At 34.4% G+C, this 60,948-nt stretch overlaps 4 protein-coding genes across 13 annotated transcripts; 3 read left to right on the top strand and 1 right to left on the bottom strand.

Annotated features, from left to right (window-relative positions):
• Nucleotides 1-8,319: 8,319 nt before the first annotated feature.
• Nucleotides 8,320-12,255, bottom strand: LOC133872967 (monodehydroascorbate reductase, seedling isozyme). The gene is made up of 10 exons (XM_062310665.1): nucleotides 12,095-12,255; nucleotides 11,522-11,593; nucleotides 10,864-10,915; nucleotides 10,658-10,738; nucleotides 10,335-10,453; nucleotides 10,026-10,245; nucleotides 9,772-9,890; nucleotides 9,558-9,683; nucleotides 9,287-9,427; nucleotides 8,320-8,810 (listed from the first exon to the last, which is right to left on the bottom strand). Exons 1-10 carry the CDS (start codon nucleotides 12,143-12,145, stop codon nucleotides 8,487-8,489), a joined length of 1,305 nt encoding a protein of 434 aa, XP_062166649.1. The 5' UTR covers nucleotides 12,146-12,255; the 3' UTR covers nucleotides 8,320-8,486.
• Nucleotides 12,256-24,899: 12,644 nt separating this feature from the next.
• On the top strand, nucleotides 24,900-30,836 carry LOC133872815 (serine/threonine-protein kinase D6PKL1-like). 2 transcript variants are annotated; one of them, XM_062310429.1, is made up of 4 exons: nucleotides 24,900-25,106; nucleotides 26,104-26,262; nucleotides 26,353-28,330; nucleotides 29,666-30,836. In XM_062310429.1, the coding sequence occupies exons 3-4, from the start codon at nucleotides 26,565-26,567 to the stop codon at nucleotides 30,510-30,512; spliced, it is 2,613 nt and encodes an 870-aa protein (XP_062166413.1). In that variant the 5' UTR covers nucleotides 24,900-25,106; nucleotides 26,104-26,262; nucleotides 26,353-26,564; the 3' UTR covers nucleotides 30,513-30,836. The 2 variants fall into 2 exon arrangements, with proteins under 2 accessions (XP_062166413.1, XP_062166412.1); XM_062310428.1 differs by lacking the exon at nucleotides 26,104-26,262.
• A 691-nt stretch (nucleotides 30,837-31,527) lies between these two features.
• Nucleotides 31,528-45,478, top strand: LOC133872920 (BTB/POZ domain-containing protein FBL11). Of its 7 annotated transcripts, XM_062310576.1 has the most exons (20): nucleotides 31,528-31,810; nucleotides 31,908-31,958; nucleotides 32,314-32,434; nucleotides 33,971-34,112; nucleotides 34,243-34,292; nucleotides 35,535-35,623; nucleotides 35,707-35,812; nucleotides 36,190-36,226; nucleotides 36,335-36,486; nucleotides 37,846-38,410; nucleotides 39,049-39,327; nucleotides 40,867-41,012; nucleotides 41,685-42,032; nucleotides 42,135-42,230; nucleotides 42,535-42,778; nucleotides 43,081-43,136; nucleotides 43,711-43,791; nucleotides 44,395-44,439; nucleotides 44,545-44,613; nucleotides 45,080-45,478. In XM_062310576.1, exons 1-20 carry the CDS (start codon nucleotides 31,635-31,637, stop codon nucleotides 45,242-45,244), a joined length of 3,018 nt encoding a protein of 1,005 aa, XP_062166560.1. In that variant the 5' UTR covers nucleotides 31,528-31,634; the 3' UTR covers nucleotides 45,245-45,478. The 7 variants fall into 7 exon arrangements, with proteins under 7 accessions (XP_062166560.1, XP_062166562.1, XP_062166559.1 ...); XM_062310578.1 differs by lacking the exon at nucleotides 42,135-42,230; XM_062310575.1 differs by lacking the exon at nucleotides 34,243-34,292 and having other exon boundaries at nucleotides 33,971-34,204.
• A 1,240-nt stretch (nucleotides 45,479-46,718) lies between these two features.
• Nucleotides 46,719-51,003, top strand: LOC133873567 (protein BUD31 homolog 2). 3 transcript variants are annotated; one of them, XM_062311290.1, is made up of 5 exons: nucleotides 46,778-46,874; nucleotides 49,161-49,213; nucleotides 49,674-49,775; nucleotides 49,886-50,073; nucleotides 50,644-51,003. In XM_062311290.1, the coding sequence occupies exons 3-5, from the start codon at nucleotides 49,682-49,684 to the stop codon at nucleotides 50,797-50,799; spliced, it is 438 nt and encodes a 145-aa protein (XP_062167274.1). In that variant the 5' UTR covers nucleotides 46,778-46,874; nucleotides 49,161-49,213; nucleotides 49,674-49,681; the 3' UTR covers nucleotides 50,800-51,003. The 3 variants fall into 3 exon arrangements, with proteins under 3 accessions (XP_062167273.1, XP_062167275.1, XP_062167274.1); XM_062311289.1 differs by lacking the exon at nucleotides 49,161-49,213 and having other exon boundaries at nucleotides 46,719-46,874; XM_062311291.1 differs by lacking the exon at nucleotides 49,161-49,213 and having other exon boundaries at nucleotides 46,744-46,797.
• Nucleotides 51,004-60,948: the final 9,945 nt, after the last annotated feature.

Below are 60,948 nucleotides of genomic sequence, written 5' to 3'. Positions count from 1 at the left end.
AAATAAGCCAAAAATATAAACTCAATAATATTGGCCAGCATAGAACGTAAGGAATCGCCGGTAAATTCGTATAAGACTTCTTCTAAATGAAAAAAACTTGCTCTGAAATAAACTTATTTGCATACTGGAATGAAACCCCACCAAAACCTGCTCAAGAATAAGCATATTCCCGTGTTGGAACAGAAGTAACCCAATTGTGTACCCAAACATTAGTCTTATTCTTCATCAAAACGCTGTCAATGCCCTGGAAAAGAAATACTCCAGATTGTGCAACCCATCATCAATCCTTCTTCCTTAAGCATTGCTAACGACCTCTGAAACAGCACAGAAAGTGCAGATCCGAAAGAGAAAACCCCTTTAAATCCCCCACGCTCCCTACACCAGTCCGTACCTCGCCAGAAACAGAAAATCGATCTTTGTTCATAACTTTGAACATCCCAACCATAGAACGAAACCTACCAACTCCAAATCCTCAAAAGGATTAGAGGAAAACACATTCACCTCTTGGGTTTGCAGAAAGCCACCTAGAGGGAAGAAATCCAACAGCTCACAGCTCAGTACCGGGCTGAAAACCAAACCATAAACAGAAAGTAAGTAAACAATACGAAAAAAAGCAAAGAATAGGGATTCGGGGGAAAAGCCCCCTCCCCCTTCAACCAAGATCAGAAGAGAAACTCGACAGTTAGGGTTTTTTTGGTTGCATTAATTTGAAATAAATTTTTGAGCTTAAAAAATAACTTAAAACTCAAACAAGCTAAATATATATATGACAAATATCTCTTCATTTTTAACTTTTATTTGAAATTTTGGCTGAAATTATCATGGATCAGCTACCTCCTCTAGCCAATTTAGAGTGGTCCAACTACCTACTATAATTTCTTTTTATATTTATGATTTTTTTTCTCTTCCTTTTCATATTGTTTTAGTATAAAGAACACATGTTGTATTATTATTGTTACTGATGTAACATTCTAATTGTTTTTCAATCAAATTTTTAAATGGAAGTTTGGCTATAAGAGGTATTTTTCGTTTATGCTTACCACAGAAAATTTTAAGTTACTTTTATCTGAATCGTAAAATAAATTTTCACTTGAAATGAAAAAAAGTCATATTATAATTAAAATTTTATTTTATCATTTATAACCATATACATGGTATCATGTAATGAATGTCTAGTCACATGTCACGGCCACATTCTTGAGGTTACGTTTGCCGCTCAAAGTTGAAACATGCCAACTCATCAACGCAACGTGGCTGGCTCAATCCATCCAAGAACACAACCGGCAACCCGCAAGCCATTCCATGTTCATCTACACCGTATGCCTCTTAAGGCACGCCTAATAGTCAAAGTCAAACCTTCTTTACCTGATATTCTTTGTTAAATTATCGTTTTGACCACATGGTTTATTTTCAATGGTCAACAATTTCTTTCAAGGAGGTATAAAAATTATACTTTTATCTTATTATTATTTTAGTATGTTGACGACTGAAGTGATAATGTTAAATAAATTTTGAATTAATTATTATTAAAAAAAATTATTTAATACTAATGCATCAAAATAAAATAATTAAATTACTCTATTAATTTTCCCCTCTTTTGATTTTTCATATCCTTTGCCTCATTTTCTCTTGACACGAGGCATTTAAATTCACATATGTATTTATTGTACATGATTTATTACATATAGTTTTAAAAATGCATCTGAAAATCATATTAAAACTACATTTGATAATCACATGATTTAAGGACAAATATTTTACTAAACTAAGTAAAAAGAATTTTCTCCAATCTTTTTTTTTTTTTTAATTATCCTTTTTCTAATTATGTCTCTTTATAGATTTGTTTTAAGCATAGTAGAATACGTAAGTTCCGATGTCAAAATACAAACTGCACTCGCAGATTCTTGTCGTGAAATTGAAACCTTCCGGCATTATTTTTGTGAAGTCTCTTTTTTGCTAATTATGTAATTATGATTAAAATGTCAAAAAAAATATCAATAATTAAATTAGAAAAAATATTATTTTAGAATTTTTATTTAAGAAGTGTCTATCTCAAGATTGGCCCCTGCTGTCGCAAGACCTAATATATTGTATTAAATTTTGCAACACCAAATATTTTATTTGATGTTAAAATCCAATATTCCAAAAGAACGTCCCAGAAAAAAGACAAAGAAAATGATCTAAACTAATGGAATCTAACCAGTACGGACATTAATTAGTTTCTCGTGGCATTGACCAATATTTATGGGACTGTAAAGGTCAATATTAGGTGCTATAAGTTTGTCTCTTATTGACGAAGTTGAATTGTTAAAGGCCCATGCAATTTCCACGAAGCAATATTTTAATAAGGGATTCATAAAAACACAAAATAATAATAATAATAATATTATGAGATAAATAAAACCAATTTCTGTGATTGTCCATAATTATAATTGGTTGCTTGTGATATAAAAATTGGTTGAGAGCTCCATGTGGTAAGTAAAAGGAAAAAGTCCCTAATCTTAATTTCTGTTCATTTTTTTGTTTCTTTGCATTAAACGTCAAATGTCATGTTAATTAGTACCAATTATATTGTGACACATGTCGCATACAATGAGCTGGCCTCACATCCATATTTTTTTTCGGCTCACATCCATCTTGCTTATAAGAGATTGCGTTCAAAACAATTAGATTCAAAATTATGATTTTGCATAATCTGGTGTCAGTTAATGAACTAAATTGAAAAAAGGTTTTTATATATTCATAGCACTTATTATTATGGTACAGATATTGAAATATCATACAGGCATACACACACAAACCCACTCAGTCAGCCAAGATTAAGAATACAAGCTCAAGGGCTCCTGATTTGAGTCGGGTTTATTGAGCCCAAATCACAGGTCTCGGCCAAATCATGAAAGGTACCATGCTAGCGCAATAGTTGCTTAAAGAATGTGAAAAGTGCGGTGCAAAGAATAACCACCCCTAATTTCATCCTAATTTATAAAGAGCATGAAATCGGGCACAATAGCATGTTGTAAAATTATAATTCACCGCCATGATTGGCCATGGCTATAATTTGGCGTTACAATTGGACAAGGTCGTACCTCACTAGCAAGCAATACCTAGCAAAGTCTTTGCTCCATCATTGACGCCCACGCCCCGAATAAAGAGAGGACATTGCGACCATCTCATGTATCATCACATAATTAAATTAAAAAAATACTCTAATTATCTCTCATCAACAGAGTAATTTTCACCAATTACTTTTGTTAACTTTCAGCATTAGAGACTTCTCCAACCGACAAGTCTTTGACTGTTTTACTCGTCCTCGCATGCGTCTGTCGGTGGAATTGGACGGTATGATTTGAATCAAGATAACATATCTAACACCAACCCACCAACATTCCATAAAAAAAAACTCCACAATTAATGTATGCAACAAAAAACTGTCCTAAGAGATAACTCATCATAGAATATTACTATTGCCCATATATATGATATATGCATGCTGTTTTACACTTTCTTCGATTGCATGGGCCTTGTCCTCGCCTCTACTTTAGAGGAGGACCATAACTTTACAAAGAAGAAGATTTTTTATTATTATTATTTTTTTTGCCCGAAAGAAATTGGAAATTCCAGGCCCATGTTCTCTTTTAGGTTCAAAAGTCGATTCAGAAATCGGAACCATTCATGAATGATGGCATAATTTATTAGGCATTGATGGACCAACACCATCTGCCTCCTAATATTTATTGTTTACGTCCTTTTTCCCCCCGTTATATTATTGAAAATTTTTCCACCTACTTATCTTCCTCTTTGTGCACCGTACATGTAAGAAATATACAAAAAAAAAAAAAAAAAATAATTAATTTTTTTTTTTTTTTTTTTTTTTTTAATTTTTTACCCCTAGCAAGACGCATATTTCTTCGCACTTTTCATTTTTATTTTTTTTTTGGCTAAGAGTAAAATAAGAAGGTGAAAAATTCTTTGTCAAGAATGTGCGTATACATGATGTGCCTCGAAATAAACTTTTGTTTTTCTTTCCATCTTTTACCATTGTCAAGATGCGTATTTCTTCACTTTAACGTTTTTCTTTTTTTTATTGTCAGGGGTAAAATGGGAAAGTAAAAAATCTATTTTTTGTGAGAATTGTACTATTTTTTTTTCTTCAATTTCTTACCCCAGAAAAGACACATATTTTCTCACTGCAACGCTTTTAATTTCTTTCTTGCCAGGGATAAAACGGGAAAGTAAAAAGTTCATTGTAAAAAATGTGCGTATACACGACGTGTTCCAGAATGAATTATTTTTTTTATTTTTATTTTTTCAATTTTTATCCCTGTCAAGATGCGTATTTCTTCCCTTCATAACTTTTCATTTTTTCTTATTATAGGTAAAATGAAAAAGTGATTTTTTTTTTTTTTTAAAGCTTTATTTTTCTGACCTCGGCACTATACACAAGGACAATACACAATAAGCAGAGAGGAGGAAAAGTGGGTGGATAAAACAGGGCCAATCTGCTTACCCAAAAAAACAACCCTTTACTGACAGTAACTATTGAGTATTGGCGCATAAATGTCGTGACAGTTGCACCTGTATGGAAATTAATTCAGCTTAGCTGTCCAGGAGAGAGAAAGTTAAAGCGGAATCGTACTACTCCTCACACGTCACTCTTCGCACCCTTATCCTACAAGCTGATACGTCATGTTTTAAATCTTTTCCATGTCAGTTATTTAAAAAACAAGTTACTTTTAAATCTTGATAAGTCGATGTGCCAATGTAACATAAGTGATATAAGGGTGAAAATAAGGATGTAAATGTTGTTATTAATAATATTTGTATTCACATTTATATAATGGAGTTATTATTTTTAGGTATTTGTATTTGTATTTGTTCGGTTATTATTTATTATTCGCATACGAGGTAATAAGCGTTTTGAATTACTATTTAAATTTATATGCAAGATTAAATAATGCGGTTATTACTATATGTAATTTTAAATAAATTAAGATTTTACGTATTACATGATTCATGATTATCAGCCATAGAGTATTATTGTGTCAAAGTAATTAAGATTTAGATTACCCAAGGAAAATAAAAAAATGGTAGTAAAAAAAAAAAAAAAAACTTAACATAACCTAAACGTCATAAACTTACTAAATTTAAAACAACGTCATTTTAGTAGATTTAATTAAATATAAAAATAATACGAATGCAGTTATTAAGGCTATAACCCATTACCCCTAGTTCCTTACTTGGCCGTTAATTATAGCATAGATACGAGGCATTTTTTAGTTAATATAAACATAATATCTGAAAAGATTTTTAAACAAGAAGTTGATAAAATATATTAAAACTTCATCTTATTTTATTTATTTTTGAATGATCTTAACTCAAACTTTTGTGCTTATTAGCATTAGGGTCAATAATATTACACCAACTACTCATTATTCTTTGATCTTAGCTCTAAGACAGGACAAGGAACAACAGATAAAAATACAAGAGAAAGTGGCCCAAAACCATAGCCCAAAGCTGATTGTACAGACTGTTTTTGTTTCCATCTTCTGGGGTTTACTTTTTCCAAATCCTGTCAGACAAAGATGCCTTGAAGCCTGAAGGCCCTACCCATCAAGGCATCAGCCATCAATCAAACGCCTAAACACCTCAAAGTGGCATACATCACATCATTACCCCAATATACACAAAAAAAATGATTGATTGAAAAAATGTCCCCAAAACCCAACAAATCCATGATAAAAGAGGGTTGAAAAGATTCATAACTTAGGATTCGGTTATCTAAGCGTTCAAAAGATTCATAACTTCATAATTTTTAAAATTTAGAATCCAAATCTAAGTTGAGTCCACTTCCAAACAAAAGCCCTTAATTTATAGAACCACATGGTACATCAGAAAACCATATTGGGCTTGTTGGACTCTATCTAGCATTCGTGCCTTTTCTTATCTAGGGTTCCCATCATATTAATTAGTAAGGTCCGAATAACCTTTACAACAACATTGCATCAAGCGAAAAGAAACATTAACCTAAAATAAGTTTAGAGCTTATCTCTCTTGTTTTTAAGAGAGAGAAGCAGTTTCCAAGTGTTTAAAATTGAGGTACTTTGAGTGTTTATGCAATATATGTATCTAGATTGAATTTTTAATATTAACAATTAGCATTAAACAACGAAAAAAGACTTCAAAAATTTATATCACATTAAAACCTTTTTCAAATCAAAACACGGAAAATAATTTTCAAAACCTTGTCTTTTAAGCTAAAAGCTTTACTTTAATTTCCAATTTAATTTAGAGAACCAAAATGATGTAATAGAAATCAGGTATATTTGGCCACAGGGAAGGAGAGCGCGAAACTTTACATGAGGCCGCTTTGATGAATAGCCAAGGTCTTCTGAGTACCTTTTTTTTCTTTTTTCTTTTTTTATAAGTAGGTCTTCTGAGTTCTGACTCCTTCATGAAGTCCCAACTTGCGATTAATTTGTAAATCCGAATTCCGACCCGACCTGAACACGTTGCTTGTTCTCCAAGTGACCAAATCCCAACTTGGAACCCTACACCAAACAATAAACCCACGTGAGTCACGTGATGACTATATATATATATATATATATATATATAAACCACAAACAAGACCCTTTCGTTTCACCAATCCTTGTCTCTAGTACTTTTATTCTTGCTTTCTCGTAGGGGTGGGCAAATTATCCGCCTACTGACCGCTTATCGAACTACCATTGATCGCCTACTAACTAATTTCAGTTTGGTAATCGGTATAAAATTTTGTTCCGAAAGACGGTTCGGAACTGAACCGAACCGAACTACCTTTTATTCCGACCGATTAACAGAATCAACATAAAACGAAATGACGTCGTTTTAGTAAGAACGAAACATTTTTTTCTTTTTCTTTTTCTTTAAAAAGATCAAAATGACGTCGTTTCATTACCAATGTTAACCGATTTAACAGACTTAACCGACCGCCTATTAACTGTTTTACCGACTTAACTGACCGCCTATTAACCGACGTAACCGAAATAAATTTACCCACTGCATTCCGACAAAAGTCGATTAACCAACCGACTTAACCGCCTATCGAACCGATGCCCACCCCTACTTTCTCGCTGTTTCTGGTTTTCCCAGTAGATAGATCAGATGAAGGTGATCGCTACGTATTTGCTGGCTGTTTTGGGAGGGAACACAAGCCCCTCCGCTGAAGACATCAAGAACATTCATGGCTCCGGTACTTTTTTGTCTTCTCTCTAGGCTTTCTTTCCTTGTTCTTGTTTATGCATGGTTGTATATATGCATATGTATGTTTATCTTTTTACGTAGATGCCTGAATAGTTTAATGTATCTATATGTTAGTTTAAATCTTGTTGTTTGACGGCTGGTCGATGTGATTAAGTTTATAACAATCTATTTGCTTATGTTGCTTGCGGTTAATTATGGCGATAAATTAGGATGAATTGTTTGAAAGGCATCGTTTGGTTTGTTTGGGAGAGAAACCAAACGCGTTGGGAGTCTTGAAATCATCCGTTGTTTTGAATTTAACTTTTGATTGTTTATTGGTTTACAGTTGGAGCTGATGATGATATGATTGAGCTTCGTAAAAAAAACTATAGTAGCACACCATCAACTTAGGTTAGACGGGTAATATTTTAACAAAAAGCTTCACATAAATTATGTACCGTTGGATATTCATCTGACTGCCTTTTCTTTTACTTTAACTAGTTGCAGGATATGTGCTTCAGTCTCTTTGATTAAGGGGTTGGTTCATGTGTCCCTCCGCATGAAGCCTTTTGTTTTCGATTTGGAGATTCAAATTGGATGTTGAAGTTTTGTCCCGCAGAGCGATGCAGTAGTTTCTAGGTTATACCGTTATATTAGATAGAAAAGTCGGTAGATAAGACTTTTATCTTATTTGAATTAGAATTTGGTTTATTATCTTATTCGAGTTCCCTCTTGGAGATTCATCTATTCTTCTGAATGCTATTTTGATGGGCTTTTCATCTAAAATCATAGATATCTTCATTTGGTGGAAGTTAATGCTTGCCGATTGAATTCTATTGAAATTGGTCATTTTGCAAGATATCTACATACTACTACTTATTTTCACACTAAAATATCTCTTTAGGTAAAAGCCATGTAGGCAAGCATTCATCCAAAAAAAAAAAAAACAGCTAGAATAACTAGTAGAATTTGGTTCGAAGGTGTCTGAATGTGATTAAAGCCACATCAGCCATTAAAAAAAATAAAAAAACTCAACACCCTCCAATCACATATTGACATGTGTTAACAAGTTGTAAAAGAGTTGAGAGCAAAAAAACGGAAGGAGTAACTGCAAGCCTTATTTCCATTATTTATGCAATCAAACCACAAAGTAAAAAAAAAAAAAAAAAAAAACCCAGTGAAAACCAAAGCCAACAGTTATATGTAAACTAGCTTAAGACCATAATAGCATCCAGTCCGTGTTTTTCCCCCTGCTAAGGAAGTAATTAAATCTTAGCTGCAAAGGAGAGGCCCTCTTTTGTGAGCAGATCAAGATTCTCAACAGGAGGTTGAACCCTTGCAACTTTGGCTATAGCCTTGTTTTCCTCAGGACTCCCACTCTCTAGGAAAGCTCCAACAACCTTCCCATCTTTGATCCAGTACGATCCAAACTTGGGATTTGGTGATTCTGGATTGTTGTCTCCAAATAGCACTGAGTCACCAACATTGTCGCCATAGAATTGCCAAGACAGATTAAATGAGCGTGAATAGAAGTATGGAAGGTAGTCATACTCCTCAATCGTCTTCCCCTCCTCACTTGCCTTAATGGCCTGCAAAAACAAGACAACATATAGTTATGAGATCCACCACAGGTTTTATATAACTATGTGCATTGCTATATACCAATGGATCTGAATTCCCAGCAATTTTGCTGCTCGGATTGCAAATTGCAGCAAATATGAGAAAATTCTTACGAAGCTCACCTACACCTACCAAGCAAATAGGCCTCATACTAGCTCTCTCACATTTGCTGCTCAAATTGCTAGCAATCCAAGCAGAAAAATTGTTGGAATCTCTATCCTTACAAATACAGTTTTTTCTCCAAGAGTGGAAGAGAGCAAGAAAATTTTGCACAAGGCACAAAAAACAAAGTTGGAAATTATACCCAATGGCTGGTTATTTTGATGAACTTAGTCGCATGCATTCTTTTCATGGAAAATATGGGTAAAGAACATGCAAATTTCATGATGCAGCATTTAAAAGGGCTCATAATTTGTGAAAACAACAGTATCGGGAAGATGCAAACCTTCACAGCCTGCTCAGCAGATTTGCGTGCATGGTCAACATGTTCAACTCTTCTCAATTCATTGTACAATTTCAAAGGGAAAGTAGCCACATCGCCTACAGCATATACGCCAGTAACACTTGTTTTAAAGAACGCATCAGTCTGCAATCAAACAAGTTGTGCATAAGTTAAAATTCAAAATTGCCATCTGCTCCAATTTTAATAACAATCGTTATGATAACACAGGAATTCCAGTCAAACAAAATCATAGGCTCTCAGAAGTCACCCTAACCTTAATGCCGCCTTTCTCCTCTTCAACCTGACCTTTGAATAATGTTGTAAGGGGTCTTCCCCCAACACCAACAACAACAATGTCAGCTTCTAGCACCCTGCCATCCTTAAGTTTCACTTCCTTTACCTGAATGATGAGCGAAAGATTGCCAGTAAAGCTTTCAGCTCATAGATCACACAATCAACATTTAAATACCAAATGATTGAATACTTACCTCTCCATTTGAATCAGAAGTAAATCCAACGGCAACTGTTCCCTTAATAATTTTGATTCCTTTATTTTTATAGTAACCCTCATAGAAAGCAGCTATACCAGAAGTGAAAAGCCGAGGCACTGCAAAAAACACGGCCTGAGTTAGAAAAGAAGGATCTACAACAGAAATCCAACAAAGAGTAGGTCATCTAATTTCAACAACAAAATATTTGAATCAATTATACAAAATTATGCCTAAAATGAGTCTCCACTTACTGCACCATGGCTCAGGGTAAACCATGCTGACATCAAAATTGTTCATTTCCAAAACTGCGCCAAGCTCAAGACCAATGTATCCTCCTCCAACAATCACAGCCTTCCCGTTCTTCTTTGCTTTGAAAGCTTCTATTAGCTTATCGGCATCATCAATTTCTCTCAAGTAGAAGATGTTTTTGGCATCAGCTCCTTGCACACCAAAATCTGTCAACCTGATAACCTGCGTAAAAGCAAAAAGCATTACACCGTGTAAACAAGGTAAGAGAAGGCAAGCCGAAGTCATTTTCTGGAAACCTTAGGTACACTTACACTTGAACCAGTTGCAATAACCAAAATCTGATACTTGAAAGTTTCTCCAGCAGCGCTTATCAGAATTTTGGCAGCGAGATCTGCTTTTACTATTTCTGTCTTTAGGATCAACTCTATTCCTGCAACCATCAGTTGAGTTTCCATGAGAAAATGATATCCAGGGCATTCTCCATTGGACATATACAAATTGGAAGCCACCAAAACACTGAATTCAGTAATGACCGCTTGCTCAATCTCATCACGTTATTGGCAGGCACTACAGTTTCAGGAAACCACTCATACAATACTAAATCAGTATTTGCATATAATGGGTGGGGCATAACCTTTTTCTTTGTACCACTCAGGAAGCAATCTCTCCCCTCCACTTCCGACACAGACATGGAACCCTGGGAGTCTAGCAGGAGCTGGAAAATACAACACGGAATGAAAGCAACTTGATTTTAAGTGCAAGTAAAAGGCCAGATGTGCAACACTATATCTTAGATTTAACTTAAGTTGAACAAGTTAAGTTATGAACAATGCTCCATACACTCGGGGAAAAGGTAAGCCTTGCTTAGTGCTGGGCGTTCATAAGGAGCCACCTGGAAGTATAAGAAAGAAGAAATTAGCAGAAGTCCATATAAGTTTACTCAAGAGGTAATAAAACCACACCAACTGCTGTAGTAGTAAAAACAGTTTCGAAAAATTAAGCAAGTAGCATAAAATTGAAGGTAGTTTTGCCAATACCTTCAAATTTCAAATATATTTAAGTGGTTAAAATTGAATTCATGTACTTAAATCTAATTGGGGTCGCGGGTGTATATCATCTTGAAGTTAATATTGATCACATTATTTCTATAATTTCAAATATGTTCAAACTATGAAATGACCTTCATTTTCCCTATCTATACAAATGTGCTAAACTTCAGTCAGAGTCTAATGTAGCTTTAAGATTTGAGCCTAGGCTCCAAGAAAATGCATTTTGAGCTCAAAATAACACGTGTTATTCCTAAATACACATCACATGAGCATTTATTGTATTATTTTTTCTGTTCTGCCCATGAATTGCACAAAATATACGCCACAATAACAACACTAACTACCTGAACTTTCTCAGTAGCATAACATTTCCACACAATCAAAGCGTTCGCAAACTGAATTTAACATTAACCAGATAATTGACTATACAAAGGTATAAGAAAGTATACCGCCTCCTTGGAAATGACCGCCAGCTCGCCTGGTTTAAGGCCCTGTTTGGCAAACTCCCTAGCTGCATATCCCTATTATGTCAACATGACTTAACAACGTCAAATTCAGCACGAAAATTATTACAGATAAACACATCTAATTTGAGTCTGATTTTTCACTTCTTCGATTACCAAAAGAGAATGGAGATCCAAGGTCTCATACTTCCTTCACTTCATTTAAATTTAATTAAATCCATCATTATAAGAAATATTTCTCTGCCAAAAACAACACATAAAGCATATAGTTGACTGAAAACGCTAAGAAAAATGAAATAAAATCGGAGAAAAAATGACATTTAGATCTGTGTGAAGTACAAACCAAGCGAGAACCAAATTACAGGGTTCAGATCGATTATTCAAAATCCGAAACCACAAGCTCAGGAACATAAACCAAAATATCACCAGCGGTCCAATATTCCAAGAAAACTTTGGAATTAGCACCGGAAAACGGATAAAACGACAAGAAAAACTATCTGATCGTGAAAATGAAATTGACGAAGGAAAAGTACGAGAGCCGATGATCGAGAAACTCACGGCTGAGACACCGCCACCGACGATCACGTACTTGAAGCTCTTCTCTGCCATTGATACTATGATTGGAAAGCTTTTGGCCTTCGCTGTGCGCTCTATGACTTTTTAAGTACTGTGTATTCGAGAGATAGAGAGGAGAGAGGGAATGTGATGAGGTGTGAGCCGTGTGCTTGTTCAGATATTAATGGGACGACTCGGCTTTCATTGGCTGGACGCTGCGTATAAACGGAATCTAGCCACGTGGCGATCCGTTGACCGTCGACCTTTGCTGACTTTGCATCTGCCACGATAGCCAAACTTGAAAAGCGTTTACCATGTTCTAGAACTGACCTACAATGGAGCTTAGAGAGATAAGGATTTTTTTAAATTATTTATTTAAATTTGAGAGAATTTGAATTGAAAATTATAAAATAACACTTATAGGATTTACTCGGATAAATAGTTAGACAACTCAATTTTTATTTGGTTAAGTAATTTTTATAAATGTTTTCCCATAATTTTTTGTCTAAATTCTCTTAAATTCGAACAAATAATTTAAAAAGATCCTGATTCAAACTTTCACACTATAGGACGGTTTATTGATTATCAATAGAATAATGTATAGTCATCTATTATTAATTTTGAAATATATATATAATCTTTGTGAAATTATTCTAATATAGTTTTTATTTAGTATTAATGATTTCAAAACGTAATTAAGCATTTGGTAAAATTTATGATTTGAAAAATGGTGTCTTAAATTATCTTTAAAATTAAAAATTATTATCAATTATCAAAACATTTTTATACTTATTTTTATAGTCAAGTCTCGTTTAATAGTATTTTCACATTTCAGTCGTTTATTATCGACAAAATCAGACAGATTGAACTGCAGGCACGCACTTGACTACAAAATGCTTTTAACAGCAAAATCTTGGGCAATAAGTTTTACCGAAATTAGTCTAATTATGATTTGAATATTTCTGGGCCACAAATCGTCCCCCAGGGCCGGCCGATGTCCCAACTATCAGTTATGGCATTGATGTACAATGCCCAAAAACAGTCTTCGTTCAGATTCTAAAATACCCCTTTTTTCAATTCTTCTACGTGATTCCTGAGAAGGAATTTCAACGGTGTAGATTGCTAAGGGCGTGGGTACACTACTCCCGGTCGCAGAAGAAAATCTTTCTTAAAGAAAACTCTGACGTCACTGGTGATGAAAGATTGAAAGGGTCATGACCACCAAGGTTGGTATTCCGCATAGAAGTTCTGATCCTCTGCAAACGATAACATAGTTTAGTAAGAAATAAAGCATTAAAATTAGTCCGGTGACCATGACTTGTTTTTATTCTTGGAGTCAAATTTATTAATAAATAACTTTAAAAAAAAAATTAAAATACTTTTTCAAACTAAAAACAAAAAACACTCTTCAAAACACATTAACAAATATATTCAAACACGTCACACCCGCGCTTTTGGCAAGACTTAGTGCATTTGAATCAACCTTAACAAAATTATTGGAGAGCAATGTCATGAAATAGATTGATAAAGGAAAATGATCGTCATATTGTAGCTTTTGTTATAATTCATGGGATAATTACACTATTGGTCTATGTGATATGCTATTATTATTTTTCACTCTCTATGATTTAAAAAGTGCATGGAAAATTCTTGTGGTATGTAATAATTACAAATCGATCTTTGACGTCAAATTCTGTTAAAATTTTTAACAGATTCCGTCAAATGCCACGTCAGCGCCACGTGTCGCCATCTTATTTGTGACATGTGGCGCTGACATGTCCAATCTTAATAAAATAATATAAATTTATTAAAAAAAATAATTATTTTTTTTAAAAAAAAAAATTAAAAAACAAAAAACAAAAAAGAAAAAGAAAAAGAAAAATGGGGGTAAGGGAGTGGCCCAGCCACCCCAAGCCTGCCCTTTTTTTTTTTTTTTTTTTTTTAAAAAAAGTTTATTTATTTATTTTTTAATAATTTTTATTATTATTATTAACATGGACACGTGTCGCCAATAAGATGGCGACACGTGTTGCTGACGTGTAAGACTAACAGATTCCGTCAAAATTGTGGATTGAAAATCGACCCGGAGAGTAAAACGTAATTATTGCATACCACAGGGACCTCTCATTAATTTTTTAAACTATAGGAAGTGAAAAATAATTATGGCATACCACATAGACCAACGGTGCAATTATCCCTAATTCATTTATAAACTACGAGTCATATTTCTTAGGTGAAAAAATTGAGCAACAAAATTTAATAAATTAATTTAAATGGATGGTGACTAATGTTTTGAACATCATGTGATTGTCATGTCAATTTGTTAAAAAAATTATAATAAAATCTATAATGCTACTAACAACACTCGGTTGATAAAAAGTTGTGAACTAATTCATATTATTATCATGAGAAAAAAAAAAAAAAGATTAAAAAAAATTGAAATTGATTTGAACCAATTTTTCGTAGTTGTTATATTGATATATGATTTTAAAAGACACATTAATTTTAAGAAAACACAAATAAATAAATGATTCTACATTTAAAATTACTTATAATTCATACTTTGATTAGAAATGGTGAAGTGGTTGATTATGGGCTAAGCAAACTTGGGCTAAGGAGTATTGTGTAGCCCAACCGCTACTAGGCCAGCACCACTATCACAAGTAGATACATTAGGGAAGGGGCCGAAGGGCCCATCTTTCGAATGTCAAATTACTAAAATTGACAAAAAAATTCATATGAGGCCCATTGGGGACATTCGATAAAATTAATACAGAGAAAACAATCATATGAACTTTTGATTAGAGAAGATTGTTTGATAAAACTTTTTATGGAGTATTTTCCTTCTTTTATTTTTTTTTGTTGAAAACATGTTTTAATGTGACCGACACAGAAGAACATAATTTTGAATGTTTTGTCTTTGAAATTATTTTTTAATGCTTTTGTTATTTTGGTAAAAAAACAAAAATATTCTCCCAAAAAGCATTGTGAAACAAGGCCATAATATTTTCGTACTAACAAGAGAACAAGAAATTCATCATCGAGACATGAAAATAATGATAGAAAATGTGAAATTATTTATTTATTCGTGTTATAATTGATGGTTTTTTGGCTGGATTGTAAACACTGCATATGGAGACCATACCATAACACATGAATAAATTAATAAAATGCTCACGACAACGAACGGTCTCTCCCTCAGTGGGGAGCTTCTTCTTTTTTTTCTTTTTCTTGGACAATGAGAATATATTTACTTACGATCCGTTTGAATTTGCAATTTCAAAAAGTGTGATTTAAAATTATGATTTTAAAATGTGCGATTTGAAAAAATTGATTTTTAAAAACGCAGTTAAGCGTTTTGCAAAATTGCAGTTTAGAGTTTAAAATCACAAATTAGCCTTTAAAATTTTGCGTTTTAAAAAAAAACATCATTTTACCTGCGATTTGAAAAAGTATATTTTTTGCGTTTTCAAATTGTAATTTTTAAAAATTTAATTCTCAAACGATTTATGTAGATCAAATTATATATATTTTTTACGAAATCGTAATCTTAAACGCACGCTTAAGACATATCTATTTGTTCACACATGCACCTTACATTATAGGACTTCACTACGAGCACCGAGTGCAAAATTTGGGACTGAGATGGTGTGCAATAATTATAATTTAGACCGTTCATTTTAAATAAAATGACATCGATCACTTCAAAACTTAAAAATTATTTCTTTCTAGAAGCAATCATTGCTCTCATCAGCCTCATCACCACCCTCACCGGTGCATCACCGGCACTAGTCTCTCACCATCACCATTGGGGTTTAGCCGAACCCCACCATTGTGATCACATGCAGGAAAGTGGTGGTCGATTACCTCCAAAAGTGAGAGATTGATAGTGACGGTGCAGGGTGAAGGTGACGGTGAGGGTGAAAAGGGTGAGGTGGCCGACTGTGTGAAGGAGAGAGTTTTAAATTTTTAAATCACAGGACAGAATCTTAAATAAACTACCCAAAATAAAGGGACCGGACACAATCTTTATTCACAAATTTTCAACAGGCAAAATATCTATGCTAGCTGATCCGACGCAGATATGAAAGGACGAGGGATATTTTGCGCATGAGAGAGACGAGAGAGTAAAAATGTGATCGAAAAGGGGAGCCCACGGCCCCGGCTCCCGCCGGTAATATTAATTCCAGGCCCTGCCAAAGAAAGGGGAGCAATTTGCTATACTGTTTGATGTTCCTAAAATTGTAGCCAGGCTTTGGGAGGGTAAAAACAAAAACCAACCATCTCTTTCAAAGGAAAGGTGGCCAGTGGCCAGGTGCTAGGTGGCCGGGCATTCCATGTGATTCATGAACGCGACGTTCCACTGTCTTCATCAGAATAATGTACAACGCCATTATGTCTTATCTTATACGTATAGTTTTGCTCCCAAGTTCCATGCCTTTTTTTTACTTTTTATTTAATGATGATGGAAATGAATAATATTATTATTTTCATACATGGCACAAATTATTTATTTCCATGTATCTAGTACAATGACCGCAAACCCAGCACCAATAAGTTCAAAGGAAAACAAACAATTATTTAGAGAGGTCTATTAATGGAGGTCTATTGGATGGGCTCTATTTACTTAGCGGAATTAGGTACACCAACAAGCATAGCTAGGGAGGGGAGAGAGGAGCAAGATCGAGCCCCCTGGCTGCACACCATTCTTGTTTATTTCCTGCAAAGTTAGTCTTGATTACCTTGTTGCCCACCGCCCACCCTAAAAAAAAAAAAGTGTTGTCCCTATGCATGACATAATGGAAGCAATAATGGCCCCCATTTTCATGTTCATCACATGAAAAGTTACCCTGGACCTCCAGCTTCAAGTGGTAAGCAAATTACTGATTCTTATTAAAAAGAAAAAAGAAAAATTAATTAGTTATTTAGTTAGTTTTTACTCTACAAATGTTAAACATCTGTTTGTCAAAAAAAAATATTTTCTGTTTTGAATTATTTGTTAATATATTCACTTTAAGTAAAAAAATTAAATTGAATACAGAATGTAATAATACATTTCATTTAATAGATAGCTGATATATTTTTTCCCCAAGGAGGTTAAAAAATGAACCCTGCAAAAAGATGGCATGTTAAACCATGATTGTTACTCATGTGAAACAATGGGGTCGATCGATGAAGGTTCAAAAGCCAACATGTGAGCCCATTCTTGGAATATTTTGTTCTTTCTTTTTTTCTTCTTCTTCTTCTTCATCATAATCAATCATGCCAGAAAGTTATATTCAATTGGATAATTATAGAATTTGGGATAGAATCTGAGTGTTAATACATGCTTGAGTGCCATCAATATTCCATCATTATCGTGTATATAAGATTATTATTTTCATTGATCAAATAACAATAGTGTGTTATATAGTAATATCTTCCCAAAACTAATTATCTCTATTAATGTTGAGAAACCAGTTGAGCATACACCAAAATCTCTATCAAGAGTATCTACAAAGATAAGAAATGTCAAGTTCAAAGTGTTTTGCTGAGGTCTAAAGGGGTTTACTCAAATGCTTAAATCATAATTTGCTTTAGAAAAAGAAAATAGCTCAAAGAAAGCAACAGAATGAGAGCGTTTGGCCAGAGAAAATAAACATACTTCTGAATGATCTAATTCTTTTTCAAATGGAGTGTTTTTCCCCGTGTTGTTGATTAGGAGAGAAGTTCATAGACTAACAGATTTAATTTTGTGGCACCCACTCCACTAAATACACACTATTGAACCTTTGAGAATAATGAGATATCAGTAATACAAGTTGCACTTGTCCTTCTCAATCAGGCTGGGTTCAGCCACCCTATAGACTTTATTAAGAATGAATCTGCCTAACCTGATTAACGAACTTAAAAGGCCAACTTTTTGGAGATTTATTGTGTGATAATCAACTGTTAATTCCAAAATCAAATATGATGCAATATGTAGTTATAATTTCTTTTTTCTTTTTTCTTTAAGTTAAATGATATTTTCTTCCCCGCAAGAAATAAGGATGAAGGGTAAATCATGGATTTAATCTCTATTGGCTCCTCTTTTTATACAGAGGTTATGAGATTTTATTATATTCAAAGTGAGAAGAAACATCATTGTCAAAAAACTGTTTGCTCACAGATAGAATGTGGATAATATAAAGGCCCGGTAAATGAAGTATGTTAAAGTTGTCGGCACCTCTTCACAAAAAATAAATAAATAAACAAATGTCGGTACCAGAGCAAAAACAATAAATAAAAAAATAATAATTAAAAAAAAAAACTTAGAATTTGGGGTGTTGTCCCTTACTCACTCTTGTCTTATATGTTTTTTTATTATTTTTTTAATCACTAGAATGCGGACATAATTTTGTAAAAATGACTGGTTTGTTAATGTTTTTTAAAAGATTATTTTTTTATTTGAAAAAAAATATTATGATGTGATATAAATATAAAAATAATTTTACATAATTTGTGAGCGTTTTACATTTTATATTTTTTATTAATATTTTGTTTTGAAAAAAAAAATATGAAAACGAGAAGACAAAAAAAATGATTGAACAATGCAATTCTCACATGCATCGGATCGCATGCTCTAAAAACAAGTGCTAGTTTATGTTAAAAATATATACAAGAATTATATACTTTAAAAATAAATATAAGTATATTAAATGAATTTTTTTAATTTAATTAAAAAAAACTTTATCCATTTTTTTTTTTAAAAAAAAGGACATCGAATAACTCCTTGTACTTTACCCGAATTTAGGGAAGTGATGTATGCACAATTATTTTACAACCAAAACACATTAGATGAGATCCACGTAGGTGGGATCGTAGTCCCACCTAATATGTCTTGGAGTTGTAAAATAATTGTACAAGAGTTGTAATTTTATTATTATTTTTAAATATATATATATATATATATCATTTATTTTGCAGTACATTAACTACGTGGTTGTCATGTTTATCCACATATCTGCATAATTATTTAGTTAATCCCAGAATCAGAAGAGATAATATAAAAAGTTAGTAGTAAAAGTCCATTGTTTGTCTTCTTCCATAGTTACGAATACCCATCCCAATGATCCCATTCCCCAACAAATTATTTTTTTTTTTTTTTTAAAAAAGTTTATTTGGATAAATCATAAATATAAACATTAACTCTGGGCCTTGAGGAAACAGGTAGCTGAATCAACATTATATATTTACTTAAAAAAAATAATAATTATATGGGCATCCGCATCGGATTCTGGACAATCAAGTCCCATCATCTTATTCTTAGTCCAGCTTTTCAAAAGTTTATTCCTACAGCATCTTGATTAGCGACTGCTTCAGCCTTAACACACACAAAAAAACTGTATAAGTAGATTCCGTTTGTTTAATATTTCTTGGAGGGTTTTTTTTCTTATTTGGTTTTTTTTAATATAATATAAAATTAAAAATAATTTTGAGTATTTTGTATTTTATTAATATTTTTATTTTGAAAAAAAAAAGAGATAATATTTTTTTAACAAATTATGCTAATTATTCATTTTGAAATATATATATATATATATATATATATATATATATATATATATATATATATATATATATATATATATATATATATATATTCTTATAAACTATTGTTTGGCAAGTGATCACATCCTCTTAGACACTCTTGATTTTCTTTTATCTTGTACATGCTTTATGTCACGGTATATTAAGTACTATTATAATTCAATTATATGTATTTTACAAATTAATGTGCAGCTGACGTGGTAATTACTACATAAACTATTGATTGACATGACACACCACAGTTTGTAATGAATTGTAGTAAAAGTTAAGACCCAATCTTATTTTATTTTAAACAAATATTTAGTGTACGATTTAATATTGATTTCCCATAATCCCATTGGCTTGAATCCGACCTTATTTATTTTTAAGCAAAGGAGATAACGTGGAGCAACCCTGTTTCACTATTAATAATTTGGTTGGTAGTGTTTTCAATTGTCTTTTTTTTTTTTTTTTTTTTGGGGTCTTCAAAGATGATTTTTGGAGCTGTGGCCAAATCGTTATTAATATTAAATTTTCTTTTTAGGTTTATATTTTATATTTTGTATTTTTTTTCCTGTTTTTATAATTGTGCTATTTGTTTATTCTAGTTCTTATCCCTTTTTAAAAAAAAAAAAAAAAAAAGAAAGAAAAAAGAAAGAAAGAAAAGAAGAGCAACCCTACTTAGATTTGAATTTGGAGATAAATTCTGTGAGATTCACTAGATACAACTCAGAAGAAAGGAGCCAAAATGGTCAGACAAAAAGAAGTCAGAAGCGGTCGGAAATTTGTGTTTCCCAAGCGATGCAGTACGCCTCAATATCTTTCCCCCACTCGCAAAGTCTGCAACAATTATTGAAGGTTAAATCTCGAAATATTGATTATTACTGATGTGGGATCCATTGAATGATAAACCTCAACCTCAATATATGCGTTATGGAAATTAGTTCACAACATTTTTATCTCATTTTGTTAATATTTTATTATCAATTAATTTTTTTTAATAAATATTGATTAATAATGTTATATACAAAATAAAATAAAATTGTAATGTATAACATTTTTCTATATATATAGATAAAATTAAAAAAAAAAAAAAAAGCTGTCACGATTCATGGTTCGTTGGTTGTTACTGTAATCATACTATATGCCAAATAATAACATGTTGGACCTCTTGGTGCATAATTGAAATTTTGTGGGTCACATCTAGGTTAATATCTATTGAGATCTCTTGCAATTATTTAGAATAAAATTAAGTAAAGTAAATAAAAGGGTAATCCAGCCACCATTTAAAATGGTTGGTCACAACTTTTTTAAAGAGGTGGTCGCCCACTTAAAAAAAATTTCGTTTAACTGATCCGACAACTTTAAAAAAAGTGGCTAACTAACTCTTCATCCTTTGAGAGCGGTCGAAACACTCTTCAAAGCAATTAAACACATCATTAGAGAATGGCCAAGCACCCTAAATGACTCAAGAAAAATCATGCGATTGCCTTGCGAGGGCTCGACCGCTCTGGAATAGTACTTATAAGGGAATTCATTCCTATATACAACGAAAGAGTTTGATGCACAACAGGTTGTGTATAACTTGTACACAATCACTCACATAAGTATGGGTGGATTCCACTCATGTGAGTGATTGTGTACAAGTTATGCACAACCTGTTGTGCAATGATCAAATCCATATGTACAAAGGGTTGCCCAAAAGTTAAGTGCATCATAAATTTTAAGTAAAGGTGTTAAAAGGAATGGATGTTAATTGGCCGCATCACTATTTACAAAATCTTTTTATCTTCAAAATTTACTGCAGTACCCTTTTTTTTTTTTTTTTCTTTTTTGTCTTTAACTGTAGTGTTTTTCTGAATTTGTTTGCTAGTTGCTTTAGAGACCAATTTGTCTTATAGCAAGAAGACAAAATTTGGGCTGGCTATGAGTTATGGTAACATGTCAATGATGGCAGCTGACTAAAAATGAATCATGCAGTTGGCATAATGTGGTGGTTTTTTTAAAAAATAAAATTATTATTATTATTATTTTTTTTTTAAAGTGCATAATGATGTTTGATGTGTAAGTTACGTTGTCAGGGATGATTATGGGTGTTGTTATTGATCATAATGAGAAGCCATTTAATGACAGTAAATAAGTTAGGCTATATCCTAATATTCTGTCATCTATTTTTTTTTAAAAAAAATATGTAATAAATGGTTGGAAAGAATATCATTACTTAGTATCAACAAGCTTTATATTAACATAAAAATGTGTTGTAATTCTTATTGATTTGGTTGCTAAAATTTTATTATTCTCTCTTTTATTTTTTGTTTTAAAAACAAAAATATTAACAAAAACTTTAAAGCACAAAATATTCAAATTTGTTTTCATCTATATGTTTACATCTGAATATTTTTGCAAACCAAAATTAAAAAACACTCCTAAAATACATTAAAAAAAAATTCCGTACAAACCAATCAAAAATTTCTGTAAAATAATTTGACTGCGCGCTAAAGGGTTTCTGTAAAATAATATTTTGTGTACTTTGGCAAAAGGGTTTCTATATAAAAAAATTCGGCAAAAATAATAAAGAAAAAACATCATTTTAAATTATATTGGTAAAAGAAGAAAAACTTGTTTTGAATCTAAACTTTCTTTTCGAGGATGGATCGTTTAATTTGACAAATAATAATTTCTAATGTTTCTAATTTATTGTTTTACATTACTATTGGGGAAATTACCATCCCCAAGGCTAAATGGGCTTAAACCCGAACCAAAGATTCAGTTGGTTCAACTAACCTGACTAGACCCGCTCAATCACTAAGATTTAACAGAATCCTATAACACATTAAGGGATATATCCGAAATGCATGAGATAAGATACATTATTCAAATACTATATGGAGAATAAGTGTCATACTCAAACTGAACTGCAAGAAGATCAGTCTCAATCCCACAATATGGGGAACAAACTCCTGATAGAAGTGCATCAGGGCATTCCAAGTAGTCTCAGAACTATATGCCTATAAATAGGCTGCTACCCCAAGTACAAATATATACTGAAATATATTCAAAATCCGACTCTCAATACTCTCCAAAAATTATCCACTGACTTAGCCATCAGATAGGGCATACATATTGTTTGTTATTCTTTGCAGATTATGAAGAACAATGGCTCATCGAAGATCCACACGTCACCAGACATAAATATGAAAATTTATATTTTTTCTAGATCATTTTTTATTTATTATTTATTTATAAATAATTCTTAAGCGTCCCACAAATATCCATCATTGTTTTCTAATTAAATGAGTAGAATTTTATTATATCAATATTTGTTATTTTTTCAAAATATTGATAAATATTAAATGGATAAATATAATAAAAATTAATATAATAAACTTTAAAGTTTAAACCATTTAATTTAAATTAAAGTAATGTATGAGCATTTTGAAAATTTACCTGCATAATATTATAACATACCGAGAGCATTCCCATCTGATTATCTATTTTCACTTTTAGGCTATAATAGATAAAAAAAAACTTAAAAAAAAATCCACTCCATTGGATTATCTAAACAAAAGGTAAAATAGATTTCTCATCCATTTGTAAATAGTACGACTCACATGTAGAATTGCACTATTCACATATCTAAAATTATTTTATTGTTTTTCTTCCACCTTTTGTTTTTATTTCAACTTTTGTCTTCTATTAAAATTAAAAGAATATTTAATTGTAAAAATGCTTATTTTAATAAAATATAAAAAAATTTAGATAATCGGATGGATTATGCCTTTTAAAACTCATTAGCTAAACTAGATAAAATGAATTTTAGTTAGCTATTTTAGAGCATTCCTAGAAGTATCATCAAAAATATTTTGGTGAGCCAATTTGATGAAAACGAGCATTCTTAGTAGTTTCATCAAATTTTACTCACCAAAGTAACTAAAAACCACTTTTCTCTATTCTGATTAGCCATTTTTTTAAAAATTATTTCAGTAGCCTCACAATTTTAACTATTTCACTATCACTATTCCATTTAAATAATATTTTTTCAGATTTCTTTATTCTTTATCTATTTAATATTTTTATACAACAAGTTATCATACACCTTCATCTCGAGATTAGATTATTGCTAAGAAATTTATAGAAGTTTTCATTTGTTTATTAACCAAATTCAAGAAAAAAAGAAAAAGAAAATAAATGAAAGAACCACAAAGTTTATGTTCGGGACAAATAAATCTTCATGTCCATGAAATAAGGATATTATCGTGTGAGATAAATGGGAGATAGGAGAAGAAAATAGGAGAAAAAAGGGAAGAAAAAAAAAAGTGCGATGATCATGTGAAAGAGAAATGAGAAACAAAATTGGTGAAAGAGTTGGTGAGTGAATATTACTCATCAAAATTAATGAGTATTTTCACTTACCAAAACTTTTTGGTTAAAGTGGTGAGGTTGCTGAGAGTAATTTTTTTAGTGTTTTCATCAAATAGGAATGCTCAAAAACTACTCACAACGGTGTCACCACTTTGACCAAATAGTTTTGGTGAGTGAAAATACTCACCAATTTTGATGAGTAGTATTCACTCATCAACTCTCTCACTAATTTTATTTCTTATTTTTCTGTCATATGATCACAACACTTTTTTTTTTGCCCTTTATTCTCCTAATTCCCACCTATCTCACACAATGATGTCCCTATTTCATGGACATGAAGGTTTATTTGTCTCTAACATAAACTTTGTGGTTCTTGCATTTATTTTTTATTTATTTCTTTATTGAATTTGGTTGAGAAGCAAATGAAAATTTATTGAATTTCTTAGCAATGGTATAATCTCAAAATGAATATGTATAGTAACTTTTTGTATAAAAAAATTAAATAGAGAAAGAATAAAGAAATTTTAAAAAATATTATTTAAATAAAATAATAATAGTGAATAGTTAAATTGGTGAGACTGCTAAGAATTTTAAAAAGTAATTTTTTAAATAATAATAATAAAAAAAGTAAATTTTAATTATTTTAGTGAATAAAATTTGATTAGATTTTTAAAAATGCTCTTAGATTGAAATATTCGTAGCCGAATGGGAATGCTCTAAAGATTCTAAACCGCGTAGGGCGTAGGGGATAAAAAGAAGTAAGATTCTAAAATTTTATAAATCTTTCTTATTTTTTTTTTTTTAAAAAAAAAAATTTCTTCCGTCTTCCTCGATACTCACCCAACAGCAGGTGGGACCCTGATCTTCAAAATAATCAGAGCCAGTATGGAAAGAAACAGCAACATTGTACTTGCCCTCTCTCCCTCTCTCTCTCTCTCTCTCTCTCTCTCTCTCTCATTTCGCCTACCGCTTCAACCCCACCCCATCTCCCACCACCACAACAACCTTAGGGTTTTCTAGTCCTAACTGGGATTCCTTCTTCATTCCTCAGATTTGATGACTAAAATTCTGCTTCAATGTGTAAACTCCTACCAGCTCGTTTCAGGTACTTTTCCTCTTTCTCGATCGCAACCTTCTTGGGTTGCTCACAATATACACATATACCACGCGTTTGTGTTTCTTTGGATTTTTTGGACGTTTCGTTGTTGAGGTTCTTTTTGGGTTTCATTTCTTCTTCTTTTTTTTGCTGTTTCTTTGTTTTGTTTTTGTTTTTTGCTATTTTGGGTGAAGTTAATAGTTATTAGTTTTTTTTCATCCAAAAAAAAAAAAAAAGTTATTAGTTTCTGGGTTCGTTTTGGTTCGTTAGTTTGGTGAATCTGGGGTGTGTTTCGTTTTGAATAAGTTTAACTGAAAAAAGTTGATTTTTTTACAACTGGGGTTTGCTTCACATTGTTTCTGATCCATTATTCGAGCAAATAAATCAGTATCTAAATGTATAAAAATGTGAAAGAGTTCTATCAAATGGGTCTGATTGCTTCTCCTTTTCTTTTTTTTTTTTTTTTTTTTTTTTTGTCCCTCTATAGTTATTTCTTCATATGTTGTTTGCATTTTGAATCTCGAATTTTTCACTGATGTTTTTAAAGCAAACTGCACCGCATATTGATTACGAAATCGTGACGGGGACAAACCGGAGATTGTAATTAGAATATTTCTTAATTTCTAAGCATCAAATACGAGCTTTCCTCAATCATTTTTTGGTAAAGGACCAAGTTTTAGACACCACCGGATTGGATTCAAGTATCTAAAATCTGGTACAATGATCAGGGTTTTGTAATTTGATGGAGAAATGATATTTTGCCAACCAAGACACAACTATTGACTTTTTTTTTTTTAGTTATTAAATAAAAAATACAAAACCAGACCCCAACTCATTTACATGATTTTGTGATTTTTTGTTTAATAATAATAATAATAAAAATTAATAGTTGTGTCAATAGGTATGTCATGGGATGGCAACATATCATATCTCAATTTGATGAGTTCGCTTTTTGTGTCATGGATTCATATATATATATATATATTTTTTTTTTCTTATTGTGTAGGGTTTTGCGAATGTAAGCCAATGGGATAAATAGTTAGTTGATGTTGAACTGGACTGTTGCGGTCGAAAATTGAAATCCTACTACTTAAAGGCTCATTAAATGGATGTTATTGTCAGTTAGTGGCTCATACCATCCGGGAGTGCGCTTTCTGTTGTAGATGTCAACAAAACATGCCTCTGCCTTTTATTTTAATTTATCTAATTGACTTTTAGTTAGCTGATGTTACCCTAACTTTGGCTGTCATTTCAGGGTTTGGATGTCACAATTTGGAGCCAGTGAAAGAAGTGGACAGACAGTCTAAATTACTGTCTAAATTGCATGCGCGGTGCTTTTAGATATCTGAATTTCTTATGTCCGAAATACTTCTTGAGAGACGGATGAAAATCAACTTGCAGGACTAAATTCTACCTTATTGTTTGGCACTTAAATCAAATAGCTTTAGCAGAGTAACGCAGTAAGTAATGGGTTCATTTTCTGGTACTTGTGAAATTGTTGAAGCAGGGGAAGAGGTGAATATGGGTCAACATTCTAGGGGAACTTATGACAAAGATCGGAAGCTTCCTAATCTAAAACTCAGATATAAGGATTCTCTGGAAGATGATATTAATCATCTTTTTGAGGCAATTAATCTTAAAGCTTCGACCAAGGGATTAGGTCTTTCACAGCAAGCAGGAACAAGCCCTTTAAGGAAAAGTTCCTTAAAAAGGCCAATCACAGTTGGTGCGCCCCATTCACCGGGAATTGGGAATTCAGAACCTGTGACTCTAAAGCAGGCATTAAGGGAGCTATGCCTTTCTAAGGCATCAGAAATGGCAGCTATGAAACGGTTATCAAAGTCGACTAGTTCTTCAGGAGTCTCAGAAGCCGGACGGATAAAAACATTGTACCATGCAGTTGTGGTTGAAGCTAGTGTATCTGGACCATCCTTAGATAAAGAGAAAGGAAGTGTGGTTGAAATATCACTTGTGCCAGAAGAAAGCAAATTGAATTCTTCTGGGAAGATGCCCGAGCATCTTAAAATGCCCAATATGAAGTCATCAAGCCAAAGTGATCATTCTTCTTCTCAATATGCTGTTACAACATCAGATAATAATACGGGGAACATGCCATTACAAGATGAGACTGTTTCTTCACCAAGGAAAGTCGGGGCTCATGACCCAAAGGTAGAGCTTTTGCAGAAAGAGAAGCAGACATCTGCACCTTCTCCATCTTCTTCTAGTACCGGTGGCGGTGGCAACATATTAGAGATGGTTGAAAACGATCCTGCTTCAACCAAGTTAGCAAGTAAAGCATTGGTACCAAAGCCCATGCGGAAAGGCAGGTTGCAGGCTGTATCTTCTTCTAGCTCAATCGTTGGCAATAGGGTGGGCAAGTTATCCAGGAATACTCCCCGCTCAGTTAAACCGGTGGTTAGGAACAAGAGTTCTGTTAAGAAGAAACTAAAGCAGAACTCAAGTTCCACTGCCAGCAGTTCTAGTGCATACAACAAAGTTAATAATGACTTGGATCGTAGTACAACCCAAGTGGTTTGTGAGAGATGTCAATGCACTTTGAAGAATGCAAGTAAAGAGTTCAAACAAGTTTCTGTTACATCCTACTCAATTGGTCCGAGTGATGAGGTAAGCCCAAGTAATGGGCACTCTGGAGTGAGCAAGCCAGGCTTCACTTCAAACAACTGTAATAAAAGCAGAGGCATTGTTATGAAAATGAAAAAGAGCACAAAATCAAAAGAGAAGGGGGAATTTTCTCAAAGTTCAAAAAGTAGCCAAGGTGAGTATAGTAGTAGTACAAGTATCAGCGATGAGAGCAATGTGAGTGGGTCTAGTTGTGGCAACAGACCTCACATGTCAAAGGACGTGAGATGGGAAGCCATCCGTCAAGTACGAATGCAACATGGAGTCATGGGGTTGAGACACTTCAATCTTCTAAAGAAGCTCGGTTGCGGTGACATTGGAACTGTATATCTTGCTGAGCTGATTGGTACGAATTGTCTATTTGCTATAAAGGTCATGGACATTGAGTTTTTGGCTAGAAGGAAGAAGATGCCTCGGGCTCAAACAGAGAGAGAAATATTGAGGATGCTGGATCATCCTTTTCTCCCTACACTGTATGCCCAATTCACATCAGATAATCTATCATGCTTAGTTATGGAGTATTGCCCAGGTGGAGATCTTCACGTCCTTCGGCAGAAGCAGCTTGGCAGGAGTTTTCCTGAACCAGCAGCGAGGTAGAAATACTTCCATTTATATCATTGTCTGCACTTTTTTTTTGACACCACGCATAACCAAGTGTTCAACTAAGAAAAGAGATGTATTTAAGAACCGATACAAAAAGTAACATATTTGAGTTCATTATGCATAAGACTAATTGATTTGTGTATTTACAGGATTATGATTTTTTTTTTTCATGTTAATTTTTATCATGCCTTTTTGAAGTTGAAAGTAGTGAATATGATTTTTTCTTTCTTTCTCTCATTTTTTTTAAAGGCTTTGGCGCTATTTTTCATCACTCTGGCTATGTGAGATGGGGATTTGTTAAGTACACAATTTCTCTTGGTGTGGATTTTCTAACATGAAGAAAGTCTCTTTTTTATTTTTTTTTATTGTAAATTTGAAGTAATAAAGCAAAAATTGTACTGATTTCCATTCACTCGATCGATGTCATAATTGATTTTCAGTTATCACTCAGTCATTCCATGCATATTTGTTGATTCAATAAGATCAGATATTTGACTTCTATTCACTGCTTCCTATGTGCTTCTCTATCTGTACATTTCTCTAGCCAACCCAACAAGGGTACATGTGTGTGCTATGTTGTAACTCTCGATTATGTTGTAACTCTCGATTATGAAAGAATATAGTTTGAGTTGAAACCAAGCGAAGCTATTTTTCCTATGATTAGTAAGTTACATATGCACTCAACTGGTCAACACATTCCTCACTCTCCACCCTATCCTTATAGGGAAGGAAGTACCATTTGAGCCAGAGCATTGGCACTGCATCAAGCTAATTTAGATATAAAGGCAAATATGTTATCACTCTACCTTTATCTGACAACATGTCACTCTGGCATGTTGCATGTTGCATGTTGCATGTTGCTGACTTCTGCTGCCACCTTAATTAAACAATACCACTGTTGCTGCTTTCAGCTACCAAGCTGCTCACTGTCACCAACAGCTCCTGCATGCATATTAACTTGACACCTTCTCCATGTTAACCATGCTTGGCAACACTTTGGCTGCTAAAAAAGTCTAGTAACACCTTAGTTTGTGTCTTATCATAACTTCTACTACTCATCCTTAACATCAATTCTTGGTGTGCATAGCAGCTCTAAAGAGCTCCGATAGCTGAATAAAATTTGGGCTCCTGAATGTTGGTTCTGTGTCCTCTGAATCTGTGTTCCAAAGTCTTTTTGTACATTTTATTTTTCTTTAGATTGGTGCAAATTTAGAAAAATTAGGTCTAATGCAAGTTATTTTTTTAGAATTGATTCTTCTTCTTTAAGTTTTGCATTTGCCATCCACTCCTTTAAAAACTAATTTAAGCCTCCTCTGTGTTTGCAGGTTTTATGTTGCTGAAGTCCTCCTTGCTTTGGAGTACTTGCACATGCTTGGAGTTGTGTATCGGGATTTGAAACCAGAGAACATTCTTGTTAGGGAAGATGGTCACATAATGCTCACGGACTTTGACCTTTCACTCAGATGTACTGTGAGTCCAACTCTTCTGAAATCATCTTCATTTAATGCGGATCCTGTAAAGACATCTGGTCCATGTACAGATTCTAGCTGTGCTCAGCCTTTTTGCATTGAACCATCCTGTCAAGTCCCATGTTTCAGCCCTAGGTTTTTACCTGCTGCTGCAAGAGCAAGGAAGTTAAAAGTTGACATTGCATCCCAGGTCCGATCATTGCCACAGCTTGTGGCTGAGCCCACCGATGCACGATCCAATTCCTTTGTTGGCACCCATGAATACTTGGCTCCTGAGATCATTAAAGGAGAGGGTCATGGAGCTGCAGTTGATTGGTGGACATTTGGTATCTTTCTTTACGAGCTTCTATATGGTAGAACACCCTTTAAAGGTTGTAACAATGAAGAGACCTTAGCCAATGTAGTGTTGCAGAGTCTCAAATTCCCTGACAGCCCACTTGTCAGCTGCCAGGCAAGAGATCTCATCAGAGGCCTGTTGGTAAAGGAGCCCGAGAACCGGTTCGGATCCGAGAAAGGGGCTGCTGAGATTAAGCAGCACCCATTCTTTGAAGGCCTGAATTGGGCATTGATACGTTGCACCATTCCACCAGAGCTACCTGATTTTTGTGAATTTGGATTTCCAAGCACGGCTTCCCAGGAAACAAAGAGCAAGTTTTTGGAGTGTAAAGCTACAGGAGAGCACCTGGAGTTTGAATTGTTTTAAAAAACCACTTCTTCTGTGAAGACAAGCTCTGTGGTTAGGTTTGTCCTTGATTCAGACGTCTCCTCCCCTGTTGTAACTAATATGTAGCTTAAAATGTAAATTTAGTTGAGAACACTTTGGTAAAAGCTTGTCATCAATGGTATAGAAAGTTGTAGCTAGCTGAGGATTTGATACATGGCTTCATGTGGTTCATGACATGGCCTGAGCTGCATTGACAAAGACTGCATTTTCTATGCACAGTAACCTCTTAAGACCTAATGTAGTGCAATCTCAACACCTGAAGCCCTGTCCATTTTGAACTTGCATAATTGAGATCATTGATCATTCTGTTTTTCCCTTTTTCCATTCGGGCCTATATATATATATATAATTTTTTATTTTTTCTTTAGCAGGAAAAGATTCAAATACTTAGATCATCTTATGATTGAAGATCCTATCTATTAGAGGATATTTAAAGCGCGAATTGCGCTTTTACCGGTGCATGTAGAAGATCTTTGGCCTATGTGGCGGTGGCGGCAGCGGCTATGGGCACAGAGGAGGAAGAGTGCTAGGTGATTGGTTGAGGGATCTGGTAGTTGGACTAAACTCTCTTGGAATTAGGATTGTGATGCAGTTAAATCATGAGCTTCAATTTTTTGTTGAGAGGAAACACCCCGAATTGGAGGGTAGCCGCTCCCCATGGAGAAGTCTCTGCATAGTCCCCCTCATATCTATGAAGTACATAACACCTAAATTTTCACAAAATCATACAAGTAAAGAAGTCATATAAACTCATCCAAGTGGAAAGACCTACAAATTGCCACAAAACGACCACAGAAAATGTGTAATCATCTGTGGTCAAAAGAACAACTGGTAATACGGTGTCGTTTAATGTACAATGAGAAATGCGATGTCGTATATGGCCATTGGCAATGAAATGTGACAGTGAATGAGGAAACGACACCTAAATACGACGTAGTTATAACGAGGCGAAAAGCAAGGGGCTAACGACAGAGAAATGGAATGATAACGACTGAGAAACGTCCTCTTTTTTATTTTTATTTTGGGGATGAATTAAAACGTCCCCTCTTCTTGTCATTGAGAGTAAAGCTGTTTTCAGCGATCACCTGCTCAGACTAGTCCATGGCGTCAAGCTCAGGCGACGATGACTTCGTCATTCTCGTATGCACAAACCCCAGTCCGATCGAAGCGGAGACTGAGCAGAAAGAGATTCTCATTTCGACCGGAGATATCCTAAGCTTGGATTTGCCCACAATTCTCAGTTACCAAACACTCAAAGTTCACGCATCTCGAATTAGGCCAGTTACTTTCCACCCTACTGTTTGGTTCTCGGGAAAGCAAGAGAAAATGATTTTCTGTGACCTTTTTTCTTTTCTTTTTAATATGTAATAACAGGCTCGTTGAACAATCTTCGTATTTCCGAGGCCTCCTCAGCGGGAGCTTTAGGTAACTTTGAGTCTTACCGGTTATTGGTTAAGCTTTTTGTTTGGTTGCTGAGAAAATTGACAAATTGAGTATAGGATGGAAAACACGGTTTTGAAACTGCTCATTGAAAGCTAATTCATCAAATTAGGCCTGTTGAGGCGTAGATTTTAATAATATTCAAGAAATATTGAATATTGTCAAGATTTTGCTTTTCTGTCTTGTGTTATGTTCTTTGGTTTTACTGAGTTTATAGTTGGAGTTAGTGCTTGGTTGAGATGAATATCATTTGCCAGTGCGTTTGTTTAATCTTGAAACTCTTGACCTAAAACCTATTTCTGCTTACTAGCCGGTTTGTTATTGCTTAAATGTTCTCCAGTGAATCATGCCTGGACTTTATATCAATTCAGTGGAGCCTGGAAACATTTGTGGATGTTCTCAAGTGTATATATGGGTGCCCATTGGATGTTACATCGAATAATTTCGTTCCTCTTTTTGAGGTAAACAATTGCGTAGTTTTGATGTTTCTACTATTTCACCCCTTTGTTGCTAGTGCTGTAATGATGTGCAAAATGGACCGGGCAATCTGAAATGTTTTACATATTTGTCTTACAAAGTTTAAGCTGGTAAGCCCAATGTTCAGTCTTATTTCTTTTTTAGTTAATTTTTTTTGAAAAAAATTCACTTATTACCCCTGATATTTCATCACTTTTGAAAAAAGGTATACAAACTTTAAAAAGTGTCAATTTAGATTTTAGGGTATCCATATTTCAATTTTTTTTTAATTTCAACACTCCATTAGAATTTTCCGTTGAATCCTATAAAATTTTTCAAAATACCCTTGCGTTTATTTTTAAAAAAAGATTTATAAAAATGTTCAAAGATTCAAGTATGAGTATATTTGCAAATTTCGTTAAATTCTAACCAACACTTTAATCCTAGCAATTTTTTTTCTTTTATTTCCTAAAAAAAATGAGGGGTATTTTGAAAATTTTGATAAGATTTAACGGAAAATTATAACCGAGGGTTAAAATTGAAAAATATTAAAAGATGGATACCCTAAATTGACACATTTTAAAGTTTGGGTACTTTTTTTTAAAAGTGATGAAAGATTAGGGATTATAAGTGAAGTTCTCAGATTTTTTTGTGTGGAGATTTTAATGTGAAAGAGGTGACAGGCATAACACATTAAGAGATCAACAAACAGAAAGTAAATCCCTCTTGTTTTGTTGTTATTAAATTAGATTCCCAAAAAAAAAAAAAGATTTTGCCTTTTGAAGATAATATTCCACGTATATTCCATTGTAAAAAGAGAAAGTTGAGTTTGGATTATGAATTACCTTTTTATGCTCTTAACTCTTTGTTTTTGATAAGTAATCAGCAAATATCAAAAAAAGAAACATATATAAGCTATGTATAAGCCTTTCTCTATAACTCTATTGTCCCGTCTTTTCGGTATAAGCAGCATGTCACCTGCATGTTTCTGTTGTGCATGACATGGAGGTCATGTTCAAAATAAAGTTTCACTTAGCCAATTCTCTCCAATTCACTTCCTTTGAAAATCTGCCCCTGATGGCCTAGCTATTGCTAAGTGGTAGTCTTAACATTAAACATGTTGCACATCTCCTTTCTCTTTGATTGGAGATTAGTGGTTGTAGCACTGACCAAAAATTGATGAGTGATGTTTGGGATTATGAATTGGCCAATCAGATTCATTTTCATATTTAACCTTTTCCACATACTTCCATGTGTGATTGCCTCTGTGTCAAATGATTTAGAAAGAGAAAATCCAATGAAGACAATGTAGGCCTTTTTGCTTAGTTTTACAAAGCTGTGGGTCATTCTCCAACCATGTTATGTTGTGGTATTGTTGTTCAGTTCATCTTCCTTTACTCTTTATGAGCTAAAAACTAGTAAACTACATTGTTGTATCCTTAAAGTTTGAAACCAAGACAGTGATGTATAACTTGCACAATTCAAATTCAATGGTTTTAGTTACTTATACCCCTTTTAAAATTACTGTGCTAATCTTCCAGGGTGCACTTTATTTTGGGGTGGAGAGGCTTCTCTTGAAGTGTAAAGTTTGGTTTTCTGAGGTATCTTCTTCCAAGGATTCCGGGTCATCGCAAATACAACTGGATGATTTAATTCACATTTGGAGATTTGGTTTAGAGTGCGGTGAGGATCTCTGTGATGTTTATACTGTTAGAGATGATGAAATATGCAAAATCATGCTTGTAATGGTTCAGTTTTTGAAGTTGACATTCACAGTAAGCACTCTAATAGATAGATTTTGAATGCATTGCAGCAAATGATTTTCTTCCAGAATTATGTGCGAGCTATCTTGCAAGGAACTTTGTATGTGCTTAACTTTTATTTATCTTTGCAGCCAACATGTACACTATGATCAGGTTTTTTTTTTTTTTATTTGGGTCAGAAATTTCTGTGTAATCAGATAGTTTGTTCAATAATTATGCATGTTCAAATACATCATATGCTCACATGATGCGTAACTTTTTTATGTTTCATTTAGTCTAATGTACATGCCAGTACAAAATGTCATTTCCTTGTTATATTAGAGTTGGTGAAGATTGTATTTTAACCTTGTTAGCATTCATTTCATCTTATAAATTTCTAACGAGTCCTAGTTAAACATTTAGTTTCCACAAATGTGGTATTGACCAATAGAAGTTCTGCCCAAATTACTCCATCTATATAGTCATTTCTGCCATATGTGTTGCACCTTTCAGCAAATTGAGACATATTTTCTTTGGATTTTCATGCTATGACAGTGATTAGTAATCTTGCTTGTTCGATTTCATGCTCCTCTTCGATAGCCTTAGTCTGTGGAGTCTATAAATCTGAAAGTGTAGGTGGATTTAGTCCTTAGTTACTGGGCTATTTGAGGCTGTTTGAGGAGCACACTTCATAACTAAATGCATAGACCCAAAGAGGAAACTAGTCAACCTAAATAGAACACCTCTTCTGTTGTGTAATACGTCCAAAAGAATATCACTTAAACATAACTCCTGCTATCTTGTGTTTAGATCCTATCTTTCCCGCAAAGCCCAGAAAAGGAGGATTTGTTGATATCAGTTAGGAAAGAGACAAGGAAGGCTAGGAGTAGAGGAAAAGGATGTGGGCAGAGTCAGACATGGTTATTGAGAATTTATCAGAGAAGAGGGTTTTTTGATAAGAGTTAGATGGTGAAGGAAAGAAAAATATCATATACCAAGGTAGATGTAATCAAAATTTCGTAGTTGCTGGTTGTGGAGTTTGCTTTTAGTTTGAGAAAGAGGCATATTTCTTGTTAGAGTGCCAAAGGTAATCCAAGTTAGTCAAGACTGCCAGTTTTCCAAGTTTACTTGTTGGTTATATTTACTATAAGCAGTCAGGGGCTCAGGGTCAAGCACATATTTATAAATGATTCTTCACCTTGTTTTCTCTTCCTTCTGTGGTATGCTTGGCTTTAATGTTGCCAGGGTCATGGATGCCTATTCAAAAAGTGGTGATAATTTGATTTTACAATGTGCAAATATTTTGTTACATTGTTCCGACCTCCTGTCAATGGAAGTTGATGATGGTGTGTTTTCCGGGCAGATGTGGGCCATGTCTAGCAAATTTTTTATAGATGTTCCATACAAGTTGCTACTATCTTGTACAGAGCATCCCCACTTGACGGTTGACAGGTTGATCATTTATCCTTTAATTATATTGATTCAATTTTATGCAATATGTCTGGGAATTCTAATTTTTTATTGATCTTTGACAGTGAGATGTGTCTTTCTGAAGCACTTTTAGTTTGGGTTGATGCTAATGCGGAACAGTTGGAAAACTTCAGCAGAACTGGCGATGATTGTCATAACGTCTTTAGACAAGTAAACTTTCATGCGTCAATGTTTAACTTGAGGACCCAAAATTAGGATTTTCTAGTGAAGGCGCCCTTCCCTGTAAATTATCTTGGCTAGTTTTATATATGTGATATCAGTATGGTTCTAATTTTGGTAGATTATCTTTTGGCCATATACCCTTTTTTTCATCAATTACGAAAAGGAGAATTAACATTTGAATGTGATTTTCTTGTCTGGAAGTTTTTTTTTTCCTAACGTTTGAATGCTATTTAGTTTGTGTGATTTCAGTAAGGACGTACTGTGTTTTTCTTGTCTGCAAATTAATTTTTTTCTAATGTTTGAATCAATTGTGAAATTCTTTTGGTATACTCACTCTTTGTTGTTGTTGTTTTTTTTCTTGAAAGATCCGCATTAGCCTTTTGCCTCTATGGTATGCTGCGGGTATGCTCAATTTTCTGGATGTTTTCTTTACAGCATTGAAAGATATTTACTTTTTTTTTCTTCATAAAATTCGTTTATGAAACAAGTTGATTTGGTTTCATATTTCAGGGAAAAGAAGGTCTTGCCATTTCTCTAAGCTTTTTGAGGAGAGCATTGACTCAATTTTTAGACTAATGATTGTTCCACCCCCATATTCTGTGAATTTCTTAGGAGATGGTGACATGCAGCATCTCAGGATTCGGTTAACGGAATATTCTAAGGTATTCTCTTTGGGAAAACTCTACAAGTGCCCTTGGAGCCCGTGCCATTTCTTTTTGGGATTTTGTTGGCTTTCTTGTTTTGGGTTCATTTGGTTGCGCTAAGAAAAGCTAGAAGGGCAAAATAACAATAAATCCTATGAATGATATCCTGACATATAATTTCAATTGCACATGGATAGGCATTACTTTCTGAGACTCAACTTCTTGAGAAATAGGAGTGGTGGACGTGAGATCATTTAAATTTTCCCTTTTCAATTCTCGTTATAGCTCTTTAATTTGGGTACACATAGATTCATCAAAAAAATTGGGTACAAAAAGATTATCAAGGGGTGTTTGGATAAGATATAGGGCTATTTAGATATGGGTGAGTTTGGTAAAGATTGTCGAGGTAATTTTCTTTTTATTGAGTAGTAATAAGAGGTGATTGATGTGATATAAAGCAAAAAGAATTTAATAAGACTTGTTTTACTTATAAAAAAAAATATAAAGTAAAAAAGAATTTGTATGGAAAAGTGAAAAAGTTTTGTTTTGTAGTGGTTTTTTTTTTTTTTTTTTTTTTTAAATATTTGAATAGTAATAAAAAATGATTAATGTGTATAAAAAGTGAAAAAAGTTAGAATGTTTTGAAGTTGACTTTTTATGGGAGTAGTGAAAATAAGGGGAGGGGAGGGGAAGGGTGGTTACCAAACAGACCCAAACACAAAAAAGTGAAAGTCTGTTCTGCCATACATGTTTTTCTTAAAATTTGAATTCTTGAGTGGAACCTAGAAGAAGCATCATTTAATTTTTCTCAAAGAAAATTCGAAATAAAGAATAAATAAATTGCAAGCGTTATAAGTTACCATTACTATTTGGATAAGAATCAGATAGGTATTTGACGCAGTTTTTGTAGCGTGGTAGCTTTTCCATTTTTCTTTTCTTCTTTTCTTTTCTTTTCCCCTTAAGGCTGGGGAGTGGGATGAGCGTGTCACACAAGGCAATTTGGTTGTATTTGGAATGGAGAAGGAATCATTGAGTTATATGAATCAAAATCCTGAAGGAATTCATGAAGTCTTATGGTATTTGATTTTCCAATATCAGTAACCCAATTTCACCTGCCTAAGAATCCAATTGCTCAACTTGTCTCTGGGCCTCTGGCATGCAGTTTATAACTGTATCACATAATTTTTCCTCTCTGTACTGAAACTGAACCTTACTGGTTATTTCTGGCATTTTGTTTTCCAATATCTGTAATTTATGTCATTAAGTTGATGTGCACAGCCTCTTTCACCTGCCTTAGTTAGGGTTCAGATGCACAATTTCCATGTCTCTGGCACATTCTTCATGATTGTATGAATTAAATCTTTCCTCCCTGTGCAGAAGGTGAACCTTTCAGGTTGTCCACAGATAACATTAGCCATTATGCTCCTGTCTGTGCTTCCTTCTTCACATGCTATGGAACCTGCCTTAAGAAATATTGTTAAACATATTTCCCTTATCCTTGAAAGTCTCGAAGAGGGAGATCGATGTCATACTTTACTGTGTTTGCTGCCGATGTTTTCCTTTGAAGCAGTGGAGGAGGTAGATATTTCCAAGTGTTCAAAGCTGCATCTTGAAGCTGCCATTATGTGCTTCAGCATGTCATTTCCTTCTATAAGAACGCTGAAAGCAGCTTATCTTTTGAATGTCAAGACAACAACAATTTTGCATCAATTGGTGCAGAAGTGCCCTCTGCTCTGTGAAGTTGACTTAACCGTTGATATTAGTCCTCTTATACCAGCACAGGTGTCAGTTGTATCCTCAAGTCCAGCTATTACGCCATCACCATCAAACAGGTCCTTTAGTGTTGTTGACAATCCTGTTGATGTTATATCATCAAAAAGGTCTGGACTATCATTGTCAAATATCACAAAACTCACATTGGAGGGCCGAAGTGATCTCTGTGGTGAGATTTCCATCTGCCTGTTTTCTTTTAACACTTTTTTTTGTCATTGGATAAAGAGTCATTGCATAATTCTACCAAAAGATGGTTTGTCATATCCTGGTTATGTGATTAGCGTTTGCATGCTAATTCTTTAAAAATCTTTATGCTTAGAGTCAAATGGGGTGGGATTCACGATTTTATGAAATCTCGCTTTGTGATTTAAACGTACTTTTGCCGATCTCACATTGTTCGATATCAGTGGGATAGAATACTCTACATGATAGACCCAAACTTTGTGATAGCAGTTAATATGAACACAAACTTTGTCAGTGCATTTTTTTTAAAGCCTGTAAATATCAACTAGAATCCTATCTTTGATGTGTCTGGTGGAAAAGTTCTAGCTAGTGTTTGCATGCACATATTGCACATGAATGACTGCTCTAGTTTTTATTATTTGCTTTGGATGAGTGAATTTGGCCTTAAGGGGAGGAGTTTTGAATTAGTGACTTCTGTTTCATGAGGCATGACCCAGCCAATTGTGCTCTCCCCTGGGATTCTAGTTGTTGTTGTTAATTTTCTTTTACTTTTCTTATTATTCTTATTATTATTGTTATTATTTACTCCACCCTACTAGCCATTTCTTTTAATGTTTATGCCAGATTTGGATCTCCAGTATATCTCAAAATTCTGCGCTTCCTTGCAAGACCTGAACCTTAAAGCGTGTATATCAGTAACAGATGTTGGCATATCAAATCTTCTATGCAAATGTATGAAGCTACACTCAATTGTAGTCTGTGATACTTCTTTTGGGATTAAATCGGTGCTGGCTCTTTGCTCTAGTATTTCTGATCATGATAACGATCCTGCTGCTAGTTTTGAATTGACGCATAATTCTTTGGCGTTTAATCTTCAAAAACTGCACATGGGTGGCTGCAAGGGTAAGTGTTATTTCCTTCATGTTACTCTCTCTGCTATTCTGTCCAGATGGAACTGTAAAGCTGTTTTTTTTTATTGGAAGTAGGGGGGGGGGGAGAGGAAAACGACAACAATGTCCAAATTTAAATCATCTATAAAGCTCAAAAGAGAACTTAAAGCTCTAAAAGAGCAACTCATTGACACCTTGAGAAAACCAAATTTGTGCTCCCCCATTGCTTGCTCCTCGCTTTCAAACTCCCTCTTGTTCCTCTCCAACCAAATTCTCCACGATAGGTTTCTTTTCAAACAATAATATCCTTCCCCTACCAAAATTCCTCTTCCAGTAAGCCAATAATCCATAAAAACAGAGCATGGCATAACTCTAGAAACTCCAACGAGAGAAAACCAAGGACCAAAGAGCTGTACAACTGCACAATGTAAAAACAAGTGATCCACGGTTTCTGCAGCCTTTTTAAGCATATAGCACCTTCTTACTTATCTGTAATAGGTAAATACACAACTCACGTACGTGCATGAGATTGAAGCTGTAAATTCGCTGTCCACTCTTTAGTTTTCAGGGAGGAGACACCATTTGGTCTGAAGACCATCGGCATATAATACCTGCTGACCATGAAATTCCTGCGCTTCACCAATTTATCTACTTTAGAATTAGATTCTGCAGAGCAGCCCATACAATGTGTCTGAATGGATCCCCTGCTCACCAAATATTCCATGGGAACAGCATTTTGCCAGGACAACATAACACCTGATGAAACACTTTAACAAGTGAAGGAGGGGGATGAGCATAATCTATTTTTTGTATTCCTTAAAAGTAAACTTCCTTCATAGTCAAGTTTTTTATTCTTTACCATCTATTGATTTAATGGCTAAGAACGCTAGCGGCATGCTTAACACATGCAAATTGGACGGCAAGTGGTGTTTCCAGTGGTGGACGGGTGTGTAACGCATAAGAACCTGCCATTGGCCTTTAAAATATGATGATGTTGAAAATATTTTTTTTACAGCGTTATGGAGTTACATTCCCATGATTGATTGATAATGTACTAGTAGTACATAATTTTTCTACTTTTTTGCCTTCAACTTTTGGATCTATCTACTTGAAATAAAAGCCTGAAAAGAAGTAATAATTATAGGTGGGAGAATCTAGGACATTTGCTTGATGAAGCATATACATCACTTAACAAAGCTTTGTCTTAATATATTTGGGTTGGCTAAATTCCCCCTTCTTTTCCTTTTTTGCTTTTCTCGGTCCCTTTTATGTCATGGACTGTGATGTCTCTTCTTGCGGCCTTGACCTCATTCTATATGGTCTCTTCAAAATCTTGAGGCGCCTATTACATGTAAGAAATCCCTTCATTCAGAACATGATTGATTATGATTTAACAGAAGATATGAGCTTAGGAACTATAAAATGTGACGGTATGCATAACCAAGTCAAATCAATTGGGATTAGGGGTTTTCTAAGTTCAGGTAGTGTCTTATTTGGTTTAAAGAAAGTAATTTAGGATTTTTGACGCTTGAAGATATATATGTTTTTGTAGGTGTCGACGAAACTTCTCTTGTAAAGCTTCTGTCTCAAACACAAATGCTGAAGAGTCTTTGCTTGAGGGACGCTCACCTGGTTGACCAAGCTCTGCATTGTTTCTCAGGTTCTTCCTTGGAGATGCTTGATGTTTCTAATACTATGGTTAGTCATCAGATTTATGGAACCTGGAATTTATCCCTGCTAGAGTATATGAAAGTGTTATTTGCATATCCTTTTGTGAAGAAATTGCTTGATCAATGATGATAAGTTTTTCCAATATTAGCTAGTTTGAATTTAAAACTAGAACTAGTAGATACAGCATGTCAGATACATTCTCACGTACGACTGCAAGTGGGACAAAATTGGATTGGCATCAGGAGTTCCTGATATTAATCCCCATAACAGGATTTTTTTTTTTTTTTTTTTTTAAAACTAGGAAACACTGTGATTTCGATTTTCAGTCTGTTTTTCCCCACTGTAAAAGACATCTTATATCCTTGAGAAGAAGAATCATGTCTAGAGAGCCAATATCAATTGGCCCCCTCAACCTAATCCATCAAATAGCATGTTTTCCTTATGGAAGACATAAATTTGAAAGAAGTGTGTTTGTTTTGTCGGCTTTAATTTTGATTCTTCTTAGGCCCTACATTTCAAACCAATTTGATTGAAGGCAAAGAGAAATTAAACTTCAGTGGTAGACACAGCTGACCAAATAGAAAGACCACGTGTTTTTTAGTCTCCTTGTTCTTGCTGTTGCAGCCGTGGTGATTATGTACTAATTACTACAGATGCAGTTTTGTCTGAACCAAGGATATCATGCTTGTAAAATTGCAGGTTTCTGGAGCTGCGTTAGCTTGGATAGTCCGTGGAAATCCTGGTTTAAAGTGCTTGAAAGTGAGGGGCTGCAGACATATGTTTCAACCAGAAAGTAGCACCTCAGGGGGAGAATTTTCATCCTCGTATACATTTAAAGAACTGTATGTTGAGTTAGGCAAGAAATGCAGATTGGAAGAAATTGCGCTAGGATGGGGATTCTCTTACTTTTCTCTGGAAGCTCTCCAACCTGCTATTATGTCACTAAGGTCAATAACTGTGGGTTTAGGTGGATCATTAGGTGAAAATGGACTGAAGCAACTATCTGCAACTTGTCCAATGTTAGAGTCAGTAATTCTTCATTTTCAGGTATTAATTATTCAAAGAAATTCGAGATACTTTTGCTCTTTAAATTGGAATTCTTCATCTTCAAATAAATTTTAATTCTTCTGGGTGTTACTTGCTCTTTAGAAAGTGCCTTACACATGCCATTGGTTCATGACAAGGACATGCTTCCTGGATAACTCCTGCAAGATAATTATGCTCACTATGCAGATGTGTAGCCTTGTACGTTTTGATTCTCTGAAGGAATAAATGATCAGATGATATGCTTATAGGATTGAAACAGTTGACACATGGGGAGATATTTCCTTGTTTAGGATGATTTCCTGGCCCTTTCTTGCACTTCTTTCACTTTTCAGAACGAGACAAAATTTTCCTTGCACTTGTGTAATGGATTATCTGATGGCCTCTCATAGGACTGAGACCTGTATGGGTTATCAAATGGCACATATTATTTTTTTATCTCTTGAAATTTGAAACACATACATTATGGTTGTCACTTTGTTTAGTGATCTGGGTTCTTTTACAGGTCATATCTGATACTATCATAACAAACATGATGGCATCCTTGAGAAATTTGCGGGTGTTGGCTTTGTGCTATTGCCTTGGTGATATATCTATATTAAGCTTCAACTTGTCCATGCCAAATCTGAGGAAATTGCAGCTTGGAAGAGTAAGCCCTTGGATGACAAATAATGATTTGGCTATTCTGACTCAGAATTGTGCAAACTTGGTTGAGCTTTCACTGCTAGGATGTAAGCTTCTCAATTCAGGTAAGGAGTTATTATTTGTAAAGTACATAATTTATACTCCACTGCATAAATTGGTTGTATTACTTGGATCCTCTTATTCATGTTCATGATCTGAATTCTCATTATAGTTCAAATGTTAACAAGAAGCCAACATTAATTGGTTATTTGTATTTTCTGCATGTCAGATAATCCCTTTCTGCTATGTTCTGTCCATGACTTAGTGTCTGTTTATAGCAGATTTGAAATAACAGCCATACTCTTTGCAAGTGTTGGGGCGGTAATTATTATGTTTTTCTTAAGTTTCCTTTTGGTCTTTATCACAGATTCTCAACAGATCATCTCACAGGGATGCCCAGGCTTGACTTTTATCCATCTAGAGGTTTGTCATTGTTTCTTTTCTCTTGGATGAATACTCAAATCCCTTTGTATATTAAACTAAAATATGATACAGATGCTACTAAATGTTTTTAAGGTGCTTCTGATGGAGATGAGTGATGGTTAAAGCTCCAAGAGTACCTGCTGTCTTCTTCATCTTCTCGGTCTTGTCAAGTTGCCTGAGAAAAAATTATACATGAAAAACAAAAGAGAAAGGAAAACAAGAAAGAAATTTGATCTAAATAGCCTGAGAAAATCTTGAATAAAACTCTCACATTGGATGTTTAGTGTTCTAGCCAAAATGCTTGCTCTGTGTTGATGACAAATGATCTGAACCACCGCTCCTCCCCTTGTCTCTTTTCTCATGTGTGATTTTTTTTCCGCTGCATAGTCATTTAGCACAGCATGTTTGACTACTCATTCATTCCCTAGAATGCCTCTAGAGGTGTTACTTTTGCTGTTTCAACCATCAAAGCTTTGGTTTATTTTCAGTATTTAGTACTCATGAAAGTGTACGTGAGGTTTCTGCTCTTTCAGTGCTCATGTATGTTCCCATATGTAATGGCATTGTTGTTTAGGACTGTGGAGAAGTAACGACAAATGGGGTTTCTTCTCTTCTCGATTGCACGGCTCTTGAAGATCTCTTGCTGCGTCATAATGTGAGCCTTCTATTACTGCTTTTTTTGTTTTGTTTTCAGATGAATGTATCATCTTAATGTTCTGCTACACATGTTCATGTTGAAACACTCTACAAAAAAATCTTCAATATTGAATATTAATTGCTTGTACTGGAGCTTCCTAGTCTATCATTTAAAGCTTTAGTTATATCGTCTTGTTTTTTGTTTCACTCTTAGAATCATAATTTATGTCCTGTAAGGCCGTGAACAGTGCTTTTGAAGTACAGTGAATGAGCCAAGTTTGTGACCATCTGATGGTCATCAGTGAACTTGCTCTTAATCATAATTCTTTCTGATGGACAGATAGAGTTGTGGCTAGATAATTTACAGAAATAGGGCTGTAGTTAGCCAAATCTAAAACTGAGTTCATTCGGTTACAATTTGATACATAATTTGTATGTGATAATATTTACGTATGTTGGAGGTGGAGCATTAGGGTGTCAACTGTTGTCACAATTTGTTTTTCTCTCCTCAAGTAGGGAACAGATAAATGTACGCTGTTTGGATTGTCTGGATTTAATTTCTGTTCATTTATAACTGACCTGACGGTGATTATTTGCTCTGGACTTGAACAATATTATACAGGGCCCTGGGATACAGAAAAACTTCATTTTTTTTGCTTCTTCAAAGGTACTCATAAGTACAGTGCCACATTCTCTTCTGTTGTTCATTTCTTGTCAGAGAAATCAAGTTTAACAACTAATATCCATTTTGTGACTTTCATCATGACTACAGTTGCCAATGCTTCGGAAGGTATCATTAGATTTGTGTGATGCAAGTGAAGGTGAATTTGACATTCCAGATGTAAGTTTCAAAATGGCTATCCCTCTACTTAATAATCTAAGTGGAATATGAAGTGAAAAACTACAGATATTGTGCATATTTAGTCGCCTTGACTCATGACCAGTGGGTGTTTGTTCTAAAGATTGGCAGCATTAGTTCCATGAGTAATATTACTCTTTACATTCATTTAACGCAGTCATTTTACACCGGCTAACGTGACGTATTTTAAGTGGCTGTCCATGTCAGCAACTTTTTTTTTTTTTTTTTTTTAAAAAAACAAAACAAAAAGAAAGCTATTTAAAGCACGCCACGTCAATTGGTATAAAATGGATGTTAAGAGTAGTCTTGTCAAGTAAATCCAGAATTAGTGAGAGGCTATATTTTAGGATAAATCTAATACATAACTTCCCGCATTTCTGCATTTAAAGTCTTTAATACTGATTAACTTCTATCACATGTTTGTTTGATCCTGTTGTTTCTGCCTCAGTATGAAGACATGTTCTTCTTGAGTACCGTGAAGATAGCGAAATGTAGGTCCCAGAGAAGTAGTTTTAACCTCCTAGCTCAAAGAAGGTCTGTGCACAAGGGGACTCTAGTACTGGTTCGGAACAGCAAGAATCTCATTAGAACAGTGGTGAAGGAAAGGCTTTAACAATTAACAGTGATATGGAGCCTCCATTAAATAATTTTGCAAGGTTTTGAAAATGATGGGTTAAATGGGTAGCAAGAGCTATGTTTTCCTTATTCTTGACGCCCTTCAATATTTGAGCTGATTTTAGTTGTCGTTTGCATGAGGTAATGACACAACAGAGGAAAATGTTTATGATCACATGAGTGCCACGTGGCAAAATAGTGGTAAAGAAATTATAGGTAAATTTCTTACGAATGAATGGTCCGAAAGTAGTGTTTCTTTTGAGGAGCCTCTTCCTGGGTGAAAAAAGGTACGAGGTGCATTCTTGGCGTTAATGTCACCGCAGGTGCACTCCCAACCAACAGTCCCATCTCTTGTTGGCCCTAAAAGTACGAAGAATTTACCAAAAATTTAGCCGTAAGGTGGAACTAGTTCACATAAAAACTAAATTTTAATCCTTTATCACTTATACATTTGTTAAATATGTTTAAAAGTATTAATCAAATATTTAAATAAAATTTTGAGACAATTGGTGATTTAACACAATATCAAAATTGAGATATTGAATTTGAACCTTGACTCTACAATTTAAACTTTATTTTTAATTAAAATATTTTACGTGTTGTCTAGTCACATACATACAGGGTCCGCTTAGATAAGGCCAATTGGGCATTTGCTATTAAATTTGTCCAAAAAAAGAAGGTAAAATGCCTTAAGAAAAATGATTTGAGAAACGACCATTTTAAGGGTTTAGTAAAAAAAAATAAAATAGAAATCTTAAAGATTACAAAACTAAAGTATAACCCCTTTTTTAAATTTCTTTTTTCTCTTATTTTCTTTCATTACTTCTAAGATCTTTTACTTATTGGTTCTATCATTTTTTATTATTTGGATATTCAATATTTTATACTTATTATTAGACGCCATTAATTTGAGTTTGTCATTGTTACAAGTTTCAATAGCCTATCATCACCATGCCATTGATTTTAAGTATACAGTTAATTAAATCCCAGTTAAAATTTATTATCTTACAAGAAAAAAGAAAAAAGAAAAAAAGAAGAAGCTATATTCTCTATTGGGAATAATATATTAATAAAAATTGATCAGTAATTTTACATTTCAAAAAGCTAAAAGAATAATTTTTAAATTAACTTTTTAATATTTAAAATAAAAGTTTCTTATTAATATTTTAAAATTAAAAAGCTCCAGTTTTAATTTTTTCCCTTAGCCTCAATTTTTTTATTGAGCCTCCCAAAGTTTAAAGTATTTTAATTAAATTCAATATTTTTCGACAATCGGTGATTTAACGATATGATTGTGACGAGGTTCAACTCAAACAATTCCCAAATGGCCATATGATCAGTTGCAACTTACAACTATCACGAGTCATTCACAAAGCCCTGAATATTTGTTTCTATTGATGGTCCGGACTAACCCGGCCCAGCCCACCTCTTCACTGTACCTATAGAAACGATGTCGTTTCAGGGAGTTTTATCAGAGTTCCTTACTAACGGAAGAAAATAAAAAAGCTACGAAAGAGAGTTTTTTGATTGTTTTGCCAGGCGCTCAAAGAGGTTTGAAGAAAATCTAAAAATTTTGAAACCCTAACTCGAGCTAATTCTTATATTTCCTTTCTGATTAGAACTTGGAGGTGCGTTGATTTGTTTTTTTTCCTTCTCTACTGAATTTTGAGCTCGTTATAGTTTTTTTTTTGGGTAACATTAGAAAATGGGTTTTGATATTGTTCATCGAAGTGGGGTTTTGTGGGAATGGGTGGTGTGGGATTTATGTTTCAGGTAATGGGTGTGAGAAATTAGGAGTAGTTTTAATAGGCCCTGCAATTTCAAGCAATTGTTTGTAGTTTTTGGTTGAGGGTTTTTTCTCCGTAAAATGGGTTTCTTTTGGGTATCTTTACATTGGAACTATGAATAATATACCGTTAAGTTTGAGTCTTTTGTGCAGCAAGTAAGAATTATATGAAAAACCTTATTTTGCGGGTCCTTGGACTTGGGGCGGCACTAAGTTCACAAAATAATGTTATTATGTAGAATTTGATGGTTGTAGGATTTGTCTGGAGAAATCGTCATGAGCTGACAATGTTTTACATGCTATTGAAATTCTGTTTTACCAAGAACACCTTAGAATAAGAAATGTTTCGAGGGGATAGTTAAGATGATTTGGATGCAGCCACTCGACAAGGGCTCTGTCTTCTTAATGTTTTACATACTAATTATCGTTCTTTGGACACCTTTTCTATATCTTGGTCCTATTATGATTCGATCACCACAAACATCTTACAAACTTTTAATCATTTTTTGTGACACCAAATAATGTTATCTAAGAGAGACTGGCAAAAGTTATTTCTTGGAATGATATTTGTTTCCCTAAAAAGGAAGGGGGTTTGGGGCTAAAAGATGTTGAGATTTGGAATATCTCTTCCATGATGAGGCTTGGAGTATATTTGCTAAATCTGGATCCATATGGGTTGCTTGGGTTCATGAGTACCTGCTAAAAGGGAGAAGCTTTTGGAATGTGAGCATCCCTAATAACAGCTCTTGGTGTTGGAGGAAGTTACTAAAAATCAGGAGCTTAGCTCGGGGTTTTCTCAGATTTGATGTTGGGAATGGTTCCAATATTCACTTATGGGTGGATAATTGGCACCCCTTTGGAGCTCTCTTTGACAGATTTGGCTTTAGAGTTATCTATGACTCCAATAGTAGATTGAATGCTAAGCTAGATACTGTCCTTAAGCAAGATAATTGGTGTTGGAGGCCAGCGCGTTCTGAAGATCTTGTAGCCATTCAAAGTAGATTGATGGATGTGCCGATTGGTGGAATTGACAAACCTGTTTGGAGTCTTGCCAAGTTTGGTGTGTTCACTTGTGCAGAAACTTGGAATCACCTAAGGAAGAAAAAGGAGGCTGTGAGGTGGTGGCCGTTGGTTTGGCATTCTTTTACTATTCCCAAACAAGCTTTTATCCTATGGTTAGCTCTTCTTAATAGGCTAACTACTGAGGACCGGTTGCTTGCTTGGGGTTTTAAAGGGGATGTTAATTGTGGTTTCTGCAAGTCTAGTGTTGAGAGCCGAAACCACCTTTTCTTTTCTTGTGGTTTTAGCTCCCGAGTTTGGAAAACTTGTTTACAGCGATGTGGCTTGCTGAATTGTTATACAAGTTGGAGTGAAGTGATTGATGAAGGATGTAGAACTTGGAAGAGTAAGAGTTTGATGGGGACAATTTGTAGACTTATCTTGAGCTCTGCTGTGTATTGGATATGGCGAGCCCGAAATGAGTTAAAAGTTGGTGGACAACCTCTCACTGAAGAGCAGGTTTTGAAGCAAATTTTTTGGGCAGTTCGGTGTAGAGTTTCTGGAAAGGGCAAATTCCCAAAAACTATGGAGAATATTATTCTTTGTCACAAATGAAACATTGATACTTGTATTTTGAGTTAGTTGTTCCATTGTGGGCAGGGCTGTTTTTTTTTTTTGGGTGTTTTTGGTTTAGTTCCATGAGTGTAGCATGGATATTCCTATAGGTTTTCTAGTAGTTCTGTTTTCTGTTGTTTGGGTTGTAAGTCTTTTGTTGTACAGTTAATTCTTTTTGTCAATATATAGATTTACTCATTCTTTCAAAAAAAAAAAAAAAAGTTATTGGTTCTGAACTTGTTATCTAGTTCTTGTGTTTTCATATTATGTTTTGCTTTTGGTTTGAAGTTACAGCCTGGTAGTTGAGATATTTGATTGTGTCATATTGTCAAATATATCGAACACCTGATTCAGATGCAGGTTGTTATGTCTCACTTGTATAAAATTCACTTCGAATTTCAGTTTGTATTTCCAAATTAAATTGGATATTGGATTACTTTCTTTTCTTAATGATTTTTTTTTTAGTGAATACATCTTACTTTATGGTATTGAATTTGAGATTGATTGTTTGCAGATTCTAGTTGGTAAGTTAGCTTACATGCATTTTATGTTTGCAGATTCTAGTTGGTGAGTTAGCTTACATGAATTTTATGTTGTAAGTTTTGTCGATTCATCTGTTAGTTTGTACTGTATGCTAAAAGAACTGAGATTATTGTGCCTGCTACATATTGTTGTAGCAATTTCACTCAGGTATATCTTTACTTGAGTATACTGGAAAAACATTGTATTATGCTATTATCCATGACCCATTTGAGTCAAGATACACCCTGTGGATGAGACTATGGGAACTTAGATAAAGCATTAAATATCCAAAATTGGGTTTAAGTTTGTTTTGGTTGGTGAAAGAATGCTAATTATTTCGCATATAAACAATTTTTCTTTTAATATTGCATTTTTGTTAGATTTATGTGGCATTATTCCTTTTTAAGATCATTTTCAAATGGTAGATGGTATTCAGGAATTGCTAGGGGGGGAATGTCTGGTAACTTGTATCAATTTAAGTATTGATCATGTTTTACTCTGACAGGTTGAAGAATGCCGAAGGTGAAAACAAACCGTGTTAAGTACCCAGATGGCTGGGAATTAATTGAGCCTACTATTCGTGAGCTGCAAGCAAAGATGAGAGAAGGTTAATATCTTTCATACAGTGCGTAACTTGGGGAATTTTTCTTTTTCATTCCTACATATTCACTGACCTCTGTGAAACTAACAGTGATATATCCTTTATTCTTTGGGCAGCTGAGAATGATCCTCATGATGGTAAGAGAAAATGTGAGACATTATGGCCTATTTTTAAAATAGCACATCAAAAGAGTCGCTACATTTTTGACCTTTACCACCGGAGGAAGGAAATATCCAAGGAGTTGTATGAGTTCTGCCTGGATCAAGGCCATGCTGACCGTAATCTAATTGCAAAGTGGAAAAAGGTTTGTCTCAAAATCTATTTTATCTAGGTTTAGTACTGTTCAACATGTTTTGCTTTATTCATCAAAATAAGTACCGTTGAGTATGTTTTGCTTCCTTTTTTTGGTGTGTATAGGACATATATAGACACCTGCAGAACGTTGGATCTATTCTTATATGCTCCAGCAGTAGTTCATAAACACCTAGTTATTAAAGCTAAATAAGCATGAACCTGAGTAGGGAAAAAGCACATAGAAGATGGTTAAGAATCTTAAGATCATATACTTATCAAAAAAAAAAGAATCTTAAGATCATATAATAATTATGATGTTGTTGAGAATATTAGGTGAATCGTCTAAATACAATGTTATTTATTCAAATTAATTTTGCGTATTTGGGGAAATGGTTGATATGAAGTGTTATAATGTAGACTTCTTTGAAATATCAAGGAAATATATCCATGAAATCAATTTTTTTTCTTCCCATCGACTTATCCATGGAACTTTTTCTAAACAATATAATTTGGTGTTCCTCAATAAGATTTTTACATTACTTTGTTCTAATTTAATTTCATGGTTCTGTTTAAATTGCAGCCGGGGTATGAACGTCTCTGCTGCTTACGATGCATTCAACCACGGGATCACAATTTTGCTACCACATGTGTGTGCCGAGTGCCAAAGCACCTGAGAGAGGAGAAAGTTATAGAGTGTGTCCATTGCGGTTGTGGGGGCTGTGCAAGTGGGGACTGATTCTTATCTTCTTCCAAGAATGGCAAGATCTTTGTACCATGTATTTTTCAGCAATCTGTGTAAACTTTCGCTTGTCTTAATCAGCCTTAGGCTGGACCTTTGCAACTGGTATTAGTATTTCTTTCTAACTGAGGCTGCTGTGACAAGTTGTTTTGATAATCAACCAAACATAACTTAAAAGCATAGTTGGAAAATCTTGGCCAATTTTCTAGTTTGTCATCATAGAATTGTTTCCGGTATTTCCTACTATCTAGGGTTGCATGCTGCTTGTTGTGCTGTAATTGTTATACTACTGTGGTTCCTTAGTATTGTGTTGTAGTTGGTTTAGGTTGCATTTGTTAAATTTCATTGTCCATATTAGATTTTACCATACAATGTATACTGTTAAATGCAACAAAACTAAATATGAACCGGGAAATTGACCGCATTCCAGTTTACCATAACTTGTCAATATTATAGTTGCCATTATTATCAGTTATGGTGGAAGAATCAGGTCTTCCACAAAACTAAAAGAACAGTTGACCAAAATTGAAGTGGAAAGTGAGGGGCTATCAAGCCTGCTTTTACCTTTTACAAATCTCTCTTTACCACTCTTTCTCCCTCCTCTCTTTAGCACTCATTTCACATCATAATACATTTTTAAACAACAAACACCCACCAAAACACGTGAACAAATAGTGTCCATGCTCACGTATATTTCAATGATTATCACTATTACGAGAGTGGTTGCATGGGGATTAGGCAGACGTGGTCCATAGTTGGTTGCATAAAACGTATTTAATTTTTTTATTTTTTTTTATCCATAAGACTTATTTAATTACCAGTCATCCTTTGACAATTGACATTTGACACGCTATCTTATTCACGGACTTGAACAAGATCCTTTCCTTTGAGCAATCCTCAACACTCAACACCGTTTAAAACTTTCCACTCTCCCCTACATATATTTTAAGCAATATTTAATTCAGATTTTTAGGTTGCACAAAACTTGCCGTTGGTTGTATATTGACATCAAAGCCAATTTTGGAATTCTTAATTATTAAGTTCTTGATCCCATATATACAGATGACTTCTCAACTACCAAATGGTTTGTCTTTCTAGTCTATAAATCAAGAAAATTCATTTTATAATTACTGTTTGACTGTATTATTCCCCATCTATTCAATCCTTTTCCTTTATCTTATTGTTGTATATTTCATTCATACACGTCTTCTCTTAATTTTGGAGCCTATAGTTACATATAGAACTTTGGAGCCTATAGTTAGCTATAGGCAGAGTTTGAATGTTGAAGCATATTTTTGGACAGCTGGAAACAAATAAAACGAGTCACCGAAAACTGTCGATTTCAAGAACTGAAAAATTTTTTATGCTTAAGTCAGTAAATACTAAATAGTTAGCTATCGGTAGAGTTTGAATGTTGAAGCATATCTTTGGACAACTGGAAACAAATAAAACAAGTCACCGAAAACTGTCGATTTCAAGAACTGAAAAGTCTTTTATGCTTAAGTCAGTAAATAATTATGTTAAAATAAAAGGAAATAATAAGAAAGTGGAGAACATTGATTCATAAACACGTGTGCCAATTTTTTTATGAGAGGTTTCATAAAACTATACTTTAAATGCTTGTCACGAGGTAGACTTGTAGCCTTTTATTTTTTCTTTAATTATTATTATTTCTTGATTTTTTTTTTTTTGATAAATATTATTTCTTGATGAGACTGCTTAATTAAGTGCCTACTACGAGTATATATTGTATCATAATAAAAAAAAAAAAAAAAAAATGTCAAATCTTCGATGATTTTATCGTACATATCCAAACCATTAAATGATATGTTCATTAAGAAGAATAAAATAGGAGACAATGTAGACCCCCTACTCACCGACCAAAAATTCAATTGGTGCAAGTGGCATTAAGTCAAATTTTACGACAAACAGTTGGAAGATATGACCAATTAAACTCCATTATTACTAATAAAAAAAAAAATTAAACTCCATTATTTCTTTGTTAAAAAAAATATTGGTTCACAAATATGAGAAACAATACACAAATTTTTAAGTTATTGTTCTCAAACACTTTTTTTTTTTTTGGCATGACATTAAAAATTGCGATTGAATTCAAAATTTAATAATGATTTAATCAAATTTTAATAGTGGTTTTTGCTATTAAGAATAAGCATTTAAGAGTGTAAACTTAGAATTGGTGTAGTATTTCTCCACAAATATATGTCAATAAGGGTACAAAAATAAAACAACAGCTCATAAACAAACTCGACCTTGGTCAAGATGGATTAAGATTCTTTGTTATTAGGTTATTCGAATTTCATATAAATGTGAACAACCACAAAGATGAGGTTGTAGGATCCACCTATCCTAACTAGCCTAAGATGCGAAACCCACATATTCAACAAAGATGGGCCTGACAAACTATTTTCTCTTAAATTATCTAAATTTTATAAAAATAAATAAATTCGAGGATCCTCCTCGGGCCAAGGTTGCCCTGAATTTTCTAATCATACAGCAGAAAATAGTTCCTTCCCTTGGTAGGAAGGACCACATTTTCCTTATTCCTTTTGTTCCTGTTGTTTTAGGAGGAATTGAAGGACCAAATTCTCCTGTTTTGTTAGTTTAGCTTTGCTTTTGGTTGGTTTATGTAAAAAAATAAATGTCTAGCTCAATCATAGCTAGTGGGAAACATGATGGAAACGTGTGTGGTTGGCAACAAACTCACGAATGTGAGATGAAGCTCAAGTTTCTGAGCCCGTAATTGTGATTGATTAAAAGTTAACTGATTTATTAAAGACGCCATTAAAGCCAACGGTTACAGGCTCCCTATCCTGCACATCACTCACTCAAACAGCGCATGGGCAAATCCATTGGTTGATCCCTGTTTTGTGTCGTGACTTGTACCCGACACAGAAGCGACTGAAGGTGATCGAGGTTGAAGCCCCCCCTGACATGCAGACGTTGATGTTGTACCACACAAAAGGATTCGACAAACTCTGCGGCTAAAATATCGACTTCATCAAAACCTAGCGCCGCCGCTACAGCCTCTTTTATAATTAGTTATTAGTGGTGATCTTTTTTGTTAAAGTTTTTTAATCTAATCAAGTTGATGGGTGGGCTCCACGAGTCCCGGTTGGCAAGTGGGATGTTTACAACGCACGCCACGGTGCATTACGCGACAAAGCAATCCTTTTGTTTTTCTACAAGCTGGTGAATCCGGACCCACGTCACCCACCCGTGACATCATAGCCACGAAAGCAAAAGGCCGCATAAGAGATACGGGTGTTTGGCAAGCATGGATCTCCTCTCTATTTTTTCTTTCACTTTTCTTTAAAAAGTCAAAATTTAAAATATTTTAACTTTTCATTTTTTTACTTTTTGAGACATTCGATCTCAAAAAGAAAAAATCACGAAAACTAGGGAGACCCGAGAATATTACTCTTTTTTTACGCTGAAACATTACTCTTTCTGTTCTGGTTTAACTTCGCTTGTTGTTTTGGTGGTTGTGAGCTCTGTTTTGTGCTCTTTGGTTTTGGTTGACAAACTTGAGCTCGTTTGGTAAACCGGTTTCTGTTTTTGTGTTTGAGAATTGTTTTCGAGAACAAAAACAAAAAATTGTTTTCTGTTGTTTTTTCTTTAAAAAAGTGTTTGGTAAACTCTTTTCAAAAATAGTTTTGAAAACAGAAAACAGTACCTAAGGCGTTTGGACAATTGTTTTCAAAACAGTTTTCATTTAAGAAGAAAATAGAAAACTGTTTGGCCTTTCTATATATTTTTTGTTTTCAATTTTTTGTTTTTCCATTTATTGAGTGATTTCCAAACAGAATTTTGTTAAATTTAGTCATTAGATTTGTCTTCTTTTTATAGAAGTAATATGCTAGGGACCATTTTTTTTCTTCTTCTTGTGATCCTCTTAAAGTTGATGTTACTTTCAAAATCACCATTGACTTTGGGATGAATCACTTTTGAATTTTAATCCAATTGTAATTTTAAAAGCTACATAAACTTTAGGAGGATAAAAAAAGACAAAAAATAAATAAAAATGATTCTTTGTATTACACCAACATACATACAGTAGTACACAAATTGAGATAGTAGTAATCAATAAATTGAATTAGATTTTGGCAGAATGAATTTTCTATTGCATTTTTACCTAGTATAAATAGATAATTACAGAGTATTTGATAAGTGTTAACAATAGAATCGAGAGAGCTTTGATATATACAATTACTGCAATTGCAGAGATAAAATGACATCTTATGCTATCTTCCTCTTTATCTTTATCTTCAGTGCTTGTGTTGATAAGTCTTGAGGAGATAACTTTTGAAGAGTTTGAATTAATGTGATGACGTACACAAGCCACATGTGTAGTTGTTGTGGAAAATTCTTCTGCATAATAATATGAAATTGGTGTATGCCTTCTCCAATATAAAGACCCAGAGCTCATTGCCCTTCCTGCTGGTGGCAAATGCGGGTTTACCAGGCGCTTCACATGGAATCCAATCATCCACAACAACCAGGACCCACTCACCCTAGAAAGAGAACAAGAAAACCACAATATGCAGTTATATAAATGCTTATCATATCAATAGCTAAAAGAAACTATTTTAACAAACTTCATATATATCTCATGCCAAGACATAACACGACAATGAATTTCATGATTCACAATTATAAGTTGCATCAGTCAAGGAAGTCGGAATCACAACCTAGCGAAAATTCATCCATCTGGAAAGAAATATAGCAAGGCCATTCTTAAAAGTCAAGCACGTCCATCCAAATGGATCTCAACTGACTAGTAGAGAATCAAGCCAGATGAAATTAAGCCTGAGTAGAGAATGGCAAAGACCTTGAATAAATTTTCCACAATAAATTTTAACTTTTGAACTTCTTCTTAACTGAAACCCTAGGAGCTCTAAGAAGAAAAGTTTCCACGTAAATTTTTCAAGGACTTTGATAAGGACATTTGTTGCTTTCAGCTAACTAAGTTAAATGTCTCTCCTCCAGCTGCAGAAGGCCTGGTATCAGCCATCTTGTGCCAGAGGTAGTGCATGCCTGCAAGTAATACCATCCTTAACTGAGGGCAAGAATAGATGGACTAGAAAGATGAGTTTGTCTAACACATTGTTTTGCAATGGTGCAATATTCCATCCAAGCAAAGGGCTAAAATGACTAAAAAGATACTCGTAACTGAACATAATGTTCCCAAAACTAATCATAGTTTTACTACCTATCATCATTCTCGCCAACATTGTATGCTAAAAATAAAAAATGAAAACTAATTCTGATGCTTCAGTACCTCATAAGACAGTACATTGAATCTATGTATAGAAACAGTACACACTAAACTGCCTACTCCTCAAGTGTCACGGTACAATCAAATACAACTTAAAACAACCAAGTAAATAGCCCTTCCCCCCACTCAACCGGTCAACCCAACCAAATTCTAACGAAGTTTCCTTTGTTCCGATCCTTAGCCTCATTCAGCCACAACACAATCAAGCTACCAAAATATACAACACCCAGCAACTATGCACACCCATTCGGCCATCCAGAAAATCTGAACAGGAAGCTCATCAACCCTCACTACTTCTGCTACATAACCAACCAAGAAACCCAAAATCTCAAACAGCAAAACAACAATCGATCAAGCCATAACCGGCCCTTACCATCGAAAATCAACACCCAAAAATCCCCAAATCAAACGCTTAATTCAATTACGTCCCCTCCAACTGAAACAGGGGACAAATAAAAATCATAGACAAACCACAACATTTTCCTTTAAACACCCATTCGGTTAGAGCTTCTTCAACCAACTAGTCAAACCTAAATCTCACAAGGTGTTGAGGAGGAACCGGAATCCACCTCAACCCAATCGGCCAAATCACAATAAATCCCCAAAATAACTTTATTAACTATAAATCAATTGGGTATATACCAAAATCATAGAGAAGAAAGAAAACAGAATCTCACCTAGCTTTGGTCTCTCCCAGCCGTGAGCCCACCGTAGAGCCTTCTAGTTGAAATGCACCAGCTCTCCTCCACCGTGCGTCACCCACTCCTCTTGGTCTGGTTCTTGGCCTGACTGTGCGACGAAGATGAAGAATAGGGAGGTGGGTTTTGTGACTTCTGTCAAACAAAAGAGAAGGTGCGTTCTGTGACTTCGTTAAAACGAAAGAAAATGAAAGCGGAGCTGAAAAGAGTCGAACGGCCGACCTTGAAGACTATAGGAGTACTGTGCACTTAAAAGAAAACGGTTTCTCACAAAGTTTCCGCGTGTTTTGTTCGGTTCCGATAAAAAATATGAAACCTGTTTCTGAAAACAGATTGAACTTGTTTCCAGTTTTCGTGTTTCTTCTGATTTTTGTTTTCTGTGATTTTGTTTTTAAAACAAGTAGCCAAACGCCTCATTATGGTTATAAAACATGTTTTGTTGTTTTGGAAACAGAAAACTGTTTCCAAAACAGGTCGCCAAACAGGCTCCTTTTGTTTGTAAGGTGTTGTTTTGTTAGTAATAATATTACTCACTTATCTAAAAAAACAAAAAAACAAAAAAAAAAATAAGGATATATTTATTTTTTTTAGTTTTAGTTTTATTTTTTTGAGTTTTTAAATAAATTTTTGTCTTCTTAAAAAAAAGTTTATCGTCATTTTTATTTATTGATTTTATGGGAGACATTGACACGATTGATAATTGTGGGAGGACATTGACAACTGAGTGGTAATTTAAAAAAGATATGTGTATTTTTTCCTTTTCTTTTTTTATATGATATTTAGTTGTTTAGAGAATAAAAGTATAACCCAAGAGGGGATTTTAAGAAAAATAAATGGGGAGGAGAATAATTATAATTAGTCCATTAAATAGAAAAGAAAAATAAGGTACGTACCGTAGAGGGTACATTGTTCAACTTATGAAATGGATCGCATGCAGTTCACAAATATCGTTTTCATTATGAACCAATTAGGGTGGTACATTGGTCAACTTATCGATTATAAAATTTATACAAATTGGAGAAATGCTCTTTAAGGACAATCAATCTATTAAAGTATTAATTAATTAAACTTCTTAATAGCTTAAACTTATAAGTAAAGTAATTTGATATGGTATCAAAGTCAAACATCTTGAGTTTAAACATTGATTTCGTCATTTACCATCAATTTTAATTAAATATTTTACGTGTTGGACCTCACCTATTATAAAGTAGTTTGACCTCACATGTGAGGATGAGTGTTAAAATATTAATTAAGTAATTAAATTTATCTTTTTCTACTAGCTTAAGCTTTTAAAAAAAGTGGTAATTTAACATAATAATTAAACAATATAAAAAAGGAAGAGATCAATAATCATAACTATTGTTATTGGACACTGCAATATTTAATGTTAATAAATCAAACTATAAACAAAGGATTAATAAGTGTTCATAATTTTGAAGTCATTGATTTAAACTCTTCGATTAAGAATGCGGTGATGTTTAGTAAGAAAGCGGGCGCGCTTCTTTGATATTATCCTTGAAGGTGATGCATTGCAAATTGTCATGAAGGTTAATTCGAAAATCCCAGAAATGAGCAAATTTAGCCACTTTATGGAGGGCATCAAACAAGGCTTGGGCTCTTTCGGATCATCATGTGTCGTCCATGTTAAGAGGGATGCAAAACTCAGCTACAAGTACTCTTGCAAGGGAGGCAGTCACTTGTGTCATAGATTCTATTTAAATGAAATAAATTTCTCACAACATCTTATGGGATAAAGCTCTGTTCCGGAAAACATGGGATATAGTCCTTTTGCAGCTTGTTAGGGATTGATGAGGTCAAACCTTATCCCATAAACCCCAGTCATAGTCTTCAAGTGATATTTAAACAGTTTTACGATGACCCCGAGGAACACTCCTCGAGACCATTCAATATATTCTGACAGCATATCTGAGGCAAGGGGATTCCGATATGTGTTTTCCTCCGAGGTGTTGAGATCTCGAGATGTTTTGCACCTCGGGGTGTTTTACGCTCCAAGAGGTTTGTACTCCAAGGTGATCACTTGGCAACACCATTCTTCCATGAACTCCGAAACGATTGTATCCCGAGATGATGATGTCCTGAGACGACTCAGTCATAGGACTCTGTAGTAAGTATTCGAGATCCTAGTGACTGAGCAGGTCGAGCTAGGTTAGTCGGACTAATTAGGCCCCCGGTTAGACTATAGGCCCACTTAGCTTTAGAAATGATAATTTCCTCAACACACTTCAAATGAAAATGATACTATTTTAAATGCTGAGGTCTACCCTAATTCCCCTATTTTTACTTTTAGATATATAAAATAGAAGAATTAGGACAAAAAATTTTATAAACCAAGTCTATTAAATTGATATACGCTCGTAAACGGTAGAAGATGATTTGAGTGAGGTGCTGTTAATGAATTAGTATCAATTTTAAACACCAAAAAATTTGAACAATTTCTCAGCTGAGATTCTGAACCATGCAATAAGTTCGAATGTGAACGTACGTACGTACGTTCTTTCGCTATAACAACACTAATGCACTGACAAGATCAGCTACGTACCGACTTTATCGAATCAATTGATTACGTATAAAACAAAAAGGATAAGTCAAAGGTGGATAGAAGATGGGAAACATTTATTTATCGGACCACTGGTGGGAAACATTTCATTAATCCATATGGAGGCAATCGATATAGTAAAATGTTCTTTTATCATTAAAAATATCAATAATTAGATTAATCACTGTACATTCTTGATCAATTAAAATATAGGGATAATTGCACCGGAGGTCCCTGTGGTATACCATAATTATTTTTCACTCCCTATGGTTTAAAAAGTTCACTGGAGGTCCTCGTGATATGTAATAATTACAAATCGATCCCTGGCGTCAAATTCTGTTAAAATTTTTAACAGATTCCGTCAAATGCCACGTCAGCGCCACGTGTCGTCATCTTATTGGTGACACGTGGCGCTGACATGTCTAATTTTAATAAAATAATATAAATTTATTAAAAAATAAATAAAAAATACTTATTTTTTTTAAAAAAAAAAACAAAAAACAAAAAAAAAAAAGAAAAAAACAAAAATAGGAAAGGGGTGGCCTGGCCACCCCCAAAAGGGGTGGCCAGGCCACCAACAGCCCATGGGGGTGGCCGCGCGCCACCCCCAGAGGCCGCCGGCGGTGGCGCGCGGCCACCCCCAGTGGCCGGGGGTGGCGCGCGGCCACCCCCAGGCCATTGGGGGTGGCCTTCGGGCCACCCCTAGATCTTCTAAGGGTGGCCCGATGGCCACCCCCGGCCACTGGGGGTGGCCGCGCACCACCCCCAGAGGCCACCTGGGGTGGCGCGCGGCCACCCCCAGTGGCCGGGGGTGGCCATCGGGCCACCCTTAGTAGATCTAGGGGTGGCCCGAAGGCCACCCCCTGGGCCTTGGGGGTGGCCGCGCGCCACCCCCGGCCACTGGGGGTGGCCGCGCGCCACCCCCTGCAGCCACTGGGGGTGGCGCACGGCCACCCCCAGTGGCTGGGGGCGGCCAGGCCACCCCCAAAGGGGTGGCTGGGCCACCCCTTCAGCTTTTTTTTTTTTTTGTTTTTTTTTTTGAATTTTTTTTATAAAAAAATAAGTATTTTTATTTATTTTTTAATAAATTTATATTTTTTATTACGATAGACACGTGTCGCCATCTTATTGGCGACACGTGGCGCTGACGTGGCATTTGACGGAATCTGTTAAAAATTTTAACAGAATTTGACGCCAGGGATCGATTTGTAATTATTGCATATCACGAGGACCTCCAGTGAACTTTTTAAACCATAGGGAGTGAAAAATAATTATGGTATACCACAGGGACCTCCGGTGCAATTATCCCTAAAATATAACTGGATATTTAAGTAGTTAGAGCAAATTTGTTATGCATGGAACGTTTGTTCAAATATTGCCACATAATTTGTGTACAAATTATGCCTAAATAACATATCTAGCCATCAATACTTGATTTGTACTCAATCGTATATATAAATACAACGCGTTAATATATTATGTGCTCAAACCCGCTAATGTTAGGCAAATCCTCCATCATAGTGCATATAATTTTTTATTTTTTTTTGAACAAATAGCATGTGATATCATTAATTCTGCAAACAGCCCAGAGGCTT

Source organism: Alnus glutinosa, chromosome 7 (assembly GCF_958979055.1).
Source record: "Alnus glutinosa chromosome 7, dhAlnGlut1.1, whole genome shotgun sequence".
In the NCBI taxonomy this organism is placed as follows: Eukaryota; Viridiplantae; Streptophyta; class Magnoliopsida; order Fagales; family Betulaceae; genus Alnus; species Alnus glutinosa.
This window is presented reverse-complemented; position numbering and strand designations above follow the sequence as displayed.

What these genes read in the sequence shown, in the direction of transcription:
- LOC133872967 (XM_062310665.1), bottom strand. Translation starts at nt 12,145, where the DNA reads ATGGCAGAGAAGAGCTTCAAGTACGTGATCGTCGGTGGCGGTGTCTCA. An exon ending in TGAGTGGTACAAAGAAAAAG is followed by an intron (nt 10,454 to 10,657) that starts GTTATGCCCCAC and finishes TGATGGTTGCAG; the next exon opens with GAATAGAGTTGATCCTAAAG. An exon ending in CTTCTGATTCAAATGGAGAG is followed by an intron (nt 9,684 to 9,771) that starts GTAAGTATTCAA and finishes CTCATCATTCAG; the next exon opens with GTAAAGGAAGTGAAACTTAA.
- LOC133872920 (XM_062310575.1), top strand. Translation starts at nt 31,635, where the DNA reads ATGGCGTCAAGCTCAGGCGACGATGACTTCGTCATTCTCGTATGCACA. An exon ending in CTATGCAGATGTGTAGCCTT is followed by an intron (nt 42,231 to 42,534) that starts GTACGTTTTGAT and finishes GTTCTTTTACAG; the next exon opens with GTCATATCTGATACTATCAT. An exon ending in ATGTAAGCTTCTCAATTCAG is followed by an intron (nt 42,779 to 43,080) that starts GTAAGGAGTTAT and finishes TCTTTATCACAG; the next exon opens with ATTCTCAACAGATCATCTCA.
- LOC133873567 (XM_062311289.1), top strand. Translation starts at nt 49,682, where the DNA reads ATGCCGAAGGTGAAAACAAACCGTGTTAAGTACCCAGATGGCTGGGAA. An exon ending in GCAAGCAAAGATGAGAGAAG is followed by an intron (nt 49,776 to 49,885) that starts GTTAATATCTTT and finishes TTCTTTGGGCAG; the next exon opens with CTGAGAATGATCCTCATGAT. An exon ending in TAATTGCAAAGTGGAAAAAG is followed by an intron (nt 50,074 to 50,643) that starts GTTTGTCTCAAA and finishes TTTAAATTGCAG; the next exon opens with CCGGGGTATGAACGTCTCTG.
- LOC133872815 (XM_062310428.1), top strand. Translation starts at nt 26,565, where the DNA reads ATGGGTTCATTTTCTGGTACTTGTGAAATTGTTGAAGCAGGGGAAGAG. An exon ending in TTTCCTGAACCAGCAGCGAG is followed by an intron (nt 28,331 to 29,665) that starts GTAGAAATACTT and finishes CTGTGTTTGCAG; the next exon opens with GTTTTATGTTGCTGAAGTCC.